Genomic DNA, 72,089 nt, shown 5'->3' with positions numbered 1-72,089 from the left:
TAATCATCAAAACAGAAATTTCTAAAACCATATAATAAATATACACAACAAATAACAACCAAACAGCCTCAGAACAATGGATCGTCATTAATCCTTCAGATTGGTGGGGATTTAATTAAAATGAATTAATCATAAAAATATACCTCAAAGCCACCAAGCCAAACTATCAGAAACTCAAAGCCACCAAACCAAAGGTCCAAAAGTCTTTGTTTATCGAGTTTTTCGGAAACGAATACAAACAGAATAATAAAAAGATAAGAACTGTAGAAGTGCTGAAATGTAACTAAACAAACAGTGTTTTTACATGGTTCAGGCGTTAACAAGCCCTAGTCCACGAGTCGATGTTATTATACTTGGAAAGGATTACAGTAAGATGGCTGGTGTACAAGAACTTCACACACTCACAGTGTTTCTCTCGGGTTCTCTTGAAGAAGATGAAGCTAGAGAGATTTTTGTAGAGTTTTTGCTCTGTGATCTGTTGGCCGTCCCTCTTCTTGTAAAATGAAGGGGTCTTTATAGCTAGGGTTTTGGATTAGGGCTTTTCTCTACGTACATGAGTCTTAATTACACCAGCCATAAATAGGGGATACAATTACTGTAGTAGCATGGCTACAAGACTCTATGTGGGTATATTTACGTGAAAGTATGGGGAACACACAAAGTCAGCCGTCTTTTCCAAGTTGTCAGCGGAACAGTAGGCGAAAAGGTACCCTTAGGCGTGCTGGGATGTGTGCGGCTTTGACCTGTCGGGCGTGTCAGGCGGGATCCTGTGTCAGGTGGATATCATTCCAAATATGCCTCCTCCATGACTCGACCACTTGGTTTTGTTCCGTGCGAGGCACAGAACTGTTTCCGCGAAGACCACTTGAAGAGCTTCTCCTGGAAGGATCTTCCCTGAAGGATACCCCTTCAGGAGTCCGAGAGAGTTGACGAGTTTCCGTGTCGTGTTTGCTTGAAAGAGTAATCCGGACACTAAACGGGAGAGGCGAAGCCTTTCTGTCCATCCGCGAGCTCTGGTCACCTACCGTGAAAGACATTGGTAATTCTTCTTCCCCGAGGACATCAATCTAAACGCTATCCGGAAATCTGGATAACAGTCTTAAAGCCACCAAGCCACATAATTTGAAATATCAAAGCCACCATAAAATCTCAAAGTCAGGCCAATCCAAGCAATTCAAAATAATCAAAGCCTCTAAACAAACCAATATCAAACCTTAAGAAAAAAAGTAGAGACATTACCAACAATATTATCAGAAGCTTGACAAAAAAAAAATAATCACTGAGGAATTACAAAAAATATGAAAAAGAAAAAGTACCCAAAATTATCTTCAATCAATGGATACCCCTCAAAATCTGAATCTCACACAAGAATGGTAGAGAAAACCATACCAACAGTTGGAGACATCAAAGGGAGAGTGAGGAACTTATAGAACTGAACAACAATGGTGGCAACTCAGAGACTTGAAGAACACTGGTAGGTGCGGCTCAAAGATTTGAAGAAGGATGGTGGAAACTCAGAGATTTAAAGAACAAGGCAGCGACTTAGAGATTTGAATGGCAGTGGTAGTGGCTTAGAGATTTAAAGAACAAGGTAGCAGCTCAGAGATTTGAAGGACAGTGGTAGCAGCTCAGAGATTTGAAGAACAAGGAGGAATGGAGTAGCAAGCGTCGATGGCTGAGGCAGATCGACAATTGAGCATCAAGCATCAATCGACCATGGAGATTAATGTGAAGTCAATAATGAAGATAGGTCCGAAAACAGAAGAGAGGTTCTAAAATTAGGAGAGATGATGAGAGAAAGTGATGGATGTGACTGAGAATGAAGGAGGCGGCTGAGAGAGAGTTAGTTTATGATTATATAATATTATTTAGGTGTAAATATAACTTAAAATAAATTAAAATTAATATTAATTAAATTTTAAATTATATAATTTAATTTTTTCCAAAAAAAATATTAAAACTAGTGCCACGTGTCACATAACTCACTTGACATATCATCATATATATAACATGTCAGCAAACACATCAACATTTAAAAATATATATATGTATATTATGTTACAATTGGAGGGAAAAATAAGCGGGAATCATTAAAAAAATTCCCTCCAAATATAATTGTAGGTAAATTGAATACCTACCAATACTAATGGTAGGTAATGATATTTTTGATATCCTCTTGCGATTCCTAAAAGAATCACCTACCAATAGTCGGTACAAAAAAATAAATGTAGGTAAAATACTACTTTAGCTGCCACTAAATATATGTAGGTAAGAAATTTGTAGGTAAAGGTCAAATATCTTGTAGTACATGCCTTGAAAATAGACCCAAATGTTGCCCCGATGCAACAGAGAAGAGGGCAATAGACCCAACTAGGGCGTAAGCCTTGAAGGCGGAGGTTGATAAGCTTATCACGAATGGCTTCATTCGAGAAGCGCAATATCCAAAGTGGTTGGCAAACCTAGTGCTGGTCCTGAAACCTGATGACACATAGAGAACTTAAATTAACTTCTCCAACCTTAACAAGGTCTATCCAAAAGGCTGCTTCCCTCTGCTGAAGATTGATCAGATGGTTGATGCCACCTCTGGGTATGAGCTTTTCACTTTCATGGACACCTACTCTGGGTGCAACTAGATTTTTGTGCATGTCGCAGATCAAGAGCACACCAGGTTCTGAACATACAAAGGCGTTTATTGCTCCAAAGTGATTTCTTTCTGTCTGAAAAATGCTGAGGCCACGTACCAGATTGGTGAACAAGATGTTCAAAAGTCAACATGTTTGAAACATGGAGGTATATGTGGACGACATGCTAGTGAGGTCCAGAACGGCTCCCGACCACGTGAAAGACTTGGCATAAGCATTCTCAGTTCCACAGATTTGGGATGAAGTTGATTCCCCAAAAATGCATATTTGGGGTAGCCTCCAGGAAGTTCCTGGGATTTTTCATCAGTGCCAAAGTAATTGAAGAAAATCTTGAAAAGATAAGAGCCTTGATCGGATTCCATCACCCAGACTCAAGGACATGTAAAGCTTGACCGGTCGGATAGCAACTCTCAGCTGCTTCATTTCTAAGGCTACCGACAAGTGCATTTTGTTCTTCAACATCTTTCGAGGAGGCCAATGATTTGAATGGATGAAGGACTATGAACAAGCATTCCAGTAGTTGAAGGCACATATGGTGAATCCTCCAATTTTTTTCAGAGCCGTAGATAGAGAACCCCTCATCTTCTACATGGTTATCTCTAAAAACACCATTAGTGCTGCCTTGGTTCACGAGGAAGGCCGTGTCCAACACCATGTCTATTATGTAAGCAAGAGACTCCTCAGGATGGAGTCTAGGTATCCACTCATGGAGAAGCTGACCTTTTGCTTGATGATGGCTTCTTGAAAGCTCATGCCTTATTTCCAGGCACATCCCATCAAAGTCCTCATCAACCAACCTTTATTACAAGTCCTTCAGAAGTTGGATCCCTCCAGGAGACTCCTCATGTGGGCGGTCGAACTTAGGTAGTTTGACATCACTTATCACCCAAGGACTACCATAAAAGGGCAGGCATTGGCAGACTTTATTTCTAAGTGCACAAGAACACATGAGAGGCTCGAGGAGGCCCAGGTTGTCGGGCATGTATGGAAGTTGTTCGTGGACGGGTCCTCCAATGAGAATGGATTCGGAACATACCTTATCTTGGTTTCACCCAAGGGACATAGGGCTCACAACGCCTTAAGATTTGGTTTTGATGGCTCAAACAAGGAAGCTGAGTATGAAGCCTTGATTGCCAGACTCTGAGGTTTCTTGGAGCTCAAAGTTGAGGCCTCAAAATATACACTGATTCTTAGCTTGTCATGAACCAAGTCCCTAGAGAGTAACAAGCTTGAGGGAATAAGGTGGTCGTTTATCTAGCCAGGATCCAAGAAATGCTACAACTTCAAAAGATTCACCATCCAAAAAGTGCCATAGGAGCAGAATTCTAATGCTAATGTCCTGGCCAAACTTGCTACCACCAAAGACGCAGAGTTGCTCAATGTGGTCCTAATTGATTACTTGGTTTGTCCGAGAATCACAACTCCCGAGGAGATAGAAGTGGTCCAGCCCCAGGATGGATGGATGGGACCAATTGTGAAGTACCTAGTCTTTGGAGAGTTACCACATGACAAAAAAGTAGCTTGGAAGCTACTCTATAATGCGCCTTAGTACGTAATCATGGAAAAAAAGTTGTACAAGTGAGAATATTCTTTACCATTAATCTGATGTGTGTCCGAGCAAGAGGCTAAGCTTATCCTCTGAGAACTGCATGAGATCTTTTGTTGCGACCATGCTAGGGGGCAGAGCCTTGCCAAGAAAATCCTAAGACAACGGTACTTCTAGCCTACGATGAATGGAGATTTGATGGATTATGTCAAGAAGTGCTGCAAATGCCAACATTACGCCAACATCCCTCTATCTCCTCCAAATGAGCTCACTCAGATGACAAGTCTGTGGCCTTTCACAATATGGGGCATTGACTTAATAGGGACCTTGCCCACGGAAAAGAGAGGAGTAAAGTATACGATTGTGGCGGTCGACTACTTCACAAAGTAGGTCGAGGCTGAACCTCTTGCTACCATAACCTCCAAGAAAGCGCTAGACTTTGTCATCAAAAATATCATTTGTTGTTACGGGCTTCCGAGGAAGATAGTCTCCAACAACAACTTGCAGTTTGACAGCAAGTTGTTTACCAACTTTTGTGAGAGGCATGGGGTCATGAAGAGTTTATCCATTGTAGCCCATTCTCAGGCAAACGAACAAGTGAAAGCGGTCAACAAGACACTTAAATCCACTTTGAAGAAAAGGTTGGAACATGCGAAAGACGCCTGGCCTGAGGAGTTGCCTAAGGTATTGTGGAGCTATCGCATCACTGCTAGGACCTCCACTGGCCATTCACCATTCTCCATTGCCTACAGGTATGAGGCCATGCTCCCAGTTGAGGCAAAAATCTCCACGAATCGATGGGATACTTACGACCTGACCACGAATCATACTTTACTTCAAGAATCACTAGACCTTGTTGAGGACCTTCGAGAATCTTCACAGCTACGTGTAGTGTCCTACCAATAGAAAGTGGCCAGATACTTCAATTCCAAAGTGAAGGATAGGAAATTCGAGGTCGGAGACTTGGTGTTGCGAATGGTCTTCCTCGTAACTCGAGATCTAGGTGTTAAAGTGTTGAGCTCTAATTGGGAAGGCCCTTACAAAGTCGAGAGCATCGTGTGTCCTGGAACATACAAATTGGTCCGACTGAGCGGGGAGTTAGTGCGCCACGCTTGGAATGCCGAGCACCTCTGCCGGTATTACCAGTAATATGAGCAGTTTGTATTTTCTAAATTTTGTAATCATTTGTAGCCTCCGGGTAGCTTAATGAAAATTGTGTGTTCAAAACACGATAGATGAAATTTAGTGAATTTGCTTGTATTTTTTTATTTGTTTTACATTTTATTACCTGAGGAGCATCTGCTCACTGGCTTGGATAAGTGAACGCAGACCAGTCTCTGATCACTTGGGGGGACATAGCTAGGTCACCTTGAGAGGTAGCTATCCGCGGAGAATGACCTAGGGAACTAAGCCTATTATGGGCGGAGTAAACCTAGCATCAAGGCTTGCGAGATTTCACAAAAATGACCTAGGGAACTCAGTTTCAGGAGCCTGTACGGGTACCCGAGAGTAAAACTTATGTCACAAACTAACCTAAGTACCTTAAGGGCAAAGAAATCGAGTTACTTCCTCAGGACTAAGCACCAGTGAAACAACACTAAGATCTCGATTTCCAAAAAAGAATAAAAGGTTAATGAGACCCAAGTCGCATGTACTCAGGCATAAGCCTAAACCTATATAGCCTAAGGGCGGAGAACTCAAGTTACTTCCCAAGGACTAAGCGTCTGCGAAGCAATACTGAGTTCCCGACTTCCGAATGGTGAAAGGTCTAAGATCCAAGTCATATGTACTCGAATTCAAGCCTTAAGTTGCCTAATACTTAAGCAAACAAGACCCGAGTAGCCTATACTCAGGAAAAGTCTAAAGTTGTGTAAACTTAGATAGACTTAAGTTCCAAACTTAAGCAAAAAAGACCTAAGTCTCCTAGACTAGGCATGCAAGCTAAGGAACTCAGAGTTACTTCATGAGGATTGAGTGCCCATGAAATAACACTAAGCCCCGAGAACCTAAATTTTTTTGGGCTTCCAAGACCCAAGTTGCCTAGACTCGAATACAAGTCCCAAGTTGCCTAAACTTGGACAAAGTCAAAGTTACTACCCGAGGACCAAGTGCCCATGAAGCAACATTGAGTACTCGGGAGCCAAAATCTGTTAAAACGTTTTCAAGACCCGAGTCATCAAGACTCGGGGTTAAGTCCCAAGTTGCATAAACTAAGGCATTTAAGACCTGAGTCTTTTAAGACTGAGGCCCACATATGGTGAAATTAAACAAGGTTGTATAAATTGATTTTTTCGTGATGTCACATTACGTTGAAAATTTGAGAAAAACCTTGTATATTTTAAGTCCAATTTGCATTATTTCTAAACGTTGTGTTAAATATGTGTTAAGTGAAAAGGCAAAGAAGGCAAGTAAATAGAGCAAGCAAAAGCCATTCTAAAAAATTATCTACAACCAGGCTCGGGGGCTCGAGCAATATATAGTTTGTACCCAGATGAAAAGAAAAAGAGATGGAACACATGTCTAAGTCCTTAAAAACATAAAATTACAAAGGACAGACGACCTAGATCTCGCTAGGAGGAACCTTTTCGATGATGTCTATGATGGGGTCCGCCTCTATAGTTGTGCCCGGTTCCTTGGCCATAGCCGTGGCAGCTTTGGCAACATTAATCGCCCAAAGGCGCTATTCGAAGAGTAGGTGAGTCTTGTCAGCCTCCCCGGTGAACTCTAGGTCCATGTCTCGGTTGTGGAACCAGGGCACATAGAATTCATCCTCGACGATGGTGTCGACCTCTTTCTCGAAGAGCTTTTTCTCAGCTGCTTGAGACTTATCAAGTGTCGTTGTGGCTTCATCATGAGCCTTGGTTGTATCATCCACAGCTCTAGAAGCATCTTCTGCAGCCTTGATAGCCTCTTCCTTGGCCTGGGCAGTCTCCTCCTTAGCTCTCCGAGCCTCTTCCTTAGCGGTTGTGAGCTCTTCAGCCGCCTTTTCCGCTACATCCTCGAGGGCCTGGGTACGGGCTTGCTACACCTCTAGAGCTATCAGCAGGCATGTCAGCTCCTATGTGGATACCTTCACCTTGTCCCCTAGAGCTTCCACCTTCTCTTGAGCTTTCTGGAGTTCATAGGATTTCTCCATCATGATATCTCCTAGCCGTTGACAGGCCAGAGCCGCCTGAAAAGATAGTTCATTAGTTTATATAACATTATGAACCAGAAAATGGGTTGTGGGGAAGATCACTTATCCTGACTATGGCATACGGGCAGAAAGATACGAAAGACCCCTCATTAAATGGCATCGATTGATGGGCCCAACAATAGGGAGTCAACGCGTAGTACCACATTTTTAAAGGTGTCAGGCCTCCATGAAGCCCAACCGTCTCAACCCGAACACGTCCCACATAATTACTCTTCTCACTTTAAGTCTCCATTGTCCGAGGAAGAGTGAAGACTTGGGGGACAAATGTTGTCCATGTTTTCACCAAGTGACACGTGGCATGCATTAGCAGTAATTAGGTCCACGCGAAAGCTGGTTAAGCTTCTTGGAGCTCGCCTAGAGTTCCCCAAAAAGAAAGCCTTGCCCTTTTGCTGATAATTCATCACCCCCAGAGAGGTATATCTTTGAGGAAGGTTACTTCTCAATAACCACATGTAGAATGTCTCTATAATGTCCTACTAAGTTAGGACCGTTACACCGTGTGTTAAAAATAGTGCTTAACTCGTTAAGCGAGTCATTTGGACTTATAAGTATAATTAAGGTTAAACGACAGTTTAGGTATTTAAAATTTTGGTCAATAATTTAAACTTTTCATTAAAAAAGAATTGAATAATTACAAGGGATCCCAAAGGATTTTAAATAAAAATACAGGTTTATCAAAATTACAAAACTAGCCGACCTAAACGGAAAAATTGAGCTAATAACTCTGGTTCCTCAAAAGTATCACGATCGTGGTGGCCGAGCAGGCTGAGTATGTACACGTCACTCCTACAGCTCTCCAACTCATGGCTGCAATCTTAATTGCATATCTGTAAACACCTACTGCAAATTCTAAGGGGCAGGTGAAGAACTCAAACCCTGGCTATAATTCCCAACCTCGGTATAACCACCACCAGGTCTCATTAACTGCCTTGGGTACATAATCTGTGATTAAATTTGCAGTCAATAACTTGACCCATTAAACATGATGAGCATATTTGTAATGCCCTATTACCCAAGGACCGTTAAACTGTGCATTTTAAACAATGCTAAACTCACTAAACGAGTCATTTGGCCATAATCGTGTAACTAAATGTGATCAACAGTCTAGGGTTAAAAATTTTGGTTAAAGATACAACGTTTCACTAAAATGTTTACTGTATACATTGGGATCCCAAAATATATTTTAAAGGTTAATTATAATAAAAGATTTACAACCAGCCGACCTAAGCGAAAAAATAGGGTTTAACCCTAGTTCCTCTTTAAACCCTCAGCCGTGGTGGTCGAGCAGCCGCATATGTACACATCGTCACCTAAGCTCTCAACTCAAGAATGGCACAGCTTTCTTTTACCTTTACTTGCACCACATAGCACTCGTGAGCCAAAGCTCAGCAAGAAAACTTAAACATGCTTATAAGCAGTTAACAACATTTCACTAAATCATATTAAGCATGCCTAGTAGTAATAACCCTAATCATGCATGCAGAAAAATAGCAATGAATAATTGTAGAGTCCTGCGCTATGAGTAGATGACTAATAAGTCTCTCTCTCTGAGGTAGATGACTAATAAGCCTCTCTCTGAAATAGATGACTAATAAGTCTCTCTCTGAATAGCTGAGGTAGATGACTAATAAGCCTCTCTGTATAGATGACTATTAATGTAACGACCCAAATTTGATAATAGGGCTTAGGGCCTTGATTAGCGTGCCTAGAGGGCAATAAATGATTTAATATGTTAATATGTGAACTTATGTGAATATGTGTTAGAAATGCATGTTTAGTTGAATTAAATATGCATGTGGGCCCCGTTTGGATATTAGGGGTATGCTTGTGATTTTAGCCCGTGGAGGGCGTAGATGTGATAAATATGGTATGTATGTGATATATATATCTGTGTAGCACGAACCGAGACAGTTCTAGAGAGCGGTTAGCCAGAAAGTCACAACGGGGTTGAGAATCCGGCTCAGGGCGAGTCGAGGGGTATTAGATGTGTTATGGGGTTATTGGGTTATGGAAATAAATATTCGGAGATATATTTGAGGTTAGAATGTCTAGGATGGAATATTGGGGAAATTTGCCATTTTGCCCTCGGGGACGTTTCCGGTACCCCGAGCCTTGAGGTAACCCTATAGACTTAAGTTGAATAAAAAAAAACTTAGAATGGTTTAGAACACTCAGAAACCGACCCTTATTTCCCTCATCACTTGGTTTTCTTTTCTCCTCATCTTTCTTTAAGGCTTAGCTAGGGAAAACTTGGTGAAGCTAATTGAGGCTAAGGAATTCAGCTGGGTTTTAGGGGAACTTGTAGCTTGGAATCTAGAAGATTGGCTCAGAAGTATAATCTAGCAAAGGTAAGCTCCTAATATGTTGAATGGTGTCAATTTATCAGCTGGTTTTATGGTTCAATATTTGAGTTTGCATGTTAGCTAAGTTTGAATTTGTTTTTTATTGCAAAAAAAAAAAAAATTGTTTTTGATTGCATGGCTAAGTTTTGGGGCTAAGCTTTGTTGGGTTTTGATGTTGAAACTAGGCTAGAACCTTTGTGATGGCTATATGGAATTGTTAGCTTGATTTTGGGTATAATTGGGTTGATTTTTGAGGTAAAAACAGGGTGTTTTTCTAGGTTCGAAGGGTAGGGCCGCGGCTCTGTTCTTGCTGAGTCGCAGCCCCTTTGAACTTGGGGCGTCAGGAAATTGGAGGTGAGCCACGGCGCTCTTCAGCAAGGGTCGCAGCGCGTGTGGGCAAATTTGAGGCTAGGCCTTGGGTTGAGCTGGGGACCGCGGCATGGGTCCCTAGAACCGCGACGCTTAAGGTATTTTTGGGTTCTAGAGGGGTTTTAGGCCCGGGAACTCAATAGTTTAGGTTCAGGAAAGATTTTATCACCCGGATTGATAGAATTCAAAGGCCCGGAGATTATAATTATGGTTTGAGACTAATTATTGGATTAGAACTTGATGGGTGAATATTGTTAATGCATTGTGACTAGGGTTTCGGCGAGGCTCAAGTTAGGGGACTGTGCTCGGGACACAGGTAAGAAAATCATTGTTTCCATTGAGCTTGTATGCAGGGCAGAGCCCTATATGTTTGAATTGCAGGGCGTAGCCCTTGATTGAATTTGTTAATGTTCAGTATATGTTTTATTATGCTATGAATGCAATTATGTGAATGTTCGACGAGAGCCAGGAACGGCGTAGGCCAAGGTCGGCAGGGGCCAGGAACGGCAAGGGGCCGGGAACGGCGTTAAGCACATTGAGTGCAAGGCCGAGTATGACAAGGGTCCAGGAGCAGCGTTGAGCACGTGGAGTGGCAGTTGCTAGAGCGAGACCCTAAAGGATACTTGGGATATCCTCACGGTGTGGACCGCAAACCCAGGGCCTGGTAAAGCGCCTGGGACGGCATGGTCGTACGTGTTTAGCCTATCGATGGCATGTTTATATGCTAAGTGTTTGTTATGCATATGTTTTTGCTTGTGAGGGTTTTCTTGCTGGGCTTCAGCTCACGGGTGATCTGTGGTGCAGGTAAGGGCAAGGGGAAAATCGACCAACCATGAGTACGGAGAGTGTGAAGTGGCGCGTACATGTTTGGCTTGCCTGGCTGCCACAGCCAGTGGTTTTGAGAGATGGTTGTATTAAAACTTAGATTTTGTTGTCTAGTTGACTTGGTTTGTAACTATATGTTGTAAATATTTCTAAGTAGTATTTTGGGATCCCAAGTGTTAAACACTTTATGTTTTTCAGTAAATGGAATTATTTTCAAAGTTTATAACTTTGTTTATGACTTAATTACACTTTTAACCTAAAACCTCGATTAGCGAGTTAAATGCACATTTTAAACTAACTTAGTAACGGCTCTAAGAAAGTAGGGCGTTACAACTTGGTATCAGAGCGAGCTAAGGTTTATGGTTTTGGAGATTGACCGAACATGTACGCTCGCTGTCAGTGACAAGCTCGACTCAAGGTTGGTTGGTATGATTGACTAATATGCTTGAATGTGTGCTTGAATGCCCTGTTTGCTTACTTATTTCATATAGAGCGTGATGAATGAGTTATCATATGCATGATGCCAGGGCATGGCCCATTGTGTGTTATATGCTATCTGTACGTTATGTGAACTACTGTTTTTGGTTGGTTGATGTGTTTGGGAGGTGGTTTTGGATGTTGTTATCATGCCTGATGAGCGACGTCGTTGGTTGCAGGCATATTTGTTGAGATGCCTCAACAATCTTCTAGACTTCGCGGCAGTAGGGCCGAGGATGACAATCATGGTCAGGTTCCTCCACCTGCCCCACAGAATTGGCAAGAGATGATTGCCGATATGGAAGCAAGGCTGCAGCGAACAGAGGAAGAGCTTCGACAACTGAGGCAACAGGCCTCACCTTAGGTCACTGGGTTGCCAGTTCAGCAGGTTGTGGCGCCAGTGCCGGTTCAATCTGCTATGGAGAATAAGTGGGAACCTTTGTATGAGAGGTTCAGGAAACAGCATCCTCCCACCTTCGAGGGTGGACCAGACCCATTGCGGGCAGAGCAGTGGATGAATATGATTTCCTCAATTTTGGATTTTATGAGGGTTCAGGGAAATGAGAGGGTAGCTTGTGCTAGCTACATGTTCAGAGAGGATGTCCGCATCTGGTGGGACGTGGTAGTTCAGAGAAGGAACGTAATAGTTATGACTTGGTAAGAGTTTAGAAACTTATTTAATGAGAAGTATTACAGTGTGACAGTTTGAGCTGCGAAGGTTGACGAGTTCATCAACCTGACTCAGAACCGATTGACAGTGACAGAGTATGCTTTGAGGTTTGACAGATTGGCGAAGTTTGCGCCAGATTTAGTGTCGACTGATGCAACGAGAAGAGACAGGTTTGTGTGGGGGTTGAACGTTATGATCGCTCGCGATGTGAATATTACTTTGGATCCAGAGCTTAGAGGGTCGAGGATCAGATATGGAGGGAGAGCGCTATTAGGCGTGATGCCAGGAGGACAGTACTTCCTTTTGTTGGATCCAGTCGTGGTGGTGGCTCTAGTGAGCAGAAGAGGAAGGCCCCAGATTCCTTTGTTCATCCCAGTTCAGATAGGAGGGCACGGGGTGCTTCTACTGGTCGTCAGGGTGGAAGTGACAACTGGAGGAGTTTCCCAGTGTGTCTGCGGTGCAGACGTCAACATCAGGGTGAGTGCAGGGTCAGGGCCTGCTTTGTCTATGGAAGTGCTAGTCATCTGAAGAGGGACTGCCCTCAAGTCAAGAAAGATGAGCTGAAGCAGAGTGACAGTCTTGCTCCTGCCAGGGTATTTACTTTGACTCAGACTGAGGCGGAGGCTAGCCCCTCAGTTATGACAGATCAGATCTCTAGTGTTGGTTCTTTGTATACTACATTGTTTGATTCGGGGGCTACCCATTCATTTGTATCTGCTAGAGTGATAGACCAGCTTTGTAGACCTAGTGGTGTGTATGCTAGGGGGTTTCAGACTTTGTTGCCAACAAGAGAACTGGTAGTCTCTAGGAAATGGATTAGAGCATCACTAGTAGAGATAAATGGTAGGGAATTTTTTGTTGATTTGATTGAGTTAAAGATGGACGACTTTGATATGATTCTAGGGATGGATTGGCTATCGAAGTATGGGGCAACGATTGACTGTAAGCGCAAAATGGTGACTTTTGAACCAGAAGGGGAGGTACCCTTTGTGTTTGTGGGGACAGTTAGTGGACCACGAGTGCCAATGATTTCAGCATTGAAGGCTAGAGACCTAATGCAGGAAGGTTGCATGGGATTCCTAGTGAGCGTTGTGGATACCTCTAGGGTGGTGTCGGTCGGACCGGGTAAGACTAGATTGGTGTGTGAGTTTCCGGATTTGTTTCCGGTAGATTTGCCAAGGTTGCTGCCGCAGCGGGAGATTAACTTTGTTATAGAGTTGGTACCAGGAGTGGAGCCAGTATCTAGGACACCTTACAGAATGGCTCCAGCAGAGTTAAAGGAGTTGAAGATTCAGTTGCAGGAGTTACTTGATTTGGAGTTCATCAAACCGAGTTTCTCACCTTGGGGTGCTCCAGTATTATTTGTCAAAAAGAAGGATGGATCCCTTAGGATGTGTATCGATTACAGGGAGCTAAATAAGTTAACCATTAAGAACAAGTATCCACTACCTAGGATCGACGATTTATTTGATCAGTTACAGGGAAAAGCAGTGTTTTCTAAGATTGACATCCGATCAGGTTACCATCAATTAAGGATTAAAGAGGAGGACATACCAAAGACCGCTTTCCGAACGAGGTATGGACATTATGAATTCCTGGTTATGTCCTTTGGATTAACCAATGCCCCAGCAGCTTTTATGGATATGATGAATAGGATTTTCAAGGATTATTTGGATAAGTTTGTGATTGTGTTCATCGACGACATCTTGGTGTATTCTCAGTTAGAGACAGAGCACGAGCAGCATCTGCGATTGGTTCTACAGCGGTTGAGGGAGCATAAGTTATATGCTAAGTTCAGTAAGTGTGAGTTCTGGTTACCACAAGTTACATTTCTGGGCCATATTTTCAATAAGGAGGGAATTCTGGTTGACCCGAGTAAGATTGAGGCGGTCAGAGATTGGCCTAGATCGAGCAATGTTCCTGAAGTGAGAAGCTTTTTGGGTCTAGTAGGGTATTATCGGCGATTCGTTGAGGGGTTCTCCAGAATAGCTACACCTTTAACAGAACTGACAAAGAAGAAGACAAGGTATGTCTGGACGGACAGATGTGAGAACAGTTTCAAGGAGTTGAAGCGTTGACTGATCACCATGCCAGTGTTAAGTTTGCTGACAAATAATGAAAAGTTTGTGGTGTATTGTGATGCATCCAGACAGGGTTTGGGGTGTGTGCTGATGCAAGCTGGTAAGGTGATAGCCTATGTATCGAGACAGTTAAAGGAGTATGAGCAGAGATATCCCACACATTATTTGGAGTTGGCAGCGGTGGTGTTCGCACTTAAGATTTGGAGACATTATCTCTATGGTGAGAAGTGTGAGATATACACTGACCATAAGAGCTTGAAGTATTTCTTTACTCAGAAGGACCTGAATATGCGCTAGAGGTGATGGCTGGAGTTGGTTAAGGATTATGATTATGATATCCTATATCATCCCAAAAAGGCTAATGTGGTGACTGATGCATTGAGTCGGAAAGGCCTAAGACAGTTGTTTAGTTCGAGACAGATATCTGATAAGCTAGTCGAGGAGATGGCTAGAGCGGGCATAGAGTTGGTGGTTGGTCGGTTAGCCAACATCACTCTCCAGTCTACACTTCTTGAGAGGATTAAGGAGGCACAGGGGAAAGATTCCCAGTTGAGAGGACACAGAGAGAATGTCTTAGTCGGAGCAACTAAGGACTTTTCTATTTCAGAGATGGGATTACTGAAGTACAAGGGTCGGATCTGCATTCCGATGGATTCTGGCATCCGGCAAGAGATCTTAGATGAATTGCATACCACTCCTTATTCTTTGCACCCGGGTACAACGAAGATGTATCAGGATTTAAAAAATTTGTATTGGTGGCCGGGTATGAAGAGAGATGTGGTGGATTATGTGGCCAAGTGCTTAACTTATCAGCAGGTCAAGGCTGAGCATCAGAGGCCAGCGGGGTTGCTTCAACCTCTGGGGATTCCAGAATGGAAGTGGGAAGATATCACCATGGACTTTGTGGTTGGTTTGCCGAGGACTGTGGGACAGTATGACTCGGTGTGGGTGATTGTGGATAGGTATACCAAGTCCGCCCACTTCTTGCCTGTTAGGATGACTTATACTATGGAGCAGTATGCTGAGTTATACGTGAAGGAGATTGTTCGACTTCATGGGGTTCCGAGGTCGATAGTATCTGACAGAGACCCCACCTTCACTTCCAAGTTTTGGGAGAGTTTGCAGAAGGCTATGGGCACGCAGTTATGGTTTAGTACCGCTTATCATCCTCAGACAGATGGGCAGTCTGAGAAGACGATTCAAATATTGGAGGACATGTTGCGAGCCTGTGTGTTAGATTTTAGGGGATCGTGGAGTAAGTATCTCCCTCTGATCAAGTTCTCGTATAACAACAGTTATCAGGCGACCATCAGAGTGGCTCCATATGAGATGCTTTATGGAAGGAAGTGTAGATCACCTATCCATTGGGATAAGACAGGTGAGAGGAGATATCTGGGTCCAGAAATGGTTCAGAGGACCAATGAGGCGATTGAGAAGATTAGAGCGTGAATGCTCGCCTCCCAGAGTCGACAGAAAAGTTATTCAGACCTGAAACGCAGGAGTGTGGAATTTCAGGTTGGTGATCATGTGTTTCTTAGGGTTTCACCTTTGAGGGGAGTGAAATGATTTGGTGTTCGAGGCAAGCTGAGCCCAAGGTTTGTTGGCCCCTTCGAGGTTCTGGAACGGGTTGGAGAGGTAGCTTACAGACTAGCGATGCCTCCAGCTTTATCAGTGGTTCATGATGTTTTCCATGTGTCCATGCTCCGAAAGTATGTATCAGATTCGACGCATGTTTGGAGTTATGAGAATCTGGAGCTAGATCAGGATTTGTCCTATGAGGAGATGCCGATTCAGGTTCTTGACCAGAAGGATAAAGTCTTGCGGGGCAAGACCATCGCCTTGGTGAAAGTGCTCTGGAGGAACAACAAGGTTGAGGAGGCGACGTGGGAACTTGAATCAGAGATGAGGGAGCGGTATCCCGAATTGTTCAAGAAATTTCGAGGACAAAATTTCTGTAAGGAGGGGATAGTTGTAACGACCAAATTTTCTAATAAGGCTTAGGGCCTTGATTAGCGTGCCTAGAGGGCAATAAATGATTTAATATGTTAATATGTGAACTTATGTGAAAATGTGTTAGAAATGCATGTTTAGTTGAATTAAATATGCATGTGGGCCCCGTTTGGATATTAGGGGTATGTTTGTGATTTTAGCCCACTGAGGGCGTAGATGTGATAAATATGGTATGTATGTGATATATATATATCTGTGTAGCACGAACCGAGACAGTTCTAGAGAGCGGTTAGCCAGAAAGTCACAACGGGGTTGAGAATCCGGCTCAGGGCGAGTTGAGGGTTATTTTGGGGTATTAGATGTGTTATGGGGTTATTGGGTTATGGAAATAAATATTCGGAGATATATTTGAGGTTAGAATGTCTAGGAGGGAATATTGGGGAAATTTACCATTTTGCCCTCGAGGACATTTCCGGTACCCCGAGCCTTGAGGTAACCCTATAGACTTAAGTTGAATAAAAAAAAACTTAGAATGGTTTAAAACACTCAGAAACCGACCCTTATTTCCCTCATCACTTGGTTTTCTTTTCTCCTCATCTTTCTCTAAGGCTTAGCAAGGGAAAACTTGGTGAAGCTAATTGAGGCTAAGGCATTTAGCTAGGTTTTAGGGGAACTTGTAGCTTGGAATCTAGAAGATTGGCTCAGAAGTATAATCTAGCAAAGGTAAGCTCCTAATATGTTGAATGGTGTCAATTTATCAGCTGGTTTTAAGGTTCAATATTTGAGTTTGCATGTTAGCTAAGTTTGAATTTGTTTTTGATTGCTTGGCTGAGATTTGGGGCTAAACTTTGTTGGGTTTTGATGTTGAAACTAGGCTAGAACCTTTGTGATGGTTATATGGAATTGTTAGCTTGATTTTGGGTATAATTGGGCTGATTTTTGAGGTAAAAACAGGGTGTTTTCTGGGTTCAAGGGGTAGGGCCACGACTCTGTTCTTGCTGAGCCGCAGCCCCTTTGAACTTGGGGCGTCAGGAAATTGGAGGCGCGCCGCGGCGCTCTTCAGGAAGGGTCGCGACGCGTGTGGGAAAATTTGAGGCTAGGCCTCGGGTTGAGCTGAGGGTCGCGCCATGGGTCCCTAGAGCCACGGCGCTTAAGGTATTTTTGGGTTCTATAGGGGTTTTAGGCCCGGGAACTCAATAGTTTAGGCTCGGGACAGATTTTATCACCCGGATTGATAGAATTCAAAGCCCCAGAGATTATAATTATTGTTTGAGACTAATTACTAGATTAGAACTTGATGGGTGAATATTGTTAATGCGTTGTGACTAGGGTTTCGGCAAGGCTCAAGTTAGGGGACTGTGCTCGAGGTTATCGGTGCTCGGAGAGCTCGGGACGCAGGTAATAACACCACTGTTTCCATAGAGATTGTATGCAGGGCAGAGCCCTATATGTTTGAATTGCAAGGTGTAGCCCTTGATTGAATTTGTTAATGTTCAGTATATGTTTTATTATGCTATGAATGCAATTATGTGAATGTTCGGCGAGAGCCGGGAATGGCGCAGGCCGAGGTCTGCAGGGGCCGGGAACGGCGTTAAGCACGTTGAGTGCAAGGCCGAGTACGATAAGGGGCCGGGAGCAGCGTTGAGCACGTGGAGTGCGAGTTGCCAGGGCGAGACCCTAAAGGATACTTGGGATATCCTCACGGTGTGGACCGCAAACCCAGGGCCTGGTAAAGCGCCTGGGACGACATGGTCATACGTGTTTAGCCTATCGATGGCCTGTTTATATACTAAGTGTTTGTTATGCATATGTTTTTTCTTGTGAGGGTTTTCTTGTTAGGCTTCGACTCACGGGTGATCTATGGTGCAGGTAAGGGCAAGGGGAAAATCGACCAACCATGAGTACGAAGAGCGTGAAGTGGCGCGTACATGTTTGGCATGCCTGGCTGCCACAGCCAGTGGTTTCGAGAGATGGTTGTATTAAAACTTAGATTTTGTTGTCTAGTCGACTTAGTTTGTAACTATATGTTGTAAATATTTCTAAACAGTATTTTGGGATCCCAAGTGTCAAACACTTTATGTTTTTTAGTAAATGGAATTATTTTCAAAGTTTATAACTCTGTTTATGACTTAATTACACTTTTAACCTAAAACCTCGATTAGCGAGTTAAATGCACATTTTAAACTCACTTAGTAACGGCTCTAAGGAAGTAGGGCGTACAATTAAGTCTCTCTCTAAATAGATGACTAATAGGTCTCTCTCTGGGGTAGATGACTAATAAGTCTCTCTCTGGGATAGATGACTAATTAGTCTCTATGAGTCCCACGCCCCGAGCCATGTGACGTTTCAGTCACCTGAGCCTTTTAGCCCTAGCTCTAAGTAACTAGCCTTTAGACTAGACAAGCACTTTAGTTTTCTTTGACCAATAGGTCGGTCAAGCCTTTAATGCTCATATTGATTAGATCTAATTATTTTGGCCTGCGTTAAACACGCTAATACCACTCTTGACTCATAAGCCCATACCATACGACCAGTGCTCAGTACTACTGCCGATCTTGATTGATAAGTCATAGCTTCACGACCAATACTAAACACCAATGTCATTCCCTGACTAATAAGTCAATGTCACTCACAAGTAAGCCATGCTGTCAGATATATGTAATGAAAACAATATCCATTTATAGAGCACTTAACATGCCTCATCAACATTCATCGGCATAATTATAATCATTCACATTTAAACATCTAGGTTTAAGGCATTCAACATGCATAACCAATAATCAAAAGCATAATCATAATCATGCACAATTATAGAGAGTCAAGCTTTGCTCAATTCCATATTCAACATTTATGCCATGCCATATCCACATGTATCATATGCATCACATGCATCACATACTGGGTGCAGTTTTCTTACCTCAGGCTCGAGCGTAAAATAAGTTAAGAACGACCCTTGAGAATGATCCTCACCTTACGTCCTTAGCAATATCCTAATCAAAACCAAATACAATAATCTCATAAGATCCAATCCTTAAAAACAAACTCCGGGACCATTCCCATGCTCTCGGGACTTCCAATCCACCCAACGGGGTGGTGGAACCATCCCCCAAGCCCCCAAAGTCCTCCCAAACCCTAAAAATGGGTCTTGCTGAAACAGGCATAGCATTGGGGCGCCCATGGGTAGTGCTGGGGCGCTGCCCCAAGTCAGAGAGCACCCATGCTCTCCCTTGCCTAGCGCTGGGGCGCCAGTTCGACAGACCAACATTTTCTGGTTCTTTCCCCTGCATTTTCCCCTCTATTCCAAACTTCAAAACTGACCTAAACACCCTCCAAACTTATAATTTAACCCCAAAACTTCATCAATACCTCAACCTCATCAAAACCCAAGTCCAAACACAATCAAAACACCATTAAAACTCAAAATCACTACTTGAGTTTTGAAACTCAAGAACAGCCAAAGAACACCACCAAAAAACTCAAAAAAAACCATGAATCAAAGGTTAAAATCATTAACTTAATAGTTGTAATGGCTTCCTAGCTTCACCCTAACAAGTTCCTGGCTCAAATCCTTCAAAAACCCAAGCTTTCTATCAAAACTTCCAAGGAAAAGAGAGAGAGAGAGAGAGAGCGAGTAACCAAGAGTAAGAGAGAAGGAAACTCTGTTTTTCTTTCACGCCTTAGTTAATTCAATCCACAACCTTCTAATTTAACTATATCTAGTAACCCAAATGACCAAATTGCCCCTAGTACTAATCTAATCTTTCAAAGCCATCCAAGGGCATAATGGTCATTCCCCACCTATCCCGTTAATCATAATTAGTGTCCACCAATTCCCGCTAATTCCAATATCCTTAAATAATTACCTAATAAATTTCCCCATTACCCAATCTCGGTAATGTACTAAATTACCAAATTATCCCTAGGCTCGCCCCGAGCTCGGTATTTGACCCCATTATGTCCAAACTGCCAACTTGCTTCCTAGGTCGTCTCATGCCGAATAATCCAAATATATCCACATAATAATGTGGTCTTACCCATACATCACATACATGCACATAAATATACAATTATGCTCTCAATGGCCAAAATTACGAAAATGCCCTTCTAATAAGAAGTGGGCCCACATGCATGCAAATATCATTATGTAATTCACATAATGCCATCGTGGCCCCCTAATCAAGGCGTTAACCCTTATTAGGAAATTTGGGACGTTACAACTATCCCCTACTACAGAAATTTCGTCCTCAAAATTTTATCTGACTAACCCAGAATATCAATCCCGCATATCTGATTCCAATTTGCAGGTCGCTCCCTCGACCTTATTGATTCTGTATAATACCTTAACCAAAGGTATAGCTTTGTTCTTTCGAACTTTGTTCTTTTTGTCTCATATCTAAGCTAGTTATTCCTCATAGGATAACTCAGCCTCTAATTCCATATCCTCATAACATAACATATAAGTCTCATTTACACATGTTTCCTTAACATGGAAACCTAAAATGCACTGTATACGCCCGACGGTGCCGAAGATAAGGCCAATCCATAAACAACCTGACTGACTCTATCCAGGATTTCACACGGTCCCACAAATCTAGGGCTCAACTTGCCCTTACCTCCTCACCCCTTTCTTATGGTGAGACTCTTAGGAAGATACAATCTTCCACTTGAAACTCCACGTTCCTTCACTTCAAATTAACATAACTTTCCTATTTACTCTGAGAAGCGAGCATCCAAGCTCTAATCTTTTCAGTAGCCTCAATGGTCTCCTAAACTACCTCAGGACCCAAATATAACATCTCACCCATCTCATTCCAATGATTGGGCGATATACATTCCCTATTATACAACATCTCATAAGGTGCCCCTCCAATAACTAGATAAATCTCTCTAATTTACCATCAGTCTGAGGATAATAAACTGTACTAAACTCCAACTAAATACTCATCGCCTTCCGTATCCTTCCCCAAGACTTGGAAATAATAACAGGGTCCTCGTCTGATAAGATAGACCTCGAATTCCATGAAGGCATACTATTTCTCTCACATAGAGATCTGTATACTGATCAATTGTATTACTCATCCTTTCTCACAGAGCTGACTTTTTATACTGGTTCATAATGACCCGAACAAAATCATGTTGACCCACTATCCTGGGTAGCCCCACCGCGAAACCTATTGTAATGTTTTCTTACTTCCACGATGGCATACACAAAGGTTGTAATGGCCTTACTGGCTTCTGATACTTTTTCTTGACCTGCTAACAGGTTAAAAACTCTGCCACATATTCAGTCACATCCCTCTCCATCCCAGGCCACCAATACAAATCTTTCAGATCCTGGTACATCTTCATGATGCCTGGATGAAGAGAATAAGAGAGTAGTATAAGATTCATCCAGAATCTCCCATTTAATCTCAGTGTCCATCGGATTCCAAGTCTAATCCATATACCACAATAAACTCATACCTGACACTGCATAATCCTTAGCTAATCCAGCTAAGACATTCCCGTCAATTCTTCCCCTTTATGGTTCACTTAACTGTTTTTCATTTTATCCTCTCTAAAATAGTAAACTCAAGTGTAATGTTGCCACCTGGCCCATCAGTAACTCTGCTCTAGTTCTGGTCATATCCTTTAGCTAACATGATACATAGGCAACTCTTTTTCTGTCAACGAGATATCATAATAATCTATAAACTGGTTCTGATCTATAGGAAGACTCAGAACTCCTCCACAAAGCACATGTAATATCCTGCCCGTCCAAGGAAACACATGTTCTTTGAGGCATTCCTTGACCTTGGCGAATCTCCAACTGAGAGTATACCACAATACCGTCAATCAAGACGATCACGAATCCAATTCAGATAATCTTTTAATACTTTGTTCTTCTAATCCATCAAAACAACTCAACATTAAATCAAGTCCACAAGACATAACTCAGCACTCCTAGTTCCCTTTTCTGATATAGAAGGCAGTCTTCTATCTATCCTTCTCCCTGATCTTCAACTGGTAATAACCAGATCAAAGGTCCACCTTGGAGAATATCGTCTTACTCAATAATTGAGTCTTTAGTTCTTATAGCTCTGCTGAAGTCGTGCAATACAGTGCCCTAGACCTAGTTCTGTCCCTAGCACCAACATAATCATCATTCTATTTCTTTGTGTAAAGGTAATCATGACAAATCCCCTGGAAACACATCCAGAAACTCACAGATTAATCCACTCTGTCTTGGTTCCACTGGCACGACCTAAGTGGTATCCACCACACTAGCTAAGAGTCATATGCATCCTCTTGCAACAGGTCTCTAACTCTAAATACAGATGTCATAAACATACAAGATCCATGCACAGTACCAACAAATACAAGGGTTTCTCACCCTCAAATCCAAGGATTACTATCCCTTCCTTACAAACTATCATTTCCCCTTACTTGGCTAACCAATCCATATCAAGGATCATACTGAAGTCAATCATAACCAACTCCATCAAATCAACTGATGAGTCCTTTCTCACCATAACCTAACCCATCTCTTAAAATTACCAATAAAGTATCACATTATCATCACAACATAACCATGTAATTTGCATATCAAATCTATGCCTTTCGAAATGCAGCAAGCAAAGAACAATCTGGCACCAAAACTAGTCAGCATGATACAAAAATCAAAACTAGAAAGCTGACCTGCCACTACTGAGGAACTAGCCTCAGTCTCCAACTCTGACTGCATCGAAGCGAACACTCGAGCTGGAGTCGAGTTGTCCGCCCCCTTTTCCTCATCTGTTCTTTGTCCTGGGCAATCCTTTATGAGGTGCCCAACTATTCCACAAAAGAAACATGCCTTTGCTCGGCATTCCTTCAGATGATGCCTCTTGCACCGAGTGCATTTTGGGTAAAACTTTCAATTTTCTTTCTTGCCCCGATGGTGTACCACAACACTTTAGAACCCTTTTTCCTAAACCAGAGGTACTGGATACATTGATAACTCTTCTTTCCTAATCACTGGGATCACCACCCCTGCCTGATCCCTCAAACGATGGTATCACCACGTGAGCACAATGCTCTCCAACACTCTCCTTCATAATCTCATTTCCTGTGCTCTCAACAGCAAGAGCCTTCCCTACCACCTGAGCATATGTAGAGATTTCATGAACTGGGGCAACTCTAACGCCCTAAGTTATTCTATGATTCAATCCTTTGATAAATCTTTCCTTCCGAGCCACATCTGTGGGTACCATATCAGAAGCAAACTTGGCCAACCCATCGAATCTATTAACACATTAAGTTATTGTTGCATTTCCCTGAACAAGGTTCAAAAACTCATTCATTGTAGCAGTCTTGGCTGCATCACAGTAATATCTTTCATTAAACAGCTGCCTAAATTCTTTCCAGTCCATCGCAGCTGTATCTCGTGTCTAGGATATCACTTCCCACCACGTCCAAGCATCATCCCGCAACACATATGTAGCACAGATCACCCTATCATGACCTACCACTCTCATACAATCGAGAATAGAACTGATATGTCCATCCATTGCTCAACTCTGAATATATCTAGGCCTCCCTCAAAAACTGGAGGGTAATATTCCTGGAATCTTCCACAAAGAAATTCCTACCTATTCTCAACCCTAGGCTGAGCCAATACTGATGCCTCTTCTGGCATAGCAAAGGAAGAGGTGTTCCCTGACAGAACCTGCAGCTATTTCAAACACCTAATCTCTTCCTATTGCCTTTGTAATCTTAATTGCATATCTGTAAACATCTACTGCAAATTTTGAAGGGCAGGTGAAGAACTTAAACCCTGGCTGTAATTCCCAGCCTTGGTATAACCACTACCAGGTCTTATTAACTGCCTTGAATTCTTACCTTCTGATTGAATCTGTAGTCAATAACTTGACCCATTTAAACATGATGAGCATATTCAAAATCCTTCCCCACAGGAACAATCATACCACACTACATTCAAAAACCACTACAATGCTAAAAACATGCCCATAGCATTCGTACATCAATTCATAACCCCTGCTCTTCCAACATTCATACCATGCTCTCAACACCAACATGCAATAACACATTCATATAATCACTAAGCAGGTAATCACATAATCATATTAATATTCAAGGCCTAAGCCCTATCAGATTCTCATGCTCCCTAATAAGGCATGCAGGTAAAGCATTTACATCCTATTTAAGCAGTTCAGCACATAACCACATAAATAGCTACCATAACTTGAGTGAAGCTTATCTTTCGTGATGAGTGTACATGCCTAGCTTGTCTACAGGAACCTTTAACCTTGGCTTGCTCTAATACCAAGTTGTAACGCCCTACTACCCAGGGATCGTTACGTTGTGCATTTTAAACAGTGCTAAACTCGCTAAATGAGTCATTTGGCCATAATCGTGTAACGAAATGTGATCAATAGTCTAGTGCTAAAAATTTTGGTCAAAGATACAACGTTTCACTAAAACGTTGACTGTATACATTGGGATCCCAAAATATATTTTAAAGGTTAATTATAACAAAAGGTTTACAATCAACCGACCTAAGCGGCAAAATAGGGTTTAACCCTAGTTCTTCTTTAAACCCTCGGTCGTGGTGGTTGAGCAGCCGCATATGTACACATCGTCACCTAAGCTCTCCAACTCAAGGATGGTCCAACTTTCTTTTACCTTTACCTGCACTAGATAGCACTCGTGAGCCGAAGCTCAGCAAGAAAACTTAAACATGCTTATAAGCAATTAACAACATTTCACTAAACCATATCAAGCATGCCTAGCAGTAATAACCTTACTCATACATGCACACAAATACCAATGAATAATTATAGAGTCCTGCGCTCTAAGTAGATGACTGATAAGTCTTTCTCTCTGAGGTAGATGACTAATAAGTCTCTATCTGAAATAGACGACTAATAAGTCTCTCTTTGGATAAATGACTAATAAGTCTCTCTGAATAGATGACTAATAAGCCTCTCTCTAAATAGATGACTAATAAGTCTCTCTTTGGGGTAGATGACTAATAACTCTCTCTCTGTATAGATGACTAATAAGCCTCTCTATGAATAGATGACTAATAAGTCTCTATCTGGGGTAGATGACTAATAAGTCTCTCTCTAGGGTAGATGACTAATAAGTCTCTCTGAGTCCCACGCCCCAAGCCATTGACATTTCAGTCACCTGAGCCTTTAGCCCTAGCTCTAAGTAACTAGCCCTTAGACTAGACAAGCGCTTTAGTTTTCTTCGACCAATAGTTCGGTCAAGCATTTAATGTGCATGTTGATTATATCTAATCATTTCGGCCTGCATTAAACATGCTAATACCGCTCTTGACTCATATGCCAATACCATACGACCAATGCTTAGTACTACTGCCGATCTTGACTGATAACTCACAGCTTCACGACCAATACTAAACACCAGTGTTGTCCCCTAACTAATAAGTCAGTGGCACTCACAAGTAAGCCATGCTGCCAGACATATGTAATGAAATCAATGTCCATTTATAGAGAACTTAACATGCCTTCATCAACATTCACCAACATAATTATAATCATGCACATTTAAACATCCAAGTATAAGGCATTCAACATGCTTAACTAATAATCACAAGCATAATCATAATCATGCACAATTATAGAGACTCAAGCTCTGGTCAATTCCATATTCAACATTTATGCCATGCCATATCCACATGTATCATATGCATCACATGCATCACATACTGGGTGCAGTTTTCTTACCTCAGGCTCGAGCGTAAAATAAGTTAAGAACGACCCTTGAGAATGATCCTCACCTTACGTCCTTAGCAATATCCTAATCAAAACCAAATACAATAATCTCATAAGATCCAATCCTTAAAAACAAACTCCGGGACCATTCCCATGCTCTCGGGACTTCCAATCCACCCAACGAGGTGGTGGAACCATCCCCCAAGCCCCCAAAGTCCTCCCAAACCCTAAACATGGGTCTTGCTGAAATAGGCATAGCGTTGGGGCACCCATGGGTAGCACTGGGGCGCTGTCCCAAGTTAGAGAGCACCCATGCTCTCCCCTGCCTAGCGTTGGGGCGCCAATTCGACAGACCAACATTTTCTGGTTCTTTCCCCTGCATTTTCCCCTGAATTCCAAACTTCAAAACCGACCTAAAAACCCTCCAAACTTATAATTTAACCCCAAAACTTCATCAATACCTCAACCTCATCAAAACCCAAGTCCAAACACAATCAAAACACCATTAAAACTCAAAATCACTACTTGAGTTTTGAAACTCAAGAACAGCCTAAGAACACCAACAGAAAACTCAAAAAAATCAAGAGTCAAAGGTTAAAATCATTAACTTAATAGTTGTAATGGCCTCCTAGCTTCACCCTAACAAGTTCCTGGCTCAAATCCTTCAAAAACCTAAGTTTTCTATCAAAACTTCCAAAGAAGAGAGAGAGAGAGAGAGAGAGAGTAATCGAGAGTGAGAGAGAAAGAAACTCTGTTTTTCTTTCTCGCCTTAGTTAATTCAATCCACAACCTTCTAATTTAAGTATATCTAGTAACCCAAATGACCAAATTGCCCCTAGTACTAATCTAATCTTTCAAAGCCATCCAAGGGCATAATGGTCATTCCCCACCTATCCCGTTAATCACAATTAACATCCTCCAATTCCCGCTAATTCCAATATCCTCAAATAATTACCAAATAACTTCCCCCATTACCCGATCCCAGTAATGTACTAAATTACCAAATTACCCCTAGGCTCGCCCCGAGCCCGGTATTTGACCCCATTATGACCAAACCGCTAACTTGCTTCCTAGGTCGTCTCGTGCCGAATAATCCAAATATATCCACATAATAATGTGGTCTCATCCATATATCGCATACATGCACACAAATATACAATTATGCTCTCTGTGGCCAAAATTATGAAAATGCCCTTCTAATAAGTGGGCCCACATGCAGGCAAATATCATTACATAATAATATAATTCACATAATTCCATAATTTTCCATCCCGGCCCCTTAATCAAGGCCCTAACCCTTATTAGGAAATTTGGGACGTACAATATTCAAAAGCCTTCCCCACGGGAACAATCACACAACATCACATTCACAAATCACTGCAGTTGTAAAAAAATGCCCACAACATTCGTACATCAATTCATAACCCCTACTCTTGCAACATACATACCATGCTCTCAACTCCAGCATGCAAATAACACATTTATATATTCACTGAGCAGGTAATCATATCAATAGTCAAGGGTTAAGCCCTAACAGAGTCTGATGATTCCTAATACAGTATGCAGGTAAAGCATTTACATTCTATTTAAGCAGTTAAGTGCATAACCACATAAATAGTTACCATACCCGGAGTGAAGCTTGTCTTTAGTGATGAGTGTTCATGCCTAGCTTGTCTACAGGAACCCTTAACCTTGGCTTGCTCTGATACCAAGTTGTAACGCCCTACTACTCAGGGACCGTTACGTTGTGTATTTTAAACAGTGCTAAACTCGCTAAATGAGTCATTAGGCCATAATCGTATAACTAAATGTGATTAATGGTTTTAGGGTTAAGAAATTTGGTCAAAGATACAATGTTTCACTAAAACATTTTCTGTATACATTGGGATCCCAAAATATATTTTAAAGGTTAATTATAATAACAGATTTACAACCAACCGACCTAAGCGGCAAAATAGGGTTTAACCCTAGTTCCTCTTTAAACCCTCGGTCGTGGTGATCGAGCAGCCGCATATGTACACATCGTCACCTAAGCTATCCAACTCAAGGATGGCCCAACTTTCTTTTACCTTTACTTGCACCACATAGCACCCGTGAGCCGAGGCTCAACAAGAAAACTCAAATATGCTCATAAGCAGACAATAACATGTCACCAAATCATAATAAGCATGCCTAGCAGTAATAACCATATTCATGCATGCAGGCAAGTCCAAATAAATGATTATGAGATCCTACACCCTGTGTAGATGACTGTCAAGTCAATCTGGGGTCCTGCTCCCTGAATAGATGAATAATGAGTCTATCTCTGGGGACCTGCGCCCTGAATAGATGACTAATGAGTCTATCTATGGGGACCTGCCCTGAATAGATGAGTAATGATCTATCTTTGGGAACTTGCGCCCTAAGCCATGTGACTTTCCAATCACCTGAGCCTTTTAGCCCTGGCTTTGAGTAACTTGCCTTAGACTAGCCAAGCGCTTTGGTTTTGTTCGACCAATGGGTCGGTCAAGCATTTAATGCTCGTGTTGATTAGATCTAATCATTTTGCTCTGCATTCAATCCGTTAATGCTTCTCTTGACTCGTAAGTCAATTCCATACGACCAACGCTCAGTACTATTGTCGATCATGACTTATAAGTCTGAGCTTCACGACCAGTACTAAACACCATTACTGTCCCTGACTGATAAGTCAGTGCCACTCACAAGTAAGCAATGCAACCAGGCATATATCATATGTCAAATATCCAAATATAAGGCATTTGAAAAGTGAATTTTAGATTCACTTATTAGTGTCAATTTATATCTAATTTGTAGGTGTCTAGGTTGTTTTGTTTGGTTTTATGCTTGTGTTGTGTATGTGTAGGGTCCAAGGAGAAGTGGTGCAAAGTTCGTACAAAACAGGAGTGAAATAGAGAAAAAATGAAAAAAAATTATGAAATAGGGCTGCAGCCCCTTGTTCTAGCGCTGCAGCCCTGTCCTGAAGAATCAACATTTCAGAATTTGCCTAGGCGCTGCAGCGCCATAATCAGGGGCTGCAGCGCCTAACTGTTACAGAGAGCGTGTATCTGGCCTTCCAGTAGCACAACATCGCCTGTTTGAGGGGCAACAGCGCCTGGATCCATACAGAAAGTTTAAATTGCGATTTTTGAAGGGCAAAAGAGGTCTTTTTGGAGGGGATATAAAAGGAAAAGTATAATTAGGGTTCTAATTATGTTTTGGAGGAGATTAGACCTGGGATTACATGCTTGGAAAGGAAAAAGGAGGCTAGAATTCATCAACATCGCCATCATTACATTTAGTTTCTTTTTCCTCCTTTTACTTTAGTTTTTAATTATGAACAATTACATTTCTATTGTGTTTAAGTTTGTAATGGAGAACTAAACTCCTTTTGTGCTAGAATATTAGATGAATCTATTTTGATTATTGAATTGTGGTTTTTATTATTATTTTTATGAAGTTCTTCTTATTTGTTCATATCTTCTTGATTTAATTTTCTCATATTAATGTTTGGCCGTCATTATTGTGATTTGATATCTAGGGTTTATGCTTGAGAAAGATAAACGTAGATTGGACATAAGAAGATTTGACATAGAGTGATTGTGAGATTGAGAGATTCCTTGAACTCTATGAATTTGACTTAGAATAATTTTTGCTTAATGACATGTTGATTAATTAATAGCGAATAGAGATATCATATTGATTAATTGAGATTAATTGCATATATGCTTGAGAAAGATAGATGCATTATATTATATTTCTAGAAATTACAAATGAGGAGAACTAATTAGGATAATAAAGAAACCATGTTCATAATTAAATAGTGAAATCATTACTCTAGTACATTTATCTTTTATCTAATCACTTTCCAAGATCATTAGCTTTTATTATTTTGTTATTTCATTTTCTTTATTTTATTGTTTGATTTATTTGTTGAATTTTCTAATTAAAATTATAGACTTAAAAGTAATAGTAATTAGTGAATTTAATATTTAATCCATGTGGGTTCGACATCTTTTAAATTAAAACTATATTGCAATACATCGTACACTTGCGGAAGAAAAATCTGTATCAAGTTTTTGGCGCCGTTGCCGGGGATTAAAATTAATTTTACTAATATTGAAACTTTAAGTCTTGATTTTAAATTAGATTTTTATTTTTTTTGTTACTAACGTTATAGATTGTGCTTGTGTACTCAGTATATGCGAAGGACTAGGAGTTTTGCGCCTGTTGAGCCTCTGAATCCTGAAATTGAGCACACACTCCGTCAATTGAGAACTAAGAAAAGGACTGAAGAGCTTAATATGGACAACAACGGGGTGAACAACAACGGTGACAATGGAAATAATAACAATCAACCAGCAGCTGGTGGGGCTCCTCTTAATCCAGCGCAGCGGGAAGTGCGTGATTTTTGCATGCCTGTTGTGAATGAAAATCTCACTGGAATAGCAAATCCAGCCATTGCTGCCAACAACTTTGAATTGAAACCTGCACTAATCAACATGGTGCAGCAAAATCAGTTTGGGGGTTTAGCTACTGAAGACCCTAACATTCACTTGGCCATATTTCTGGAGGTATGTGCCACAGTGAAGATGAATGGCGTTACTGATGATGTCATCAGATTGTGTCTCTTCCCTTTCTCCTTGAGGGATAGAGCCAGGAGTTGGTTGCAATCTTTGCAGCCTGGAACAATTACAACATGGGATGAGATGGCAAGAAAGTTCCTGATTAAGTTTTTCCCTCCTTCCAAGTCAGCCCAATTACGCAGCGATATTGGGCAATTTCAACAATTAGAGCAAGAACGATTCTATGATGCTTGGGAAAGGTTTAAGGACTTATTATGACTTTACCCACAACACGGTTATCAAAATTGGATGCAAGTTCAGATTTTTAATCAAGGGTTGAATGCTCCAACACGAACAATAGTTGATGCTGCTGCAGGGGGTGCTCTATTAGCCAAGACAGCTGATGAAGCCTTCACTTTGATGGAGGAAATGGCTACCAACAGTTATCAGTGGCCCAATGAGAGGTCAGGCCCAAGGAAAATTGCTGGGTTATATGAAGTTAATCAGATGACAGCCATGCATGCCAAAATTGCTGCTCTACAAACACAAATGGCTACTCTGTCAGCGAAAAATAATCCAACGGTTATGGAGAGTGTAGCAGCGGCTGCTGCAATGCAGGGGCAAGATATGAGTCCAGAACAAGCCCAGTTTATGGCAAACCGCTCCTTCCCCGATAATTACAGAAGCAACAACATGCCTAATTATTATCATCCAGGATTGCGCAACCATGAAAATTTCTTTTATGCTAATAATAAAAATGTGCTGCAACCACCTCCGGGATTCAATTCTCAATAGCAACAAGAGAAAAAAGCAATCGTTGGAAGACATTTTGGGAACTTTTATTATGGTGTCTAACAAGAGGTTTGGAAAAAAGGAAGCAAGACTCGACAATATAGAAACCCATATGACTAACATGGGTGCTTCAATGAAGAAAATTGAGACTCGAGTGGACCAATTAGCTAATGTTGTGAATTCTAATCAGAAGGGAAGTTTTCCTAGTGACACTATGGTAAATCCAAAGGAATCATGCCAAGCAGTTTCTTTGAGAAGTGGTAAGGTGCTTGATGAGGTTAATGTTCAAGCCAGTTCAAAGGAGAAAGTTGAGCTAGTGGTACGAGAGGTAGACAAGGAAGAGCAAGCCAAGAAGCAGAGTGGAAGTGACAAGACTGACATGAAGAAAGATAGCCTTCCAATGTATCAACCTCCCATTCCATACCCTCAACAATTTTAGAAGAAGAAATTAGATGAACAGTTTGCAAAGTTTCTAGAAATCTTCAAAAGAATTCACATAAACATTCCATTTGCAGATGCTCTTGAGCAAATGCCCAATTATGTGAAATTCATGAAAGAAGTCATGTCAAAGAAAATAAGATTAGAAGACTTTGAAACTGTGAAGTTAACAGAAGAATGCAGCGCTATCTTACAGAAAAAGTTGCCTCAAAAGGTGAAAGATCCTGGTAGCTTTACTATACCATGCACTATTGGAGGGTCATCCTTTGACAAGGAATTATGTGATCTTGGAGCGAGTATTAATTTGATGCCACTTCTATTTTTTAAGAAGTTGGGGGTAGGAGAGGTGAAGCCCACAACCATTACTCTTCAATTAGCAGATCAGTCACTTACTTATCCTAGGGGAGTGATTGAAGACGTATTGGTTAAGGTGGAAAAATTGGATATGGAGGAGGACCATGAAATCCCCATTATTCTTGGTCGTCCATTCTTAGCTACTGGAAGAGCTCTTATTGATGTACAAGGTGGTCATTTGACACTGAGGGTTAACAATGAAGAGGTTAAATTCAGCATTTAGCAAGCACTACAACAGCATGACAACACAAGCACGTGTCACCGTGTGGATTCTATCGAGGTAGTAGTAGAAGAGACAATGAGAAAAGAATTATGTGTTGATCCTTTACAACATTGCCTTAATTCTAGTATTACTCAATCTGATTTGGAGAAGGTGAATGGTGAGTTTGTGGGTGACGAAGTGGCTGAATGTGTGATGGCTCTTAGTGCTATTCCTCGTGCTAGTGGTATTAAAGTTGAAGAAACTCTTTGTCAAGCTAAGGAAGGTGAAGTTGAGAAGGAAGTGGTGGAAAAGCAAGATTTGAAACAACTCCCAGCTCATTTGCGTTATGAGTATCTAGGAGAGAATTTCACTTGCCCAGTCATCATTTCATCAAAACTCTTAGAATGTGAAACTGAAAAATTGCTAAGAGTTTTGGGGAAATATAAATCTGCAATAGGATGGGAAATTTCAAATCTGAAGGGAATAAGCCCAACTGTTTGTATGCACAAGATTCTATTTGAAGAAAATTACAAGCCTTCTATTAAGCATCAAAGGCAATTGAACCCAGCCATGAAAGAAGTGGTGAGGGCAGAAGTATTGAAGCTATTGAATGCTGGGATCATTTATGCTATTTCAGATAGTAGTTTGGATTAGTCCTGTGCAAGTTGTACCAAAGAAAGGGGGGATGACAGTGATCAAGAATGAAGCCAATGAATTGATTCCGACAAGAATAGTGACAGGGTGGAGAGTTTGTATTGATTACTGGAAGTTGAATAAGGCGACTAGAAAGGATCATTTCCCACTTCCATTTATCGATCAGATGCTTGACCGTTTAGCTGGCTATAATCATCACTGCTTCTTAGACGGATATTCAGGCTATAATCAAATAGCAATCGCTCCTGAAGATCAAGAAAAGACAACTTTCACATGTCCTTACGGCACTCTTGTTTATAGGAGGATGCCTTTTGGACTTTGTAATGCACCTGCCACTTTTCAGCGGTGTATGATGGCCATTTTCTCAGATATGGTAGAAGAGATCATGGAGGTTTTTATGGATGACTTTTCTATTTTTGGGTCGTCATTTGACCATTTCTTGCACAACTTGGCATTGGTCCTTTGTAGATGTGAAGAGAAGAACCTTGTGCTAAATTGGGAGAAATGTCACTTCATGGTTCAAGAGGGAATTGTGTTGGGGCATCGAGTTTCGAAGGAAGGTCTTGAAGTAGATCAAGCCAAGATAGCCATTATTGAGAAGCTTCCTCCACCGGTGAATGTCAAGGGGATAAGAAGTTTTTTGGGGCATGCAGGTTTTTACAGAAGGTTTATAAAGACTTCTCGAAAATCAGCAAGCCACTATGCAATCTCCTAGAAAAAGATACTGATTTTGTTTTTGACGAAGAGTGTAGGAAGGCATTTGAGTTGATAAAGGAGAAGTTGATGTCAACCCCTATTATGATTGTCCCAAATTGGAGTCAAGCATTCGAGATTATGTGCGATGCTAGTGATTATGCAGTAAGGCTGTCTTGGGGCAGTGAAGAGAGAAGATTTTCCGAGCAACTTATTGTGCGAGCAAGACTCTTGATGATGCTCAACGAAATTATTCAACCACTGAAAAAGAACTATTAGCGGTGGTGTTTGCATGCGATAAATTCAGACCATATCTCTTGTGTTCCAAAGTTATTATATACACAGACCATGCAGCACTTCGTTATTTGTTTGCAAAGAAGGAGGCCAAGCCAAGGTTGATACGTTGGGTATTGTTACTTCAAGAGTTCGACATTGAGATTGTGGATAAGAAGGGGAAAGAGAACTTTGTGGCAGATCATTTATCACGATTAGAGAATAAAGAAGCTGAATGTAAAGACTCGATCAAAGAATTATTTCCGGATGAGTTACTGCTGGCTGTATCAATAGAACTTCCATGGTATGCCGACATCGTGAATTACATTGTTAGTGGCAAGCTTCCTCCTGATTTTAATGCACATCAAAAGAGGAAATTGATTCATGACTCTAAATACTATTTCTTTGATGATCCATACTTGTTCAAAATGAGTACGAATCGAATGATTCGTCGCTATGTACCAATGGAAGAGACTCAATCAATAGTAGAGCAGTGTCATTCGGCACCTTACGGTGGGCATTTCGGGCCATCGCGTACAGTAGCAAAAGTTTTGCAATCGAATTTTTATTGGCCTTCAATTTTTAAAGATTGCTACACTTTTGTCAAGACTTGTGATAGATGTCAACGAGTTGGAAATATCTCGCAAAGAAACGAGATGCCCATGAATGTGATTTTAGAGGTGGAATTGTTTGATGTGTGGGGCATTGACTTCATGGGGCCCTTTCCACCATCTTTCGAGAACTTGTTTATCTTACTCGATGTTGATTATGTCTCAAAGTGGGTCGAAGCGATAGCCACTACTACAAATGATTCCAAGGTGGTTTCTTCTTTTTTGCAGAAATTTATATTTAATCGTTTTGGAACTCCAAGAGCGATAATAAGTGATGAAGGAACACATTTCTGCAACAAAGTTATTAAACCACTCTTGATGAAGTATGGTGTTCGACATAAGGTGGCTTTGGCCTATCACCCCCAGTCTAATGGCCAAGCTGAGGTATCAAATCGAGAGATCAAGTCCATCTTGGAGAAAACAGTGAATTTAAATAGAAAAGATTGGTCTCAAAAGCTTGATGACTCTCTATGGGCTTACAGGACAGCATACAAAACTCCTCTCGGTATGTCTCCTTATCAACTAGTATTTGGCAAAGCTTGTCACTTACCAGTAGAATTGGAGCACAAGGCCTATTGGGCGATCAAGAAGCTGAATTTTGATTACCAAGCAGCGGGTGAGAAGAGGTTATTGCAGCTGAATGAAATGGAGGAGTTTCGGAATGATGCATATGAAAACGCTCGTATTTACAAGGAGAGGACAAAGAAATATCATGATCAAATGATATTAAAGCGAGAGTTTGTGCCGGGACAGCAAGTTTTACTTTTCAATTCTCATTTGAGGTTATTTCCCGGTAAGCTAAAGTCACGATGGTGTGGTTCGTTTGTTATCACCAAAGTTTCTCCTTTTGGTTCTGTGGAATTAAGAAATAATGACGGTTCGCTTTTTCAAGTGAATGGACAAAGGTTGAAACATTATTTTGGTGAAATTCATAAGAAGGTGGAGACGATGTATCTCCAAGACAGCAACTGAAGCTTCATCAATGTCTAGCTAAAGACGATAAATTAAGCGCTTAATGGGAGGCAACCCATTGTTTTAGAATTTTTATTTAGTTTATTAATTGTTTATTTTATTTTATTTTATTTTTTTATAGTTTATTTATTTATTTTAGAAGACATTATCTATTTTGTAAAATAGTAAGTTTATTATGAACCGTGGAAATCGTTAAAAAAATGATGACAAAAAAATACATATATAAAAAAAATAAATAAATAAATAGGTTCCAGGGGTTGCAGCGCCACTTTTATGGCGCTGTAGCGCAATTCTTGAAGACATTAGAGCCGCAACACCATCATCAGGCGCTGCGGCGCCACACCCTTACAGAGAGGGTGTTATTCGGCAGTCCCAAGCGCCGCAGCGCCACTATCAGGCGTTGCAGCGCTAATTCACGAAAAAAAAAAGGGACGGATTTGGAGCATCAGGACCCTTAGCGCCGCAACGCCAGTTAGTGGCGCTGCAGCGCTACTTCGAACAGAAAAAAAAAAAAAAGAGGGTTTTTACCCTTATTTGCTTCCCTCTCTCTCTAAAACACCATTACCTTCTTCCTTTCTCCTCTACTCCGAAAATCAACATCCCACACCCATAACTCAACTTTCTTTCCTTATTACTCAATTTCACATCATCAAATTATTCTTTTCTCATCACCATTCCTAATCTCTCATCCCATTTTTTTTCATTTTTCCTTACCACTAATCCTATATATCACCTCCAACTTCCATTTTGTTCAAGTTTTCACTTACTTCTCAATGTGGCCAAATTTTATGAAGATAGTGGTTCATTGAAGATCACAAGACACTCACATTCATCAAGTACGTCATTTACTCATCTCTTTGGACCACTTAGATTCTTGAATATATGTGTAAGAGGAAATTTTATTTTATGAGTTTGATGAATGTTGTGAGTTGCATTGTTGGAATTGATGATTCATGGATTGTTTTTGAAGTATTAGTGTGATTTTGGGGATTAAGATTGAAGTGGAAGGGAAGAGTGAGAATCGTTTTTTCCCACCAAGTGTTTGAGAAATTGCTTAAGTGACAGTTCTTGGTGATTTTTGCTTCATTGTAATGAGGAAGAAGTGGTGAATTAAGTTTGGTGGTATTGTTTAGTTGTTAGGGGGGTTAATACGTGATTAATTGGGAAGTGAGGTATTGTTTGGTTGTTTAGCGGGTTGTTCCGAGTCACCATGGGACCTAAGAGAAATAGTTCAAGACCATCATCTTCAAGACCCTCATCCTCTAGGGAACCACCATTTGATGCCACCAAATTTGTAAGTAAGGAGGCGGAAGAGCGATATATTTCTCTTGTGGGGAAACCGATGCTCAAGGAAAGAGGTATCGAATATGCTCCTCAACCTAGTTCGTGTGTTATCTTTGAGCCAAATAGAGCCAATATAGAAAGTAGGCAGTGGGAAACCGTTGTGAAGCAACCAGAAACTAGAATGAATATCTCTTGGGTGTATGAATTTTATGCTAATTTTCCAGAATTGAATGAGAAGGGTGAATGTTTTGTGAGAGGAAAATGGTTACCTGTGGGGAGTTATAAGGCAGCCGATGATTTTTTAAATACTAAGAGCTTTGATGATGAGCTGATGAGTACCAACTGTTTCTACAAGATCAGCATGATTATGTTCTTATAGCAGAAACATTAGGATGTCCCGGAGCTAGAATTGCATATGCTCATGATGTGTAGAGTCCCAGAATTTACTTAGCTAGTTAGATAGTAGTAGTAGTAGTAATAGCTAGTATTAGTTATAGTATGTTCATTATTGTGGATTTTGGTTCAAGCCGGGACTTAGTTGGAAACTCCTAGTAATAGTTATGGATTTTATAAGTTTAACCTATAGTTTAAGAATATTAATTATAAGATAAGGTTTGATTAATATTGCTGGTTATTAATATGATAATTATTATAACCTAAGGTTTAGATAGAGCCTATAAGAATATGACACTTGTCATGAGCATAGTTATTCCTAAGGTTTGGATAGAACCAATAGGAATATGACACTTGTCATATGTATGATTATTAAGGAATTATTATTTTAATGATAAAATAAGGGAAATATAAGACTTAGTCTTCACCAGATTTTGTTAGGAGCTTGAAATTTGTCACAATTTTATTTATTTGTGATTTAGATATTTCATTTATTTGTGATTTAGATAATTAAATAGATTTTTCGTAACTTTAGGATACTGTAACTTCTAACCTATTTTTGACCCAGTTATGTTATGAATTTCGAAAAGTAGTATTTCTAAATAGTTGTAGATAATTTAATTAGCTTTCTAACGGTATAAATATATTATAAATCAGAGTTCTAAAGCTCCAAATATGTTGATTTTACTATAGGTTAGTTTAGAGTTACGAGATTTAGGGAGTTAGAAGTTAGGATTCTATTTGATTATTATTTTTTGCTTTTAAAAATCAAGCTTTGTTGACCAAGTCCTAAGCCTTTGGCTGAAGGATATTCAAATATTTATAATTAAATTCATTATTTTTATTCAAAGCCAAAAAGAAGATTTTTATTCCTAGAACTCTATAAATAGGACCTAGCACCAAGCTTTTTCATTCATTCTTCAAGCATTGATCAGAACCTTCTAGGTGCTAGTGAGACTATAGAGTGATAAACACTTGGGTTGGGGTTATAAGCTTTGTCATTCTAAGCTTATTAGACACTTGGGAAGTAAGGTTCATAGAGTGTATTTCGGTTTCGAGGTGTAGTTCGGTCATAGCAATTTCAAAGGTATTCATATTCTTAATTCCTTTTCTGTATTGTTAGTTCTTATAGTTTTTCTCTAATCAATTCCTAACCCAATCTTCTCTATTCTTAGTTAGGCATCTAAGTTCTTTGAACTTGAGATTTCTTGTTGGTAAGTATCTTCTCGATGGTTTAGTTCATTCCTCTTCATCTCTTTCTTTTAGAAAACTCACCTCTCTATTAATGGTTTTTAGGAGTGTTCCAAAATCCCGACTTTGTTCTCATCATCCATGTATTTTGGTAAGTAAAATAGGATAGATCTTGTATGTTTGTATGATATGTTATGCTATGTTTATGTTATGATATGTTTATGCTATAATAAGTATATGTATGCTATGTTTTGTAGTCCTTGGGCATATGACTTGTTTAGATAACAAGCCCCAAGATTATGTTTTTAGTCGCTTCGGCATATGACTTGCTTAGATAGCAAGCCCCAAGATTAGTTTATCATTTTCATGGTTTAGAGTTATGGTTTACCCTACCTCAGATATTAGACATGGGACCTAGATGGGTTATCATATACTACCATGTGATCTAACCTACCTCAGATATTAGACAGGGGACCTAGATGGTTTATCGCATGTCATGTTAATGAGTTAATGGTCATTAATATTGTAGTCCTATATGGTATATGTTCTTATAGCCATATGTTTTATAGTGTATGCTTATGATATATGGTATATATTTTTATAGTCATATGTTTTATAGCTTATGTTTATGATGTAGTTTTATGCTTATGATATATGATGTATGTTTTTAGTAGGTTTTCCTTGCTGGGCACTAGGCTCATTCCTTTATTTTTAGTGTGATGCGGGAAAATGAATATGGAAGGCGGAAGGATTCTTGGTAGCTTGGCTTGTGTGTTGAGGATGGATGGAATGTGTGGACTGTGTGTCGATCGAGGATGAAGTTATTTATGTTTACTCTTTTAAATCATGTTTTTTCCGCATTTAGTTTTGTAAACAATTTTCTTTAGTTTAAAATTAAGTTTTATGTATTAAACAATGGGTACCCATGTCATATTTTCTATTATTATGTAATTGATACAATATTTTGAGATTTAATAAAGTTATATTATTTCTTATGTATCTTTCCCAAAATAGTAGCTATGTATAGTAGATCTAATGGTCCAAGGTCTTAGAAATAGTTGGGTCATTACATGATGAGCCTAATGGGATGTTTTTATGGCAACTTAATCAGGAAGCTCGAGCATGGTTTTACTTTGTGGCATCCAAATTAATACCTACTGGTCATGTTAGCCATATGACGAATGATCGGATGCGGTTGGCATTTGCTATCATGAAGGGGATGACTATTGATGTTGGAAGAATTATTTGTCAGGGTATGCAGTTTGTTCTTCGTGGCACCACTACTGGGGGATTTCCGTTTGGGTTATTTATCACAGATCTATGCGTAATGTATGAAGTACCAAAGGAAAAAACTAATATAACGGTGCCAGTCAAAGGGAAACTTACTCAAGCAAGAATTGCGTGTTATCTGAATGCCTCTTTAGTAGCACCAGCAGCACCTCCACGAAGACAAGGCCAATGACGAAGGCGGGAGAGTGATGATGAGGACCTTGAAAATCAGGAAGATGACAATGTTCCGGAGAATGAAGAGGGGACAATGAATGTGGATGTTCCTTTGGTTCTTAGTGGTCCAATTGATCTTCATATGCAATATTCGCATGACATGATGCACTATATTGTCCAACAAAACACAATAACTCATAACTATTTGGCTGCTCGAGGGGAATATGAGCATAATCAGGTTGATCAGATAAATTTGTTGGTGGCTCAGTGGACATTGAACAGAGGACAGAATAATTATTTCGCTTATCCCCCTCCATTTCATGGGATGCAAGATCCACCACCACCGCCACCACCTTCTCCTTATTAGCGAGCATGGACTGTTTGTAAGTTTCCTTCCTTTTCTTTGTAGTTACACATTGGGGACAATGTTTGATTCAAGTTTGGGGGAGGGACTTTACGAAAGTTTTTTTTTATTTTAATTTTCATTTTGTAAATATGTGTTTAGAGTCGGGTTGTTGTAAGTCGTGTTTGAATCAAATCAATACTAAAAGTCAAGATTACGTAATGAATGCTATGAACATAAAGTTAGGAAATAAAACCACTTTGCATCCGTGTGCTTGATTTTGTCTGCTGCCATGATTGACTAATATATGAGGAAAGATTGAACTTTTTGCCATGATTGTTAAATTCGTGCTAATTGATTGTGTTATGCATGTTAAATGGGATTTGTGGAAATATTTGGTTGATTACTCTAGAATTTGTGTTACTTGTTATTTGAGACGAAATCCTAGATAATGTGTGCTTAAGAAGAAGATGTAGGCAATTTTGTTTGGTCCGTTTGAGCCTTTCTAGCCAACCCGAGGAAAAAAATTTGTATCTTTGTCACCCTAATTGAGCCTAGGCCTATTTGTTGTTTGAAACCCCGAAATTGTTGAAACCTAACGAAAATCTTATCAAATATCCTAACCATATTAATATCATGAGCATACAAAGATAATTTGGGATGAGGTTTTGTAATGGAAAGCATTTTGGGTTTTCAAGAGAGGAAAAGATGAACGAGAGAAAGTTTCTTCTTGAAAGAAAAAAAAAAGAAAAAAATTATCATGAAGATACACTCCCTTAAGGAAATATATTGTATACACAAAGTTTGGGGGAGTGAGTGTTGAAAAAAAATAGAGATGAAAAAGAAATATATATAAAATAACTAAAGAAGAAACGAAGAAGAAAGAGAAAAAAAAAGAGAAATATATATATCTCATTCGTGACAAGGGTATTCAATGCGGGTGTTGGGGATTTATGTGTACATGGTTGTTTGAAAGGTTAGTATGCTTATGGTATTAGTGCCTAAATGACTTTCTTATCTACCTTACCTAAGCCATACATTGTAAGCCATTAAAGTCCTATTGATTCTTAAGCATGCGTTGTTTACATTAGTGGAGAATAATGAGTAATGCAAACTTATGGAACAATATTGATTGTGGTATGACTGTGAGAATTTGATGTGCATAACTATGTCAATTACTTGAGTTTTAATCATTATGGTGAATAGTTAAAGGATGTGAATGATAATTAGTTGATTATGGCAATGGTTGAGATTGAAATTCTGGATTGTGTTGATGGGAAATTTCTGAAGCTTTATGTAACCATGGTATTTAGGAAATTGAAGCTTGACTGTTATTGTTGGTTTGATTCGCGTTGTGTGATTATGTTTATTTATTATTTAGTGTATGTTTTGAGTCGTTACTCGAGGGCGAGTAATTGTCAAGTTTGGGGGAGTTTGATAAGTGAATTTTAGATTCACTTATTAGTGTCAATTTATATCTAATTTGTAGGTGTCTAGGTTGTTTTGTTTGGTTTTATGCTTGTGTTGTGTATGTGTAGGGTCCAAGGAGAAGTGGTGCAAAGTTTGTACAAAACGGGAGTGAAACAGAGAAAAAATGAAAAAATTGTGAAATAGGGCTGCAGCCCCTTGTTCTAGCGCTGCAACCCTGTCCTGAAGAATCAACATTTCAAAATTTGCCTAGGCGCTGCAGCGCCATAATCAGGGGCTGCAGCGCAATTTTTGACTTGAATTAGGGCTGCAGCGCCATCATAAGGGGCTGCAGCGCTTGACTGTTACAGAGAGCGTGTATCTGACCTTCCAGTAGCACAACAGCGCCTGTTTGAGGGGCAACGGCACCCGGATCCGTACGGAAAGTTTAAATTGCGATTTTTGAAGGGCAAAAGAGGTCTTTTTGGAGGGGATATAAAAGGAAAAGTATAATTAGGGTTCTAATTACGTTTTGGAGGAGATTAGACCTGGGATTACATGCTTGGAAAGGAAAAAGGAGGCTAGAATTCATCAACATCAACATCACCATCATTACATCTAGTTTCTTTCTTCCTCCTTTTACTTTAGTTTTTAATTATGAACAATTACATTGCTATTGTGTTTAAGTTTGTAATGGAGAACTAAACTCCTTTTGTGCTAGAGTATTAGATGAATCTATTTTGATTATTGAATTGTGGTTTTTATTATTATTTTTATGAAGTTCTTCTTATTTGTTCATATCTTCTTGATTTAATTTTCTCATATTAATGTTTGGCCGTCATTATTGTGAATTGAGATCTAGGGTTTATGCTTGAGAAAGATAAACGTAGATTGGACATAAGAAGATTTGACATAGAGTGATTGTGAGATTGAGAGATTCTTTGAACTCTATGAATTTGACTTAGAATAATTTTTGCTTAATGATGTGTTGATTAATTAATAGCGAATAGAGATATCATATTGATTAATTGAGATTAATTGCATATATGCTTGAGAAAGATAGATGCATTATATTAGATTTCTAGAAACTACAAATGAGGAGAACTAATTAGGATAATAAAGAAACCATGTTCATAATTAAATAGTGAAATCATTACTCTAGTACATTTATCTTTTATCTAATCACTTTCCAAGATCATTAGCTTTTATTATTTTGTTATTTCATTTTCTTTATTTTATTGTTTGATTTATTTGTTGAATTTTCTAATTAAAATTATAGACTTAAAAGTAATAGTAATTAGTGAATTTAACATTTAATCCATGTGGGTTCGACATCTTTTAAATTAAAACTATATTGCAATACACCGTACACTTGCGGTAGAAAAATCTGTATCAGCATTCAACATGCTTACTCAACGATCACAAATGTAATCATAATCATGCACATTTACAAAGACTCAAGCTCTGATCAGTTCCATATTTCACATTCATGTCATGCCATAATCACATGTATCACATGCAATACATACTGGGTGCAGTTTTCTTACCTTTGGTCCAAGCACAGGTTACCAATAAATGACCCTCAAGCACGATCCTGTTCCAAGCCCCTAACGACAACCTAGTCACAACCATAATATAAAATCCCATAAAAAATGAGTAAATAAATACTGCTGGACCGAGTCCTACCCTCCGGAACGTCGAATCCTACCAAAATAGGTGGTAGGATCGATCCCAAGCCCTTAGAGTTAAGTTCCCACGACTAAAAACCAAATCTGGGCAAAACTATACAGGCAGGTTGCGACTTGGCCCTGAGGGTCGAGACTTGCCTCCCTGAGAGAGAGCCCTCTGCCTGGGCTTCAGGTTGCGGGTCGCGACTTGGTCCTCTTGAGTCGTGGCGCGCCCCCCAGGCAGATTCCTCCTGGCTCTGGGTTCATTTAGGTCGCGACTTGCTAGAACAAGGTCCCAACTTGCCCACGAATTTAGCCATTTCCTTCGTTTTTTTCCCATTTAAAATCCTCCAAAAACCTGTCCAAACATATCCAAATCTCAAAATCAAAGTTCCCAAACATCCTAATTTCCCAAAACCATGAAAACCCAAGTCTCAATCCATCCAAGAACTCATCAAAACGCAAAATCCAATCAAAGCTTAAAAACTCAAAAACTTAAAACTTAAAACTCAAATTACCTCCAATTAAGTCGTTTCCGAAATAAATCCTCTGGGTAATAAGCTTCTAATCTTCCCTAGAATTGCTATGCCTCGATCCTTGCTTGAATCTGAGTCTTAAAACTCGAGTTTCCTTCGAAAATGCGAACGGGTGTCGAAAAGGGAACGGGAGAGAGAGAGAGAACGTTATGAACATTCTTTTATAATTCTGACAGGTTACTTCGAGCCTAAGTAACCTCAAGCAAATCCTAACGAGGGGTCCCAAAAACGCCCCTCGGGGTAAAATAGTCAAAACTCCCAGAATTTCCCCCTGATCTCACTAACTCCCAATATATCATCAAATAATCATTCACATTACCAAATATCCCAGTAATGTGCTAAATATCCAATATACCTCTAGACTCACCCCGAGTCAAGTCTGGGTCCCATTGTGACTTTCTCACTAGCTTTCTCTGTAACGCCCTGGATAGCCAAGACCGTTACACTGTATGTTTATAAAGTGTCAGACTTGCTAAACAAGTCATGTAAATAAAATCGTGTTGATAAAACTATAAAGGAACTAGGGTTAAAAGCGTTTTGGTCTCAAAAGCCACATTTTCATTAAAAAGTATCATCCGTTACATGGGATCCCAAAAATATCAAGTTCAAAGACCGTTTACAAAAGACCCAAGGTTTATTTACAACAACCGGCCATACTAAGGCAAAATAAGCTGTTAGGTGATCCCTGTCCTGATCCACTCCTCGACCGTGGCGATCGAACCGCTGGCTATGTACATTCCACCTCGGAGCTCTCCACCTCAGGCTTGGTCCAGCTTGCCCTTGCCTTTACCTGCACCACGTAGCACCCGTGAGCCAAGGCCCAGCAAGAAAACACAACAACAACAAAGCATGAACAATTAACAGACAAGTCAATAACTCACATTGCATCACATAAACTCAGATATATCATCAGCCAATATAATCAAGTATTCCACATACTAGGCATTTCAGTTCATAACATTCACAATTCACAAACGATAACCAGGGCTAGCGCCCTCAGGCTGCTCCCTCTGTTATCCCGTTGTTCCTGGCTCCCAGTGGCCAATCCGCGCCCTGTGCGCTTAAATCATGTACGGTACTCTTAGACCGCTTTTACATGTCCCATGGCGTAATACCAACAATGACACGATATAACTTTTGGAAGCACTTAGTCCCATCACAATCTTACAACCGGGTGCAGTTTTCTTACCTTTCAATTTACTAGTTTCTGATGCCACGAAGCCGCGAGCACGGTCCTCTACCCCGAGCCTCTCCAAAGACCTAGTCACAACACAAATGAAACATCCTTGTCACTAATAAATCCAAAACTACTTCCCGGAACCAATCCCACACTCTCGGAACTCCCCAAATCCCTAAAACAATGCACCGAAGACATCCCCCGAACCCCCGGAGCAAAGGCTCAAAATTGCAAAATCCCATGTTCTGAAATTGGCCTAGCGCCGCGGCGCAGCCCTATAGGGCCGCGGCACCCAGCAAGTTAGAGCCACGGCGCCCAACAAGTCAGAGAACTTGCTCTGCCCAGAAACAGCCTCGCGCCGTGGCGCGCAAGAACAGAGCCGCGACGCTCCTTCGCGAGCCCAGAAATCTGGGTTTTCCCCCTGCGTTTTTCCCGAACCCAAATCATTCCAAATCACCCCAAACTCCTACCTAAGCCCCAAAACCAACTCAAAACCCCAATTAGATCATACCTCAACCTATAAACATCATAATCTAACTCAATTACACAACTATTCTCAGAATTCACACTTAAGTTTCAGATTCAAACACTTAAACCAAAACTTGAGTAAAGTACAAACCAGACCTCTAAATCCTTAAACCATAACAGCTATGAGATTGCAAACATATTTAATACCCTTACCTCAATCAGAAATTCAACTTGAGCTTCCTCCAATCCAAGCTTTGAGCTGAATTCCACCTTAGCAAACCAGCTGAATTCCATGCAAGGCAAGCCATGGCTATCTTTTTAATTCTTTCAAAAACCAAATTCAGAACTTAACAAAACAGGGACCAAGTCCTCACCTCAGTATAAACCTTGATATATGATTGATTCCACACCCTTAAGCCCTTTACTAGCCTCAAAGATCACAGTTCAGCTCCTCCTCCACTTTGCTTCCTAGGTTCTTGATTCTCCCTTTCCTTCTTGATCTTTCTAGCCTTCCAAGTCTTAACTTCAGTTATACTTAGCATAAAAGAATCGTGTATATCCTTTTCCCTAAGCCAAAGACATCTATACCACTGCCAAAAGACCATTTTAGCCCTCCTCAAATATCATTTTCTAACTAAACCTCAAGGGCACACTTGTCTTTTACTTACTTTACAGTTCTACCACTTTTCCAACAAAACCTGTTACTCTCTATGGTTACTAACAGTTACACAAGTTACCAAATCACCAGTTACCATTATCTAGCCTCCTAGGACCGTCTCGGCACGTGCATCACACTGATACCACCACACCCACGCGGTACAAATCACATAGCATAATTATCACATAACATAATACACATGGTCATATAACATGCTTAAATCATAGTCATGCATCTTTTTTTTTTGCCCAGAAAGAAAAACTATCATTTAACATTTAACACCTTGAACCAAACTAAACTATCATTTAACAGAAAGAAAAATTACTGAAATGAGATTTCTATCATTTAACACCTTGAACCAAACTAAAAGAAACCATCGTTTCACTTCTTCATCAGAAGCCATAGATGTTCATATCTATGATTAACATTCCCACTCAATTATACTACCGAGTTCTCAAGATGTAAGTATGGGCTAGTCCGTAGGGTAAGCTGGTAACGAACAAGTCAAAGAACTCAAATAATATAATCAGTTAGAATACTAACCGCTCAGAATTGAGATTGAATTGACCTATGGTCAACTATACAATATGACTAGAATAGTTAATAACAATATATTTACTTATCCTATCAACTGTCAATATCGGTCCTGTAACGCCCTGGATAGCCAAGACCACTACACTGTGTACTTGTAAAGGTGCAGGACTTGCTAATCAAGTCTTTTAGTTAAAAACGTGTCACTAACCAAGAATTTGCTAGGGTTAAAAAGGTTTTGGTCTCAAAAGTTACACTTTATATAACTAAACAGTTTTACACATGGGATCCCAAAAAGAAACAGTGTTTAAAAGTTGGTTTACAGAATATCCAAAATACAGACAACCATCAGCCATTCTAAGGCAAAACAGACATTTTTGGTTCTCATGTTCCTGCCTTTCCCCCAACCGTGGCGACTGAGCAGCTGGTCATGTACATTCAGCTCACAGAGCTCTCCGAGTCAGGGCTGGTCAAGTTTGCCCTTGCCTTTACCTACACCACGTAGCACCCGTGAGCCAAGGCCCAGCAAGAAAACATAATATGTAACGCAAACAATAATAACAGATAATCAATCCTTTAAGCATGATCAAACATTTAATATTCCACATTAACTACTCAGCACCTATTCAGAACCAATGACGCAACTAATCACACATAATAATCAGGTCACATAATATTCAGGGCTGAAAACTTAGGCCGCACCCTCTATTTACCCCACTGACTCCGGCCCGCTTAAACCGAGCTTAGTGCATAATAAGCTATCCTCGACTTCCAGTGGCCAAGCTGCGCCCTGTGCGCTAGTGTAACCCTTGGCACTCTTAGGCCGTTGGTTCACTGTTTACATGGCGTAATACCATCCTTTCAAGCATACATATTAGGGAGCCCTTAGTCCCATTACAAATATACAACCGGGTGCAATTTTCTCACCTTTAATTTCTACGTTCACTGATTATGAGTGACATTCCTCGAGCACGATCCGTTTCCCGAGCCCTAGCTTTAACACTTAGTCACAACCAAGGTAATGGATTCCATTAATATTCAAATAAAGGTTTTTAGGTACAATACTAGCTTCCAGGGACATCGAATTCCACCAAGCACGGTGGTGAAATCGACCCCGAGCACCCTAGGTTAGATTCCCGCGCTTAAAATCGCCAAATGATAAAAAATGTACCTAAGGGCTGCGGCCCTTGAAACCTAGCTGCGACCCACCCCTAAAACAGAGCCCAAGGCCCCCAGCAAGTAGACACGCGCCGCGGCCCTGCCCAATGGCGCCGCGGCGCTCTCCCTTGGCCGAGCCTCCCTGGCTCTCTTGCTTCGTAGGGTCGCAACGCTCTAGAACAGAGTCGCGACCCTCTCCTTCGTGCCCAGAAAATCCACCATTTCTAGCATCCCAACCCCATCCAAAACCATCCCAAAGCACCCTAATTCAAAACCCATTAATCACAAAACTTTTAACATGATTCTAACAACTTAATCTAACAGAAATCCAGCTTAAAAACCTACTAAAATTCCATTTTTGATTTATGAAACCCAGCAACTCAAAACACCAAAACCAGTCATGCAATACTCAAATTTAAACCTCTAAATTACGAGTTGAAGTTTACCTTCTTTGCTGAACCACTTTCTTGACAAATTCCTGAGCTAAAATCCAAGCTTCTCAGTTTTAATTCAACCCTTAAACAACAAAACCATAAACACCCTTAATACCCAGCCAAAACTCAAAATTCAAATGCTCAGAGGTATGATTCAGCCCTTACCTTAATCTTGGTTGAGTTCCCTTAGCTGAGCACTAGATTCAACCAACAAGTTTCCAGCCCAAATCACTAGATTCCAACTAATTTTCCCTGAATTTTCTGTAGTCTCTTGAAAGTGAAACGAGAAGGAAGAGAAGAGAAGAGAAGAGAAGAGCTGAGAAGGTCGGTTTGTGTTTTTATTCTTCTGCTTTTCATTAACTTAGTCTAATCCTAGCCAGTTAAGTCAATCCCGAGGCTCGGGGTACCGGAAACGTCCCCGAGGGCAAAACGGTAAATTTCCCCAATATTCCCGCCTAAGCTTTCTATCCTCAAATATATCTCCATATATTTATTTCCATAACCCGATATTCTAAATAACTACCCGATACCTAAAATACCCCTGACTTATCCACAGTCAAATATTAAGCCCCGTTGTGACTTCCCGCTAGCTGGCTCCCTAGGATCGCCTCAAGTCGCACGCTGCAAATCTACCCACATAATAATGTGGTTCTCACAGATATAACATTTAACCACATTTACATTCATATAATCATACAAGCATGCTTATCATATAATCACGCATTAAGTCAATAAATTCACACCTAAGCAAATTATGCCTTCCCAGCGCACTAATCAAGGCCCTTAAGCCTTATTAGTGATTTTGGGTCGTTACAGGTCTAGTCCGATGTAACAAATACATCTGATCTTATCTACTTTGTTAATGTTCTGGAAAGATCATAACACTACAATGTGTAAGTAGATCATATTGTAGATTGGCAAGTCAGTGTAAATCCTGTGCACTGACTAATCTTAGGACTAACTTATTTTGAACATATAATCATATTTATATTCCACTGTGATTACATCACTATAAATATGATTAACTATATGCTTGAGATTTAATAGAAGTTTATATTAAACAAATAATCATGAAAATAAACACATGTGAGCAAAGTGATTGACCAAGTCAAAAAATGATTTTTATTATTTTATTAATAATAAATGAGATTACAAAGAAATTTGAGTTTTAATTAGGGCATAAAACCCTAACAAATGCTCCACACTTAGCCAATTTTTATATCAAATAGATCAAATGACCATTTTGGCCCTAGCATAAATTACCTTCAATTAGTCCCTTAAGGGCATTTTGGTCATTAGCCTAAATTCCCACTAAACCTCAAATTACATCCCTAATATCCAAATTAAACAACCAATCATCCAATAAAATTTCTTTCCCATCAAATACATTCATTTATCAATAAATCCTGAAGTGTGTAAAATTACCAAAATACCCCTTGGCTCAACCCAAGCCGAGTATTAATCCCCGTTCTGACTTTTCCGCTAAATTACTCGAAATGATCGACTCCTGCCGAATATCACAAATATATCCACATAATAATTTGGTTTCAAGCACATAACATATAAAATTACAGTTATACCCTCAACAGGTCAAAATTACGAAAATGATCATTTTTAACAAAAGCAGGCCTATAAGCACATTTAATACCCATAAACATACATAAACAGTCATATCATAATATAACTCACATAATCCACATAATAACATATATATTCAATCAAAATCACCTAATTTTCAATTATGCCCTCCAGGCACACTCATCAACATATTAATCCTTATTAGGAGTTTTGGGAAGCTATAGTCCCTCTTGATCTTCTCCTCCATTCAAGTCCTCGAAGCCTGCAAGATCCGTCCCCCGGGCCTAGAGTAGGATGCTAGGTGTCAAGCGTGACGACCTTGGACCACAAGCAGCCGTCAAACATTTTACTATTGCATAAGTCGTGGTGTCGACTCCGTACAAGCGACAAACATGATGTCTCACGACGTAGTCTAACATGGGAAAATGTGCAGCTACCCCCTGACGCTGTTAGGGAAGTGCTACCCCAAAAAGTAGTGGGTTGAAACCTCGTAATTGAGCCTGTTGTGATACGCTTGGGCCCACCAACATATTAACTATTGGAATATATTATTTCTTGTTCATTCAATACTCTATTAAATGAATAATTACAATTACTCCTCATTAGATAATTAATTATTCCCATCCATCTATAAATATGGCTGGGGCACACATTGTAAATGATCTAAGATTTTTGTATTTAGAGTATTGCAAAAACGCTGCTTGAAATTCCACAGCAGCTTGAACCCTCATGAACTAAGGTTAATTAATATCCTGAACCACGTAAATCTCCACGTCTCCTATATTTCTTTAAGCTTTTATTTAATTAGTTGTTAGCGAAAAAGCTAGTCAACCATGGTTGTTCATAAAATCCGTAAACTGCGATTACAAACGCCAACCATTCTAAACCAAACCACCAAATTCAGACCAAAAGAATCTGGACCGTTTTCTTCATTTATGGTCTGGTCCTGGTTCCAACAATATTTATGCTAGTTCAAACCAAACCAAACTAGTCTAGTTATGTTTTTACTTTTATTTTTTATATAATAAATATAATCAATAAAAAAAAACTTAAAATCCTAAAAACATTAATAATAGTTGATGATTGATATCAGCTTAATGATATTTTTAGATTTAATTATATGTTTTGTTAAGATAATTATATTATTGAACTAATATGTATTGTAATACTTTATGTGTTGTCAATTTAGTAGTTTAGGTTGTTGGTTCTTTGATTTGGTATATTTGTATGATGTCATTTTTGTTTTTTGTACACTAGTTTATGTCTTGTTAATCTAGTGTATTAGTTTGTTAATTTTATATTGTTTATATTTATTTTCATTGTATTCTTATTATGGTTTGAGTGAGACTAAGGACTGTGGACACTAAACAATTATGGACTTTATGTTTTGTTTTGAGAATGTTTTTTTTTATTGTTATTATGTGTTATTTACTTGTTATTTGTTAGGCTAAATAAATTATATACTTTGAAAAGTTAAAAAAAACTCAAGTAAAAAATAGAACACTCGCTTAACATAATTTGAAACAATCATACAGTCCAAACCATGGTTCCGAACCAAACCAACCCGTTTTAAGTGGTTTGGTTAAACATTTAGGTGTAGTTTGATAACACTTAAAAAATAGTTTTTTTATTTAATTAATTAAAATTTTGAAAATTAAACATAAAATGTGTTTGGTAACTCTATTTTTATTTATTATTTTTTGTAAATTTTAATTAAAATTTATTAAATTTAGAAAATAAAATTTTTTCACTTTCAATTTTTTTTAAACAGTTTTCAATTTTTCTTTACTTTTTTTTTCTTCTCTTCTTCAAAATAACACCTTATATTGTTAAATAAAAAATAAAAATAAAAGTTATCAAACACGTTTATTAATTTTTTTTTTAAAAACAAAAAACAAAAATAATTACTAAACATATTTTTATTTTTTAAAAATAAAGAAACAAAAATAAAATAATATTTCTATTTTTGTGTTTAAAAATTTCAAAAACAAAAATTTTACCAAACGAACCCTTAATTTATTTAATTTTGTTTTGCATTTAAAAAAAAATTGCTATGCTGATTTGGTTCTAAAAAAATTGAAACTTCATACCAAACCAAATCATGAACACTAGGGGTGCACATTTAACCCGCAAAACCCGAAAACCCGCAAAACCCGAACCCGGAGAATCCGTTTTTTTCGAAAAACCGACAAAATCGGGTTTAACCCGACCCGAACCCGAAAAAATCGGGTCGGATTCGGGTTTGCAATATATGTACTGTCGGGTTCGGGTGTAACCCGAAACTCGACTGAATTTTTTTTAAAAAAAAAAATAAAAATAAATATTAAATATAATCAAAATTTGAACTGAAAGAAAGAAGAATTGAATTTAACCCTAAAAAAAAACTTTACCCGACCCCTTTTTTTTTTCGTTCTTCATCTTCTCCTTCGTTCAAGCGGCAGCCCAGCCCCCCAGACTAGAGCCTCCCACCCTCGTCGTCCTCTTCTCTCCTCCTTTGGTTCAAGCTTCAGCAGAGAAGCCGAGTGCATGCCAGCCAGCCACTGCCTTGCCTGCCGCCGACCCACCCAACCCTTCGAGACGAGCCCGGAGCCTCCCTCGCCTCGCCTCCCTCAGCTCTCACGCGGCGGCACCACTGGTCACCACCAGCGGCGCAACACGCCTCGCCTCGCCTCACATCGGTCCGGTAAGCACAGTACATATATTTACATTTATTTAGTATATATATATGTATATATAATATATAATATATATATATGTTATAGGCTTAGGCAGTTTCGGTAAGCTTATTTTCTATTTTCCTTTAATTTCATGTATTTTTTTTCTTAAATCCCATTGAATGAACGAGCTCTATATTTCTCCATTGGAAACCCCTTCATTTCTTGTTAGACCCACAAAATTGGGGATTAGAATTTATTGGGCTAGGTGGGTTTAGGATTGCTTCTGTCAAAATTGTATTTTGGATTGCCAAGATCTGCTGTAAGGAAGTGCGGTCGGATGTTACATTTATTTAGTATATATATATGTATATATAATATATAATATATATGTATATATAATATATATATATGTTATAGGCTTAGGCAGTTTCGGTTTCGGTTATTTGTCTAATGCCTTGATTTCATTTGACTAATGCCTGATGAAAATGTTTTGTATTGATTTATGCCTTGATTTCATTTAATGCTGCTGTTGTTGTTGCTGTTTTTTGTATTATCATTATTATTATTATTATTATTATTATTATTATTATTATTATTATTATTATGCTGTCTATATTTGCTGTTGGTGGTGGTTGAAGTGATGATATTTCAATTTCAACCTTGAAGATGTGATTGGTTTTTAATGAATTTTTAATTTTTCTGAAATTTATAACTATAATCTTTGAGGGCTTATAAGTTATAGGATGTTTACTTAATGTCCGAAGGTTTACAACATTAGGTCTCTGTGATTTACATGTTTTTGGCTCTGTGATGGAAAACTCATTGTTGGGATGGGAAGCAGTTTCATTTCATGGTTTTGCATCACGAGTGTGTTTTGTGTGTATATCAGTGGGTGTTTTGTGTTTATAGTATCTTCTTTTGTCTAGCAATAACAATTACTTGAATTTCTATTGATTTGTTAGGTAATGGATATTGATGAGGTAGATGAAACTCTTCCCCCAATAGATGCTCAAGATCAACCACCTCTCACTCAAACTGAAAACCCTACTCCTCCTACTGATCAGGGTAGAAAAACTAGAGCTAGTAGAAAGAGGGTTAGACCTCCCCCCATCCCTAGTGCTAGTAGTACCGGGAAAACAAAGGGAAAATGGTCATCTATTTGGGATCATTTTACTAAGGAAGATTCTCCTCCACCCTCGACAGATCCTAACGAAGAGTCTCCTCCCCCCAAGTGCATATGTAATTATTGTGGGTCTGACTTCTTGTGTGACAGTAGAAAACATGGGACCAGTCATTTGTGGAACCATTTTAAGAAAGTATGCGACCTAAGTCCGTATAAGATTGATGAGCAGAGACAAAAGACTTTAAGCTTTCAGAATGTAAAGGGAGGGAAAGAGGGGGAGACAAACTTAGTAGCGGTAGCTTATAACAAAGAAGCTTGTAGGGTAGCCCTCACACAATATATTGTGTTGGATGAGTTGCCATTTAGACATGTTGAGGGTGAAGGGTTCAAAAGATTTGTCAAAACACTCCAACCTCGGTTTGAGATCCCTTCTCGAATGACTATTGCTAGAGATGTATTGAAGTTATATAAGGAGGAGAAGGCAACATTGAAAAATATTTTGAGTCGTGAGAGGATATCAATTACTACCGATACTTGGACTTCCATTCAAAATTTGAATTACATGGTCATCACTGCTCATTGGATTGATAATTCTTGGGAGTATCAGAAAAGAATTATCAATTTTTGCCAAGTGGTAGATCACAAAGGGGAAACCATTGGCCATGAGATCGACTTATGTCTTTTAGATTGGGGCATCTCTAAGTTGTTTACCATTACGGTAGACAATGCTTCGTCTAATGATGTTGCCATTAGATACTTGAGGCAACAATTCAAGGAGAAAGAGCGAGGCCTAATTTTGGATGGAAAGTTTTTACATATGAGGTGTTGCGCTCATATTGTGAATCTAATTGTCACTGAAGGGTTGAAGGAAAAACATGGGTCAATTGCAGCAATTAGAAATGCTGTGAGGTTCGTTAGGTCTTCTCCTGCTAGGCTAAAATTTTTTAAGGAGCGTGTCATACAGGAAAAGATTGAATGTAAAGGACTTTTGTGTTTAGATGTCCCAACAAGATGGAACTCCACATATCTAATGCTCAATTGTGCAATGAAATTTTGGAAGGCATTTGATAGGATGAAAAGAGATGCTAATTATATGAATTATTTTGATGAGGTTGACAAAAATGGAATACCAAAGGAGGGGCCCCCTACTGTTGATGATTGGGAAAATGCTTCAGTGTTTTTGAGGTTTTTGGAGACTTTTTACGAAGTAACATTAAAGTTTAGTGGGTCTACTTATGTTACTGCTAATAAGTACTTCATTGAGATCTCCAATATGCAACAAGAACTGTGTGACTTAATAGCTGATGATGATGATAATGAGTTATTGAGGACAATGGCAATTAGCATGAAACTAAAGTATGACAAGTATTGGGGAAAACTTGATAATTGCAATGAGACACTTCTAATTGCCTTGGTCCTTGACCCAAGATACAAGCTTGACTATCTCAGTCATTGCTTTAGTGCTACTTATGATGAGATGGCGTGCAAAGAGATGGTGAAAAAGGTAGAGAAGACAATGCGGGCAATGTTTGATCAATATAATGAGACAGCATCAAGTCTTCATCTATCGGCATCTATGACTCAGCTACAATCAACCTTTATTGTTAGTTCTTCATCCACATTTGTCATGCCTGTTAGTGGTCGACCTAGTGCCAACAAGAAGTCACGAAATTTGCATGATGAGTTTGTGGCACGAAGATTGGAAAAGGATGATGGAGTGACAAAAAATGAGGTCGATAAATATTTGGAAGAGGAACCTGAGCGACCAACTGAGAATTTTGATGTTTTGGGATGGTGGGCTAGTAGTGGGTGCAAGTACAAGATCTTGTCACTCATGGCTCGTGATGTGTTAGCTATACCAGTTACCACCGTTGCTTCTGAGGCGGCATTTTCTATAGGAGGTCGAATTTTAGATCCTTTTAGAAGCTCACTAAGCCCAAGGATGGTCGAAGCATTAATTTGTCTCAATAACTGGTGGAGCGGATCACATCAACCCATCATAACTCGAGAATATATGGAAGAAGAAGAAGCGCTTCAAACATCAGAGTATCTTGAGTCAGGCAGTTTAATACATTTTAATATTTATTTTAAGTGTGTGAATGTTTTTTTATAATCTAATATTTATCTTTTATATTAAAAACATTTGTAGAGATGACCAATGATCCTACAAGTGCTGGGCCTGGGCCAGCTTCATCCTCCGTCAATTTTCAGTCTTCAGCCTCATCTGCATCTGCTGCACAACAATCTACAAATTAAAAGAATTGCAATTGCTTGTAAGAATTTATTCATGCCTACCTGCCTTTATGTTATTTATTATCCTTGATTTCTTTTCTTTACTAATTTTTCTTATTTGAATTTTGAAAGGAATGAAGGAAAGGAAAGAAGGAAAGGGCATGGACTTTTGCTGGTCATGTATTTTGAACTTTTATAGACTTAATTTAATGTTTATGGTTGTAGACGACTTATGGACTTTATTTTGGTTTTGTGGTCAACTAGTTATGTACTTAAAGTTTATGGATTTTATCGTTGTTTATTTATGGTTGCAGTTTTTTCTTAATATCTTAATATTATCACTCTCTTTTTAAAAGTAGAAAATAGTCAATTATTGAACTACTTTGCTCTAATGTGTTTCCTTGTAGAAATCTTGGTGGCTTAACATGTATTTATAGATGGCCATTCAAGGCGTTCCTAGTGAGCTTCTCTTTGATTGGTCTTTGGTTATTTTATCTTTCGTTTCTATGTTTTTATTTTCCTGAAAAAGATAGGAGGGGGTTTATTGATTTGATGTTTACGTTAGCTATCTTAAGATGTTACTTATATATAGGATATGTTATATTCATATCAAACAGATAGTATGTTTTTTTATGTGGTTCATCAACTAGTTATGTGTATATATATGTACATGTATATTCGTGTAAATTATTTTCAACAACTGCTGGTGGCGGGTCGATATTTACTCATGATCCCTTTGTTTTTTACTGAGAAATATCAAAACGTGCTTAGTTTCTTTAGAGATAATTAATTTTGTACTTATTAATTAGCATTATTCTTTCAATGCTGAATACTATTCTTTTTTCTCATTAATTTTCTTAGAACCAATAGGTTTTTGTTCTTTTATTTTATAAAATTAAATTATATAATTTTATCTTAATTTTTCAATTAAATATTTTAATAAGTTTATTCAATTTATTTTTTACAATAGATTTAATAATTTTAACACAAAGTAGAAAAAAACTCTATTAATTATAGAAAAAAATGTTCAATAGAAAAATATTGTTAAGAGATCATGATCATATCTCAACAATCTGTTTTTATAATTTTTTATATATAAAAAAAGACATAAAAATGTTTTAAATTATAGTTTTTCTCTAAAAAAAAAGAATAATGTTGATTTATATATATGTAACTAAGATAATGAAAAAGAAAAATAAATATGGTAGGAAAAAAAGACAAAACAAAAAATAAAAAGAAACATTTTTAGAAACAAAAACAATATGTCCAAATAATATAATTAGTTGTTAGGCATTTTTCAAAAACCATAATTATGTTTTCTTAGTTACCAACTTAGTTAAATTCATCAAACAGTATTAATATAAGATAAGATAATATTCGCACATAGTACTACTACTGAAACTGCCAAGAAATGATATTTTTCAAAGAAAAAAAATGGTATTTTTGAAAAAAAAATGGCATTTTTGCAAATCTGGGATTTTCGGCCCAAAATCAGAAATGGCCCATCAAACCCGAAATTACACCCGAACCCGAACCCGACTGAACCCGAACCCGAAAAAATCCGAAATTTTCGGATCGGTTTCGGTACCATTTTTCATAACCCGAAACCCGCAAAACCCGAACCCGATGAACCCGAAACCCGAAAATCCGACCCGTGTGCACCCTTAATGAACACCCCTATTCCTATCAGCAATTATGTTTTAGGTATGAAAATATGGAAATTAATTCCCATATAAATGCTAAATGGGTGTATTTTTCCATAGATAAATGCTATATAAGTTATTTTCCTTATATTTATTCCCATATTTTTTGTAAATAACATGAAAAATTCATATTTAAAAAAACCCTTTATTTTTTATCATTGGCCCAAATTGTTAGAAAAGGAGCTGGTCTAGCGACCATAAATGGGCCATATAGTGTCTTTTCCAGCGGATACTAATTCTAGAGCCCAACCTAATGCATTAGGCCGACCTTTATATATCCCTCTTATAGACCCATAAAACCCAAGCGTAACCCCTCTCATCGCTAGGGTTTCATTTCCTGTGAGAGAGTCAGAGAGGCGCCGTTTGGAAGCTCGGAAAACACAGCAATGGGTACTTCTCCAATCCCCTCACCCCGAAAACTCTACTCTTGTACTAAGTATCACTAGTTTCGTGAATCAAATTCTGGTTTTTTTCTAATTTAATTTTTTATTTCTGTGATTTTGGAAATGGGGCAGCGAGAATCAAGGTTCACGAGTTGAGGCAGAAGAACAAGGCAGACCTTTTGACACAGCTTAAGGATCTCAAGGCCGAGCTCGCTCTCCTTCGAGTGGCCAAGGTCACCGGCGGTGCACCCAACAAGCTCTCCAAGATGTATTTCTCCTCACTTCTTTTCTTTGCTTTTTTATTGGGTTTGTTTCTGTATTTTATGATTTGAACTGCTTTTGGGTTTTGCAGTAAGGTGGTGAGGCTATCGATCGCTCAGGTATTGACGGTCATATCCCAGAAGCAGAAGGCTGCTCTAAGAGAAGTTTACAAGAACAAGAAGTTCTTGCCACTCGATCTCCGTACCAAGAAGACCAGGGCTATTCGCAAAAGGCTTACAAAGCATCAGGTACCCTCTTCTTTCCACTTCTTTTTGTCACATGAACAGATATAGTTCTTCTATGGTTTTTTTGCTTTCTGTTCTGTAATTCAGTATGTTTTTGTGTATTGTATGCTAGTTATTTTAATCTGAAATTGTTTTGGCCTTTAGTCCTTTTTTGTCTGTTGTATGTATATCTCATGTGATTTGTAACTTAGATTAATGCATTTATCCTAGTGAAACAACCATTGCTATTTTGGTAACACAAGGGCTGTTTGAATACCAGTGTCATTTTATGTTGTTGTGTTGAGTCGTCCTTAACTTTTATATGTTGCACTTCAAGCTGTTCATCTCAACCAAGGTTTAATTGGCATTGTGGAATAATTTACCAATTTTTCTCGATTGTACAATAGCCACTGAATGTTTTTATTGAATATTTAGTATCCTTGTTTTTCACCATAATGGAAAATACAAGGATTCCAAGCAAGTTTAGAATAGTACTACTATTCGTTACATGCTATCTAATTGCTTTAGTGTATATGATTTGATGTGTCATCTTCATCCTAATTAACGGCATTGGGCTGATATTGCCATTTTATTACTAGTAATTGAAATGAATTAAGGTTTGGTACGGAGTGTATTCTGTGTTTGTTCTGTAATTTTTGTGTCTCATTCTTGATCTAATCTTATCACAATGTGCCATCTTTGTTCAGTTGTCTTTGAAGACTGAAAGGGAAAAGAAGAGGGAAGTCTACTTCCCCATGAGGAAGTACGCCATCAAGGTGTAGGGTTGGTTTTATTACTATTTAGGTCATGGTATCTTTTGTTTACAGACCTTATTTGGTTGACAAGTTTTGTCTTTTCTTCACTCTTCGATAGTTTTGTTACTAGACCTGAATTTGCGTTAAATTTTATTCTGTAACTTGGGGAGGACTTGTCTCAAGCTAAACTGAGTTATATATATTTTTTTAAATTGGTAGTTAATATTTGTTTTTTCCTAATGTTTGATGAATGCGTAAGTTGCTTCTATGATGTGATATGGTATGTCAGAATCGTTTATGATATACCTGTTTAGCCTTTTTTCTGTCATTTTTCATTTTGTTTTCTCATCGTCTTTAACATAATTATTAGACTAACCTGCAACATCATCTTAATCAAACTTTATGTCGAGTTTGTGCTCATCTAATTGTATCTAGAACATGCTCATGGATTTCAAGTCTTTTTATCAAGTTTTTATTACGAAAGCCATTCAATTAGCATAGCACGAATTTTACATTCATGTAGTCAGTTTAAAGAGAGAATGAGAATGCTTTTAGCTGGCCCGTTATTAGCTAGATCATGCCCATGGATTTCGAGGCTTTTAACTTTAGAAAAATAAAAAATAGATTATCAGCTGTCCAATTTCAGTCTAAGAAGGCTCGTTATTAGAAGTATCAACTGCTGTAGCGGCAGAACTGGCTGAAAAGCCCAATTCCAAATTTCGGTGGGTGTGGTTTGCCAATAGCAAAAGAATTAAAGAAAAATAGTTGTCTAAACCAATTCCTCGTAAAGCCGAGGTTGCATTTACGCTAATTCCAACTACTGATAGATGCTTGTGGATGGTGCTCTATTTAAAACAATTTTGCGAAGTGCAGATGAGTTAACTTGCCTGAAATGTGATATTGGTATTATTTTTATGAGGATCGAACTATCTTATTTAGTCATATCAATTATATAAATATAAATCTAAATATTATAAAATGTCATTATTATGATAATATTTAGAAATTTTTACGCATTCGGTAAATTTTCGAATAATTTACAGTGCCGACAACTAGTTTAAAAACAAGTTGTTACACGTGTAATTAATTTTTTTTAATGTGCGTGGAAAACAGTATGTTCGAGCTATAAAAAGAACCTTAGTACATAACTAATTTTAAGCTTGTTTGAGCTAGCTTCAATGGAGTCTTAGGAAGCGTATGTATTAATCTGAATTTACATTTGTTTAACTAGCCAAGGTTCTCTACCCTTTACAAGGAGATACCCCAAACCTATTATAGAGGCTCGAGTCATTAATGCCCTTAATGAATATTTAACACATTCTCCCATTATTTAGGGAGTAAACTGCTAATTAGTTACATATGGATGCAGTAACAAAGACCATGGGCTCAGGAGGATTGCACGAGGCCCATTTGCAGAAAGCTACCCACCAACTTCATGGGGAACAAGTATCTGACCATATTAGGATACGACGAACGTTCGCCCATGTCATGTGGCGTTGTGGGAAATGCCAATTGTTGAGGGTACGAACTCAACACCGCTAATCAGGACTCGCCAAAAGTTGTCAGGTGATCTGGTGGGCTGTAGCTGCGGTGACTGACACCTAGCACCGACTCTAGATTCGAGGACAAGAGTCCTAGCCCTGGGAGATCGGCGAATGAAGAGACCGATGACCATTCAAATGGTCCTTGAGGCATGACCTCACTTGGAGACATCCATACCATGGAGATGGGTCACCGGATGTGACCTCGCCTAGAGACATTTGCAGTTGCACCTCGAGGACAGACCTCGGGGTGTGGCCTCACTTTGAGACATCTGCGTTCGACCAGGCCAAAGTACAAAACCTCATTAGCGCTCAAGGAGCTTAATTACTCCTCTAACGAATGCCACGTGTTTACTGGTGAAAACAATGACAACATTTGCCCCTCAAGTCTTTATTTGTCCTCGAACAGTGGAGACTTATACTGAGAAGAGTAATTTCAAAAGGTCTTCAGGAGGAGACGCTTGGGTTCTTCATGGCATCACTCCTAGAAAAGGTAGTGACACGCGTTGACTCCGTATTGCTGGGCCCATCAATCTATGCCATTAATGAGGAGTCCACTCCACTACCCAAAACGTCTAATCCGTACCCTAGGTGCCCTTTTGCTCCATATTTGAGGCGTCCTTTTCCCATGTTAATGATCATGATCCACGCCTCTTGGATTTTGACCGTTGGATCACTCTCGAGTGCCTATGTTGTAGGTAATCAACGATCGGGGTGGAGCTGCTTCCACCCCAAGCTGGTCGAGTATAAAACCTCGACAACTGCCTCTCAGAAATCACTTTTAGGATTCAAAATTCAAAACCCCAGAACTCCCAAACCCTTTCTTCTTCTTCATCTCTCTGCTTCCCAAACTTCTCCCATTTTCTGAGTTCTCAATGCTCTGGACGGTTGGTGAGAATCATCGTACTTCTGGTCAGGCAGCAAGCAGTTTTTAAGAGTCAGGACTCACTTTAGCACGTACAAGCGCTTCATCTCGAGTAAGTTTTACTTCTGTCTCTTATTTGGTTTTATGTTTACTTTCGAATTATGATAAGGGTTTTAGTTGCATGCTTAGGCTTTTGAATTACTGGCACATTAGAGGTTATTTTGACCTCTTTTAGATCTTTTTGGGAACATTTTGACGTTAAAAATGGTCTAAATGGTCCCCTACGCTCTGTACGCAACTTTTCACATTTCTGGATATTCAACCAGAATCTGGAAAATTCCCAGATTTTGGCGATATTCATAGTTTGCGGTGGTGCTCTTCCGCGACCATCCTTTGGTCCCGAAGACACCCTAGTCCCTTAACAATTTTCCTTTTCATATTCCCGAGCAGTAGTCTTAGGGGTTCTTGTTTTTGGCCTATCTTTCTTCGGGTCATGACGCTAACTGCTTGGTTTCTTGTTTCAGATGTCTGAGGAGCTTCAACAACTACATGAGCAGGCATTCTACGTATTCGACGCCGAGGTACTGGAGATGGTCCGAGAGGCAGGAAGACTCCCCAAGAAGAGAAAATAGCCGGAGAGCAGTCAGACTCTCGTGGTGTGAGAAGATAGTCCCTCGACGACGAAGAGGCTTCTCCGACACAGAATCTTGGAGGAAGAGGCAAAATCCGACCGTCTACTGTTGGACAAAACACACGTTGTCACCGCGGGTTTCGAGGCAGAGGTGACCCCCATCAAGCTCAGACACCGAGGAGCTCTGGATAGAATTGTAACCCGCCATGGGGTGGACCCCACTACCTGTCTCGGGAGGACGAGAAGGCGCATGAGAGCTTCCACGACCTCGGGGCCTAGAGCGCGTCTCGTCTCCAAGCTGGTGCAGCGTTACAACTACACCAGTACTATGTCGACTTTTTGAAGTTTGTCTATCCCCGAACAGATATCGGGTGCTGGCCGGGCTGTATGTTCTGTACAAGAGGCAGAATTGGCCCGTTCCCTCCCAGCTGAGATATTGTACATCTACAACTTCCGACCATGTCCGAGGAAGGACGATCGGGACAGATACTACACACTGATGAAGCATACATGCCCGGGGATGAAGTACAAGGCCCCATTCGATAACGAGAACCACGCGAGGGACTACAAGGACCACTTCTTCTAGGCAAGTGGCTTCCCTACGCGGACCAACCCGACTCTTCTCTTGGACTTAGTCAGGGTTGGTAAGTGTCAACTCTCGAGTTATTCAACTTATTAGTCCTCTGCCTGTAGTTGTTCCTTAGTCTCAAACCATTTTCTTTTCAGGTCCTTTCCGCCGCACACCTTTCGTTGACTCCTACAACGAAAGGTTCAAGAAATTGAATGCACTACCCGAGGAAGAGATGAATCTCTGTCTTCTCATCACAAGGCCAATCTTCGACAGTATGGCCTGCTTCGGGAGGGTCAAAGGATAAATTTCGTGACCCTCATTGGCTTTCTTGATTCGAAGAAGTCACTTAACGAGGAAAGACTCCACACGCAGTACATCACGACGAAGGCCCAATACGAGTATGAACAACGTCTCCGTGAAGGAGCGTATAGAGAGCGTACTCGCTATCCAAGCCGCCACAGATGCGAAAGAAGACGAGGAGCTCGAAGCTGGGATCGAATCGTCCTCTGTGCCTCAAGGTAAATCCCCAATAGTTGTTAACTATGCCCATCACGTAGGGGAGGGAATTATCCCTGACCACTGCTTATTCTCGCAATCACTCCTCGAGTGCGGGAAAGTTTCGGAGCGTCCTTGGACCGACGAGGAGTACAAGGACTACCAAGACCTTATCGACATTTTTCTCCGCCATTCGAAGAGGAGGAAACACCCCCAAGGGCTCGTGCCTTTGGACGAGGTGACGTCCATGCACGCAATATGGTTTTTTCAATACGACACCAACACAACATAGGAAATGGGCCGAATTGTCCGTGAGTTTGCCCATTCCACTCTTCACCCGGAGGAGCCTTGTTATGGTGGGGCTCCCGAGGAGATTTATTTTGTGTCTTGCATGCATGTTTATTTTTATATATAGCTTCCTTTCTTTTCTTTCGAAGACTAACCTATACTGTTTATTTGCGCAGAAAACATGGGACTGTCTGACTTGGTTAGGCAGAAACGATAGAGGGTGATGAGGCCCTCTCATATAGACACTCTGGAGGCATCAACCTCGGTACCCCTGCCCTCGGTGCTCATTCCCTTGGCCCTTGTTGGTCACTCCTCCAGGGTAAACGATCACAAAAGAGGTCATTGACCTCGAGGTCTCCCCCCCTCGAGATGATGGGCCTTCTCGGAAGGGCAAAGAAATCCCTTCTAGGGTTTCTGACCATCCTTCGGTCAGGACACCTTGCCTAGTGGTCTTTCCTGAACACTTCGAGGGAGGAGACCTGGAAAAGCACAGGTGGGTAGTCAAATACTTCAACGCCCATCTTGACTAAGGCAGCGAGGATTTCAAAGTCCTTGCGGAGTACCTGTGGGAAGATAGACCATAGGGGCCGGTTGCTCCCCCTAGCCGCGAGTAGCTAGAGCCTATACTCGTGGGGAGAGTTGGAGGAAGGATGGCCCCACTTGCCGTGGAGCTGGTTTAGGGATTTGTGGGTTCCTGTGCGACATGCCCTTCTGCAGCTTCCTTCGTTGCGACAATAACAACGAAATTTCGCTGATAGTTTCCAGTCGCCACATATCCCTGAGGGTATGTGTAATGACCCAAATTTTCTAATAAGGCTTAAGGGCCTTGATTAGTGTGCCGGGAGGGCATAATTGGGACTAGAGTGAGTATTATTGACTTAAATGTGTGAATATGTGATTAATATTGATTATATGATAGTTGATGATATTATGTGATAATATGAAATAAATATGTGATATATGTGAGAACCACATTATTATGTGGGTAGGTTCGCAGAGCACGACTCAAGACAATCCTAGGGTTAGATAGTGGGAAAAGTCACAACGGGACTTAAGATATGACTTTGGATAAGTCAGGGGTATTTTAGGTATCGGGTAGCTATTTGGACTATCGGGTCATGAAAATAAATATATGGAGATATATTTGAGGTTAGGATGTCTAGGCGGGGATATTGGGGGATTTTACCGTTTTGGCCTCGGGGACGGTTCCGGCATCCCGAGCTTTGGGATTAGCTTAACAAGTAAGACAAAGGTTAGGAAGCCTTTAGGAAAAAAAAAATAAACCGACCTAAATTCTACTCAGCTGGTTACTCTCACTCTCACTCTTAAGAAAAAACAAAGGGAACTAACTAGAAGCACTCAAGGGAATTGGGGATTGGAGCTGAAGAATTTCTGTAAGTTTAGAGGGATTCAAGAGTAATCTTGAGGCTTAGCTCAGTGAATTAACCAGGACTGAATCAAGACTAAGGTATGGGTTTAATCCATTGTTTTCTTGAAATTCAACCTTAAGTTTCAGCTGGATTATTGAGGGTATTGCTCAATTGATGATTAGGGTGGAATTGAGCTGGGGAAATCCTTGGAATCAGCTGGGTTTTGGCTAAGGAAAGAGTTCAATCAAGAAGGTAAGCTTTGTTTTATGAATTGATGATCTGAGTTTGAGTTTTGACTGGTTATAACAGGGTGTTTGTGTTCTTAGAGTCTCAAGGATTGGAGGTGAATCTTCTATGGTTTATTGAGCTGAATTTCTGTTGAGATTGTGTGAAATGAGTTGGGGATATGTTGGGTGTTGAAGAAGGAAGCTTAGGGGTGGTTTTGGTTGAGGTTTTGGGCTTTAAAATGATGGGTTTTCTGGGCACGAAGGGAAGGGCCGCGGCTCTGTTCTAGAGCGTTGCGGCCCTAGGATGAAAAAAGGCCAAGGAGGCTCGGCCATGGGAGGGCGCCGCGGCGCCCAAAGCAAGGGCCGCGGCGCGTGTGTTGTTCAACATGGGCTTGGTTCTGTTTTGAGGCTAGGGCCGCGACTAAGCTTCAAGGGCTGCAGCCCTTGGTTGCTCACATGAGTTTTTGAGGGTTTTAGGCTCGGGAAAGTGGTCTAGTGTGCTCGGGATTGGTTTCACCACCGTGCTTGGTAGAATTTGGATTCCCGGGAGTTAGTTTTGTAACCGGAAACCTATATTTGAGTATTAATGAAACCCTATACTTTGGTTGTGACTAGGTTATAAAGGCTTAGGCTCGGGAACGGATCGTGCTTGAGGGGCGTTGCTCGTAATTCAATAACCGTACAGACTAAAGGTAAGAAAACTGCACCTGGTTGAATATATATGATGGGACTAAGGGCTTCCTATTGTAAACACTTGAAAAGATGGTATTATGCCATGCAAGCCATTTAGTGAACCAATGGCCTAAGGGTGCCAAGGGTTTCACTAGCGCACAGGGCGCGGCTCGGCCACTGGTAGCCGAGGACAGCTTATTATGCACTGAGCTCGGTTTAAGTAGGCCGGAGTCAGTGGGTTAAACAGAGGGTGCGGCCTAAGTTGTCGGCCCTGAATATTATGTGATATGGGTGTAATATGTGATTGATTGTATCTTGAATCTAAATGTATGAGCTGAACATCTGTTGTGGGTTATCTGATGGGAATACATGCTTAATGAATTAACTGTCTGTTTTGCCTTAATATGGCTAGTGAATACTTATGTACTTTTGGGAGTCTGTAAACTTATTTTAACTCTGTTTTCTTATGGGATCCTGTGTTTATAATAGTTAAAATATATGAAATGAGTCTTTTGAGACCAAAACCTTTTTAACCCTAGCTCTTACATGTTTAGTGACACGTTTTTAAAATAATGACTTGGTTAGCAAGTCTTGCACCTTTATAAGTACACAGTGTAGCGGTCCTGGCTATCCAGGGCGTTACAATATGGCCCAAAAACCTTCAATTCCCCCCCCCCCCCGCTTTTTGTCTTAGCCTTTTATTGAGGTAACAAGTATTGTTCTGGTGCAGAATATGATCTTCAACCAACGGCTCGGGGACATCGTGGCCATGAGGTCCTTCGAACTGAAGGAACTTCAGAAGGAGATGGATAAACTCAAGGAGATTGCGGCCCTATTGGTGAAGCACTCGCAGTTCTAGAAGGACTTTGAGGATCTCAAAGCCCGTGCCACAGAGACTCGGTTGACCACGGAGCAGTTGAAGCTGTCATTTCTCGAGGACACTTCCGCCAAAACTGCCGGAAGATGCTGCGAGCCAAACCCATTTTGTGGAGGAGGCCAAAGACAAATTTTTGGTGGAGCTCACAGCTGTTTGGGAGGAACTCCGCCTGACCCGCGAGGAGTCCTCAGCTTGTGCTGCCGAGCTAGCCAGGGTCCAGGAGGAGGCTGTTAAGGCCAGAGAAGAAGCTGCACATGCCGCATCTCATGCCGATAACTTTAGGCTCCAAGCAGAGGAGTTAGAGAAGGATCTTGATGTGATGGAAAATGACACCCTATTTGTGGCATGGAAAAGAAACAGAGACATGGACCTGTCATTCATTGAGGAGCCCAACATGGGGATGATGCTCGAGGAGCGTCTTCGTGTTGAGGAGGCCAAGGAAGCTCAAGAAAGGGAAGCCAAGGTGACTGGTCGTACTCTCAAGGTGGATCCTGTCATCGAGGTGGTGGCGGAAGTTCCTCCGGGCGAGGGTCCGAAGTGATTTTGTTTCCCTTTCTTTGCTTAGGTAGGCTTGCGTGCCTTTATAATTGGGGTACATACAATTAAATGCTCGAGTCCCCGAGCTCAATTGTAAATACCTCTTAACCTCTGCAACTTGCACTAATTTTCTTACCATTGTTGCTATTTCATTAACATACTAACAAATAATAATTATGCGATTTGGTCTCATTAATTTAGCTGGGTTTTCATGCCACTCAACGTAACGTAATGCCACGAGTCTGAAACCTCAATCCATCCACATTTTGTGGGCCTCGAGTCCTAGACTTAGGTCTTGTGCTCGGATCTTAGTGGCCCGAGTCTTTATCAACTTCTCTTAGTATTTAGATAGGCTTAGGCACTTAGTGCTGTTGTCTAGGCCCATGGTCCTTGGGATTGACTTTTAGTGTGATGTCAAGTGGCATCACTTAACACTGCCCTATGTCTCTGAGTCCCAACAACTCGGGGCTCAGTCCATCCATTTTACTTATAGCTTGAAGATCTCCTTGTGTAACGTCCCGAATTTGCTATTAAGGTTGAGTGCCTTGATTACTGTACCAGGAGGGCATAATTGGATTTAATTGAATATATGTGTGATTATGCGGTATAAATGATTTTTATAGTAATATGAATATTTATGCATGTTTATGTGTATTAAATATGCATGTGGGCCCGTTATTGTAAATTGGGACACATTTGTAATTTTTGACCCGTTGAGGGTATATTTGTAATATATATGCTTTATGAGTGAGACCACAACATTATGGAGGTATATTTGAGATGCGAGGTCTGAGGCGACCCTAGTGAGCGAATTAGCAGAATAGTCACAACAGAGTTAAATACCCGACTCGGGGTGAGCCTAGGGTTATTTTGAGAAACTTAGTGAGTATTCGGGATTTATCCGGTAACTGATAGTTATTTGGTGATTAATTGGGTATGTCGGGATTAATTGAGGATTTATAGTGCAATTTGAAGATTAGCGGGAAATGCGGCTAATGACCGTTCTACCCTTGAGGGCTTTGAAGGGGAGCTCTTGGATAAGGGGCATTAAGGTCATTTACTTGGCCTTGGACTACCTTAGTTTTATAGGGGCCTTAGGAGGTTTAGGAATCAAGCACCTAGACTACTCTCTCTCTCTCTCTCTCTCTCTCTCACGGTTCTCTCCCTCTCTTGAGACTTAGTTGGGGTTTGAGGCATTTTAAAGGAGTTTGGCTTAGGAAATTGAAGGCTAGAGATGAGATTGATTGAGGTTTAGTTCAGGGTTCATGATTCTCAAGGAGGTAAGCTTCATCTCTACTGTAAATTCTAAGTTTTTAAATTCCATTTTTGATGTTCTTGAGCCTCAAGGCTCAAGGCAGTATTTAAGGGTTTTGTGGGAATTTTTGGGTATGTTGTGGTGTAAAATTGTTGCTCTGGATGTATTGCTTGGTGTTTGTAGCTCAATTCTTGGTTTAGCTGTGGTTTAGAGTGAATTTTGGTTAATTTGGCTAGGGGAAAACGCAGGGAAAAGCCCTAGAATTTCTGGGTTCTGGGTTCGAGCTGCGGCGCTGTTCTTCAAGTGCCGCGACCCATGTACATGAATTGGCTTGGGCACTTCTCTAAAATCGCTTAAGCGCCGCGACGTTGGTTGGGGCGCGCCGCGACCCATGTCTCCTAGGAGAGAGAGCCTCGAGCTCTTTGACTTGTAGCATGCCACGGCCCTTGGGCTTGGGCCGTGTTTCTAATTGAGAAAAATAGCCTAAACAATTTTCTCTGCTCGGGAACCCAAACCTAAGAGCTCGAGAAGGATTCTACTACTTGGTTTAGTGGAATTAGAGGTCCTAAAGGATACTGTATTAATTTGAAGCCTCTCTTTGGTTTAGGTTTTGATGATTGCTTATTAGTGCATTGTGACTAGGTTATACTGTTAAGGCTTGGGATTAGGGATTGTGCTTGGGACGCTTTATACTTTCCGCTCAGGACTTGAGGTAAGAAAACTGCGCCCGGGTTGTGATCGAGGCTCGAACCCCTGTTAGTAAATATGAGTATGATTATGACTATAACTGTATTTGAGAATATCCGGTAGTGCATGCTTGTATATGCTGCATCTGATTGCGTGTTGTGCAATATATATGTGATAATATCTCTTCTGAAGGCCGGCCTAAGGGCATTGGGGCCGATAGCAAGTGTGCGAAACGCAGCCCGGCCGAAGTGTGCCAGGGTCGCCTATAAGACTAGAGGACTCGGCCTAAGGGCCCTGGGCCTGAACGTTATACAAATAAACAAGAGTGATGATTGCACTTAACTAATTGTATTGATTGTTGAGATTGAATTATGTGTTTGATTGAGCTTATCATTACTGGTACACTTATTGCTCATATCTTGTTACTGATTGAATTTATTGATTTAAGTTTAGTGCTTTTATATTGTTGCTCATTTGTACCTGTTGATTTAAGTTTTCTTGCTGAGCCTTGCCTCACAGGTGCTATGTGGTGCATGTAAGGGAAAGGGAAAGTTGGACCAGCCATGAGTTGGAGAGCTTCAGGGGCAGTGTGTACATATGCAGCCTACTCGACTGCCACAACCAGGATAACTTGGGAGGAACTAGGTTTGAACCCTATTTTACTGCTTAGGATGGCTAATTTGTATTCCATTTATCTTTTATCAGTCTGCAACCACTTTTTGGGATCCCATGTATAAACTTAATATTTTAATGTAAAATAATTACTTCGTTGATCAAAATTTTTAATACCTAACCTTGATTTAGTCTTTAATTACACATTTAAGTCCAAATGACTCGCTTAGCGAGTTAAGCACTATTTTAAATACACAGTGTAACACTCTTGGCTAACCAAGGCGTTGCACCCTGTGATTAGACGCTTCAGGCGTTTAGTGTTATCTCCCACCAGGTGCACAGTCCTCAAAGTTAACTTTAACACATCGTGAAGTAGAGCACTTGATGGTCCTAGGCTACCGAGTCCCAACAACTCGGGCCTTAGAAGGTCTATTGCACTGTAGGGTTCTAGGTTTCCTATATCAGAATTGACGCTTTAAGCATTTAGTGTTTCTTCCTAGGATCATTGTCCTCAGGAGTAACTTTAACTCCATCCGGTATCCTTAAGTGCCAATCACTTAGGCTGTAACACCCTAGATAACCAAGGTTGTTACACTGTGTGATTATAAAGGTGCAAGACTTGCTAATCAGTTGAAAACGTGACCCTAAAGTCGCATTTAGGTTAGGGTTAAAATATTTTGGTCATAAACAGAAAACCTCTCATTAAAATAAACATTCAATACATGGGATCCCAAAATAGATTTTAAAGGACAGTTTACAAAATTTCAGAGTTTAGGTACAACCACAAGCCACTCTAATGGCAAAATAGACACTTTAAGTTCTCCTGTCCCTGTACCACTCCTCGGCCGTGGCGGCCAATCAGTTGACTATGTACATTCTGCCCCAGGGCTCTCCAACTCAGGACTAGTCCACTTCACCCATGCCTTTACCTGCAGCATGTAGCACCCGTGAGCCAAGGCCCAGCAAGAAATCCATAATACAGAACATAAATGATAGTCAACATTCAGATAATTCACAAATCATCAATCTGCAAACCAATAATCAATCATCCAGAAAATAAGCATGCCATAATCATCAGATTAATAAAAATAAACATATCACACAATATCCAGAGTCGACGCCCTTAGGCCGCACCCTCTGATTGTCCCACTGACTTCGGCTTGCTTAGGCTGAGCTCAGTAATTATATACTTAACCTCAGCTACCAGTGGCCGAGCTGCGTCCTGTGCGCAAATAATGACTCTAGCACTCTTAGGCCGTTTATCACATGTTCCCATGGCATAATACCATCTTATGACATCACATACAAGTATAGGGAGCTCTTAGTCCCAACATAATCACATAACCGGGTGCAGTTTCTTACCTTTGATTCCGAGCGCTTTGGCTAATTGAAGTTACACATGAGCACGATCCCGATCCTAGCCCTAGCCAACACCTAGTCACATTCCATAAAGTAGAACCATCATTAAATCTCAATTCTGTAACCCAACTTCGGAACCAACCTCGAGCTCTCGGGAAGCCCAATTCCACCAAACGGGGTGGTGGAATCGACCCCTGAGCCCCAAAGCAAAAACCCTAAGAAAAATACCCAAAATCCATTTCTAGAGGCACGGTAGCACTACAACGCCACTAGGTGGGCGCTACAGTGCTATAGATAGAGAAAAATGCCCCCCAGGAAACCAGACATAGCGTTGTAGCGCTCCAATGCTAGCGCTACAATCAGCAACATGCAATCCTCTAGTTTTTCCTTCGAACTTCCCCGAGCCAAAGCTCCACCAAACCACTCCAAATCTTATCCAACCCCAAAATTGACCTTACAACTCACTATAACTCAACCAAATCAACCCATCAACATCAAAAACCTAGCTAAAAGCATCATCAAATACATAACCCAAACTTGAGCTCAAAAGCTCAAGAACATCATCAGAAAACCAGAAACCCAGAACTTCAAGGTTAGAATTGGTTACCTTAGTTGAGAGAATTCGACCTTAGATTGTCATCTATGCCCTTCGAGCCTTTAGTTCCTCAAACCCCCAAGCTCTAGTCCCTTGATTTCCATCCAAAACTCAAAATCAGAATCAACTTCTTCAAATTCAGAAAACTCAGACCAAACTCTTAAACCTTACCTTAACTTGAGCTAAATCCAGTTGAACTTCTAGCCACTCCAAGGATCAGAGTCCCAAGACCTTGCTTAGACTTTTCCCTGAGTTTCCAGCTCCAAAATCCACAAGAAATGGTGAGATATAGGCAAACCGTGTGGGAGAGAAAGAGATAACTTAAGTGTTCTATTTTTTTCTTCCTTCCTTCAACTTCTAAATTTTTCTACAACTTTTCCTAAGTTTAAACAGTAGAATAACCCTTATCCCCTTTTAACCATCAAAAGACCATTTTGCCCTCCCAAATAAACCTAAGTCTTTAATCATTCTAAGGGCATTTTGGTCATTTGCTCCCAATTCCCACTAGTTCCTCAGGTGTCCCTAATATT

The 72,089-nt window shown here is 40.0% G+C and overlaps 2 protein-coding genes across 2 annotated transcripts; both read left to right on the top strand.

The window, feature by feature from the left end:
• Positions 1-31,295: 31,295 nt before the first annotated feature.
• On the top strand, positions 31,296-32,189 carry LOC133796087 (uncharacterized). The gene is made up of 2 exons (XM_062233569.1): positions 31,296-31,576; positions 31,664-32,189. Exons 1-2 carry the CDS (start codon positions 31,296-31,298, stop codon positions 32,187-32,189), a joined length of 807 nt encoding a protein of 268 aa, XP_062089553.1.
• A 25,397-nt stretch (positions 32,190-57,586) lies between these two features.
• On the top strand, positions 57,587-59,217 carry LOC133798482 (large ribosomal subunit protein uL29). Its single transcript, XM_062236764.1, has 4 exons — positions 57,587-57,744; positions 57,870-58,005; positions 58,090-58,246; positions 58,930-59,217. The coding sequence occupies exons 1-4, from the start codon at positions 57,741-57,743 to the stop codon at positions 59,002-59,004; spliced, it is 372 nt and encodes a 123-aa protein (XP_062092748.1). The 5' UTR covers positions 57,587-57,740; the 3' UTR covers positions 59,005-59,217.
• Positions 59,218-72,089: the final 12,872 nt, after the last annotated feature.

The sequence above is a fragment of the Humulus lupulus genome, chromosome 8, assembly GCF_963169125.1.
Source record: "Humulus lupulus chromosome 8, drHumLupu1.1, whole genome shotgun sequence".
Taxonomy (NCBI): domain Eukaryota; kingdom Viridiplantae; phylum Streptophyta; class Magnoliopsida; order Rosales; family Cannabaceae; genus Humulus; species Humulus lupulus.
The sequence above is the reverse complement of the archived record's forward strand: the minus strand, read 5'-3'. Positions and strand labels throughout refer to the sequence as shown.

Coding starts and splice junctions, on each gene's coding strand:
- LOC133798482 (XM_062236764.1), top strand. Junction 58,006..58,089: donor CCCAACAAGCTCTCCAAGAT/GTATTTCTCCTC, acceptor TGGGTTTTGCAG/TAAGGTGGTGAGGCTATCGA. Junction 58,247..58,929: donor AAAGGCTTACAAAGCATCAG/GTACCCTCTTCT, acceptor ATCTTTGTTCAG/TTGTCTTTGAAGACTGAAAG.
- LOC133796087 (XM_062233569.1), top strand. CDS start 31,296: ATGGGTGCTTCAATGAAGAAAATTGAGACTCGAGTGGACCAATTAGCT. Junction 31,577..31,663: donor AAGAAAGATAGCCTTCCAAT/GTATCAACCTCC, acceptor AATCTTCAAAAG/AATTCACATAAACATTCCAT.